This window comes from Pan troglodytes, chromosome 12 (genome assembly GCF_028858775.2).
Source record: "Pan troglodytes isolate AG18354 chromosome 12, NHGRI_mPanTro3-v2.0_pri, whole genome shotgun sequence".
In the NCBI taxonomy this organism is placed as follows: Eukaryota; Metazoa; Chordata; class Mammalia; order Primates; family Hominidae; genus Pan; species Pan troglodytes.
In genome coordinates this window covers 54,337,245-54,408,785 of record NC_072410.2, presented here as the reverse complement: position 1 = coordinate 54,408,785, position 71,541 = coordinate 54,337,245, and the positions used below count along the sequence as shown (strand labels likewise).

Below are 71,541 nucleotides of genomic sequence, written 5' to 3'. Positions count from 1 at the left end.
GAGCCAAATGAGTGGGAAGGGAGAATCATCGCTCTATAAAAGGGGTAGTATTTCCCAAGGAAGGGACCAGTGAAGGTTCTGGGAAGGCAAAATAAAAAATAATAATAATAATAAATGACAGAGGTGAGATTTGGCTGAGATGGTCCAACTCCAGTGCCTGAACTCCAAGCACAGTGCCTGCCAAGCCCACCATCACTGATAACCCTTATTGTATTAGTCAAATAACTGTAATCCTGTCTAATCTTATAGAAGACATAGTTATGGAGTTCAAAGGCCAGATGGGAGTTTTTTTTTTTAACAATCTCTTGAAGTTTTTTCTACATCTAGAGTCCTGTGATTAACTAAGAAACAAGCTAAATAAGGGAAGTTAGGGTATCTGGATATTTCCACTTCCCACCTCCAACCTCTCCTCCCAACACCCACGTGCATGGCCACATACTCAGGTGCTGGGAACCCCCCACACTGAAGTAGCATGCACAATCCCCATCACCTGTCTAAATGTATAGGAGGTATTTTTTGACATTAAGAAATCCCAATGCCCTTAAATTACAAAATATAATGAGATTTCCTACTAATGATGACTGGTCTGGCTCCAAGCTGCTGTTGGGATCATGTGATTGGCTTGGCAGAGTGACCGTTATTTTCTTGCTTGTCCCACGTTATGTTTTACAAAATGTCATTCTTGAATAATCACAGGACTTATAATACTGACAAGTAAGAACTAATAAACAGTGGAATAGAATGTGTGCTCTAGAGGAAAATCAGACGACTGATTGAAAAACAAAGCACAATTCCCAAAGATCAAATTGTCACTTAAAGTGCAATATACTATTTGAGAACATCCTAAAAAGTGGGAATAAAGAAAGTATGGGGAGTTCCATAAGTAGACTAGGAAACAGCGAATAAACTTACATTTTTTTTGAGGGGAAAAGATGCTATTATGTTATAAGGTTCAGAAAATCTGACCAGTGTTTTATGGAAAATAATGTGCAGGAAATTCCCCCCTCTTCCTTTACTAGTTCCTTGGGTTACACATAGACATTCCAAAGATGGCAGTTAAGTGTCAGTTTCAGGGACCGTCTGGCAAAGCAGTGTTCACAGACTGGGTGTCCAGACATGGGACTGGGTTATGAGGCGGAGTAGAAGGCTCTTGAGAGCAGCAATATGCCAGGAGTTAGTGTTACGAATCCAACAGGTCTTGTTCTAACGTAGGCAACATTATTACTTATCTGTGGATGCATAAAAAGTGACCCCATAATTTTGCAGCTTAAAACAACAAACATCTATTATCCTACACTTTCTGGGTGTGCAAGAGTCCGGGGGCATTCAGTTGGGTGGTTCTGGATCAAGGTCTTTCATGAGGTTGCATTTAAGCTGTTAGCTGGGGCAGCAGTTTCTGATGGCTCCATTGGGGCTGGTGCATGTGCTGTCAAATTCACTCACATAGGTGATGGCAGGTCTCAGTTTCTCTGTGTCTGTTGGCTGTACGCTTCAGTTTTTTGCTATGTGGGCCTCACCACATGACGTGGCAGAGATGGAAAGAGAGGAGGAACATGCACTCAAGACAGAAGCTGCAGTCTTTGTAACCTCATCTCGGAAGTGACATGTTATAGTTTCTACCATGTGCTGTTGCACTGTGGGAGAGGACTGACTACCCGAGGGACTACACTGATGACCAGGAGGCAGGGATTGTTGGGGGCCAAGTTGGAGCCTGGGTACTACAGGCACAAAAGTATCCATTAAGATTGTTCTCCCTCAGAAATGCCAGGTCAAATCTGAAATATTCCTAACAAGAAAGCCCAAGAGAATAGACATATTTTGGTTTGAATAAATGACATTTTGTATGTGTATGTGTGTGCATGTGATCATTGCTCTACAAATATTTAAAACAGAGGTCAGCAAACTATAGCCGTTGGGCCAAATAAGGCTGCCTATTTTTGTGTGGTCCATGAAATAAGAATGGTTTCACATTTTTATTTACTTATGTATTTGTTTATTTATTTATTTATTTATTTATTTATTTTTTGAGATGGAGTCTCACTCCGTCACCCAGGCTGGAGTGCAGTGGTGCGATCTCAGCTCACTGCAACCTCCGCCTCCCAGGTTCAAGCCATTCTTGCTTCGAGCCTCAGCCCCACAAGTAGCTGGGAACACAAGCATGCCACCATGTCTGGCTCATTTTTTTGTATTTTTAGTAGAGACAAGATTTTTGCTATGTTGCCCAGGCTGGTCTCAAACTCCTGAGCTCAAGCGATCCACCTGCCTCAGCCTCCCAAAGTGCTGGGATTACAGGTGTCAGCCACCGCACCTGGTTGAGCCACCGCAGCCAGCCTCATATTTTTAAATGGTTGGTAAAAAGTCAAAACAATAACTATACTGATGACGTGGGAAACTACATGGTTCAAATTTCAGTGTCCATTAAATAAATTTTTATTGGAACACAGTCAAATTTTGAACAAATTTTGTAATATTAAGTATCTCTAACATATTAAACCAATGTTTCATAAACTGTTTAAACAGAACATCGATCTCACAAGAATTATTAGGTGTTCCACGAGAAATGATGTGTGGTCAAGTAACTGTGGGAAATCCAAAATTTAAAAATATTAACATATATGTTTGTATACATATGTATGTGTACACACACACACAACTAGAACTTTCTAGAGCTTTTAGCTTGATACAGTAAACAATACAGAAAACAATGCAATGTTTTCTAAATGTTTTTCAACTGCCAAAACCTGTTCCTCAAAACTAATGTTAATATCACTGAGGGCACTTGTGTTCCACCAACTCCTGTTCCCATAAGTATTGAGATGTGTTGCATTAGATACATACCATACATATTTCCTGTTATGTGCCACTTGTTGAGAGTATAGACAGATGCACACCATCTACTATTAATCTTGAAATAAGCATAATCAACCTGTATCTTGCTGTAATTATGTGTAATAAACTTAGGGGTATCATGACCTCTGCTCATTGTGAACTCCTTCTTCTCCTTCCTCTGAAGACCCAGCCATCTTTGGCGGGATGAGGGCAGGAAGAACAATGGAAGCAACAGACAGCTACAGTCCTCAGCAACTGAGGCCCACTCAGGAAATCCACCAAGACAATGAGTCCCTGGGTCCTTTCTTGAAGCAATATAAATTCATTAACCCTGGTCATGACTAGAAAAGAGGAAGAAAAAATAGGCATATGACAAGCCCAAGATGTTTCCCAGCTGAGAGAGGGGGTTTGCAATACCCCCTTTTATTCACCCACTTTTATGGTGGCAGAACCATTCTCTTACTCATTTGCACTGGCTGTCTGGTCTTGCCCTATTTCACGCAGTCTTGGTGGAAATGCTGAACACAGTGCTTTGTGCTGGCTGTCACTCAGGGAAAAAAGTAGTATGGAGATGAGTCAGCCAGTGACAGGGTCATAAGGAGATTGTGTATGTTTTCATGAGGGGAGCTGGGAGCTGTGGGCTGTCAAGGTTCTTGTGCGTTCTGAGGTCTGGGCATTCTATTTGAATAATGGCAGCTTTCCAATATCCTTCTTTTCTTTTTTCTTTTTTTTGGAGATGGGGTCTCACTATGTTGCCCAGACTGGACACGAACTCCCCAGCTCAAGTGATCCTCCAGCCTCCCAAGTAGCTGGGACTACAGGCACATACTATTCTATCCAGCTCAGTATCCTTCTAATAAATACTTTTTATTGTTTAAGTAAGTCAGAGTCAATTTTCCTTTCTGGCAATCAAATAATTACAGTAGAGTTGGGGTCAGGGGGTGCAGTATAATCAGATAATATATACTAAGATTTTAACAGTAACAGTTGTTTTCTAAAATTGTTCTTGTCTATATTTTCTACAATGAATAATGAATATGTATTATTTTTATACTATCAAATGAAAGGATAATAAAGCTACTTTTACTAGGATCGAAGACAGAGATAAAACCAGGCACGTGGGATTTGTTGATTACCACAATTGAGCCTTGAATTTGGCTCGAAGGTTCCTGGGAGTTAAGGAGAAAACTTGGGACAGGAAACATATGGGTTATTTAGTCTGACAAAAAGAAGAAAACTTATTTTGCTAAAGAGACGAGGTTTTTCCTGGCACTGAATTTAAGGAGAAATCTTGTACACGTGTGGGTTCTTGTGTAAGATACATAGAGTAACTTAACGGCTATTATCTTGAAATGTGGTTTTACAAAAGACAGAGTGTTCTTCAAATGGATTTTTATATTAGTATGGTATAAAAACTAAGAGACTCACAGTAAATCTTAACATAATGAAGGTATCTATGCAAGAGACCAAAATAATAAGGTCAGATAAATTTCATTCTTCAGGTACCAACCGAATGCAGGGAAATCCCAGCTCTTACTTTCACTTACCTTAAAGCCTGACTTCTTGCAATGTAGATCCAGTTCACAACATTCTTCTTCTTTTTTTTTTTTTTTTTTTGAGATGGAGTCTCACTCTATCGCCCAGGCTGGAATACAGTGGCGCCATCTCGGCTCACTGCAACCTTCGCCTCGAGGGTTCCAGCGATTCTCCCACCTCAGCCTCCTGAGTAGCTGGGATTACAGGCACGTGTCACCACGCCAAGCTAATTTTTGTATTATCGGTAGAGATGGGGTTTCACCATGTTGGTCAGGCTGGTCTCGAACTCCTGACCTCGTGATCCGACCACCTTGGCCTTCCAAAGTGGTGCAATTACAGGCGTGAGCCGCTGCACCCGGCCAACACAACATTATTCTTCACAAGTGGATATATTTGTGATTAGTTTGTGCACATTCCTCACTGAACAGCAGAAATTTAATCAAACACATCCAGTCGAGTTGGGTCTTCTTCCCAGTTATCTCTTTTCACCTCTTTCTCATCCCCAAATTTCTATAAATCCTCTCTGATCCAAGTTCATCTCTTGGCCTCAACTAAGGACAATCAAGCTTTTGCCTACCTTACTTAATAAAAATGTATGGCTTAGTTAGTAGAATAATTTCCATTTATTGTTCTCAAACAAGGCCATTAATGCCTTACCAACCTACCAAAAAATATTATCTTGGGACTTCTGCTTTTGACATGATGGTGAACCATATAGTCTTAAAGAGCTCTTCTCTTACCAAACAACTTGAACCAACACAAAACCTAATTTTTATAATATTCTTGTATCACAGAAAATAGGAAACTTTCCAAAGGAAAACAATAACAACAACAACAACAACAACAGACACCCAGTGAGTCTTAAGTGCCTCTGAGAAGGTAGAGTTGAAGAGGGAGCAAACAAAATTAAGAGATCAACCCTGCAATCCAGAAACTCAGCTGATGGCCGGTGGTAAGATGAGGGAAGTTGGGGGAAAGGGACACGTTTAAAACCCCAGATGCTCCAAATATGGATTAAAAGTGGTTGCAGGCTGGGCGCAGTGGCTCACGCCTATAAACCCACCACTTTGGGAGGCCGAGGTGGGCAGATCACCTGAGGTCAGGAGTTCGAGACCAGCCTGACTAACATGGTGAAACACCATCTCTACTAAAAATACAAAAAATTAGCCAAGTGTGGTGGCACATGCCTGTAATCCCAGCTACTCTGGAGGCTGAGGCAGGAGAAGTGCTTGAACCTGGGAGGCGGAGGTTGCCGTGAGCCGAGGCCTCGCCATTGCACTCCAGCCTGGGCAACAAGAGTGCAACTCCGTATCCAAAAATAAATAAATAAATAAAAAATAAAAAAATAAATGGTTGCAGGTTTGTAACACCCCCAACTCTTTGACGAAGTGAATAAAAATCATCTCTGGAGGAAGAATTCTTGATTTAAGCCCAAACATTTTTCAACTGATGAATTTCAGCAAAATATCAGTTCATGATCAAAGATCACCAAAACCATATAGAAGAAAAAAGAATAAGATTCCACACAAACAACAAGCAACACACTTAGACCACTAATGACTTCAGTTATTAGTACACCAGCTAGGAAATATAAAATATGGATGAAATGTTCAAAGAGATAGAAGATGAAGCCACAAAGATGAGTTAGGTCATGAGACTATAAAATATGCTAAGGTAGCTATAAAAAATAATTTAAAATTCAATGAGACCAGGTAGCAGTAATCCATTTCCAAACAACATTACAGAGCTGGGGAAAGAATCAACTATCCACCAGCAGTAGAATGAATACATTATGGGCAATAGAATACCGTGCATTATTGAAAACGATCCAACTAGAGCTATATGTTGTAATACGAATGCATCTCTCAATACTAAACTAAAGAAACAAGATCTTCAAGAATAAAAATAATAGGATCCCATATATTTCAAAAACAAGTAAATTATGATAACAGTTAGAGATATTTGTCTGTTTATATGGGCACATAAATGATAAAGGAAATCAAGAAATGATTATCTTGCAATCAAGGTAACTGTAATCACTGGGAGTGAGTGAGGGAGGGGTGTATGAAGGAGAGAGGCACATGGGGTTTCTAGGACACTGGAACTATTCTATTTCTTGACGAGTCGTTACACACATATTCATTTCATCATTTTTCTTTAAAGTGTTTACACATTTTATGTACTACTCTGTATATGTATCACATGATAAAAGCAAAGAAAAAAGCCAGACCGGGACCCACACTCCCACCAATGAGGATAATTATGTTGTTCTTATCTGACCACATCCATCAGTAAGCAATATATCAGAGCTGCCTCTCAAAAAAACAAAAAACAGCCAAAAACAAATGAAAAAGTACAGAAAATTATTAGAATGGATTGTACTACAATTAAGAATGCTTGTTCATCAAAGACACCATAAAGGAGAGAAAAGACAATCTACAGAGTGTGAGGAGATATTTATAAAAATTCTAGAGAAGTCAGATATACACTAAGAGCTCAGTTGGGGTAAGTAACTACCTCATTCTAGGTGCCTGATGCCATCTCTGTCTCTAATTCTGCTTGTAAAAATAGTTTTATTATTCTTTCATATTATAAAAATAATATTCATTATTTGTTGTAGGAAATATAGACAAGGAAAATGAAAAGAAAAGCAACTGTTATTTTAAAAATCTTAGTGTATATTATCTGATTCTACAGCCTACTGCCATGCCCCAACTTCATTATTGTTATTTGGTTGCCAGTAAGGAAAATTGACTCTGACTTACCTAAACGATGAAAAGGCTGGGCATGGTGGCTCTCGCCTGAAATCCCAGCACTTCGGGAGGCCAAGGCGGGCGGATCACCTGAGGTCAGGAGTTCGAGACCAGCCTGCCCAACATGGCGAAACCCAGTCTCTACTAAAAATGCAAAAAATTAGCCGGGCGTGGTGGTGAGCGCCTGTAATCCTAGCTACCCGGGAGGCTGAGGCAGGAGAATCGCTTGAACCTGGGAGGCAGAGGTTGTGGTGAGCCGAGATCGAGCTACTGCGCTCCAGCCTGGGCAACAAGAGCAAAACTCTGTCAAAACAAACAAACAAACAAACAAACAAAACAAAAAAACACAGACACATACAATGAAAAATATTTATTAGAAGATTACTACAGAGCCTTGTGCAAATCAAGCAGAATGCTCAGGCCATGGAATACACAGGAACCTTGGTGGCCCTCAGCTGTCAGCAACCAAAATCATGGGCAATCTCCCTAGAACCCTTCCTCAGGTTGTTTTATCTTTAAACAACTTTTGTCCCTGAATGGTTACACTCCAGATCTAAAATCCCAGCAAAGGTGCTTATTAGCGGGCATGGAGCACTGTATTAGGAAACCCCCCAAATACTTGGAATGTGACAAGAGCAGGCACCCAGACCAAAGAAGTATGTGTATATTTGGGGGGAAGGTTGTAAGGGGACAGTTATTTCCCCATGAAAACAAGGGAAAATAATGAGCCACCCAAAATAACAAACATAAGACCATCCTCTACATATTGTTTTAAGGCGATGTTTTATTTTTTATTATTATTTTATTATTTTTTTGAGACAATGTCTCACTCTGTTGCCCAGGCTGGAGTGTAGTGGCATGATTTCTGCTCACTGCAACCTTCACCTCCCAAGTTCAAGTGATTCGCCTGCCTCAGCTTCCCAAGCAGCTGGGATTACAGGAGCATGCCACCATGCCCAGCTAATTTTTTGTTTGTTTGTTTGTTTGTTTGTATTTTTAGTAGAGATGGGGTTTCACCATGTTGGCCAGGCTGGTCTCGAACTCCTGACCTCAGGTGATCCACTTGCCTTGGCCTCTCAAAGTGCTGGGATTACAGGCGTGAGACACTGTGCCTGGGCTTAAGGCAGTGTTTTAAAACTTAATATTTCTCAATATTTCTATGTCCTTAAGGATTCCCTTATAATTATTTTTAGCTTTTATATTGAAATATGCAATACATCCAAAGAGTGCAAAAATTGTAAGGGTATAGGCTGATGAATTCTCACTACGTAACTATCACTAACATCAATAAATAAAATAATGTCCCCCAAACTCTCCTAATCATTACTCACATATTCGTTCCCAAAGATAACCACCAACCTGATGTCTAACATCATGAATTAGTTTTACCTGTTATTGAACTTTGTGTGAACGGATTCTGTGTGAATTCTTTTGTCTGGCTTCTTTTGATAAGTGTATTTGTTGGATTCATTCCTGTTACTATGTTGGCAGCTGTCTATCCGTGTATATGTTATATAGCCTTTCCATTGAATAAAAATACCATCATTTATTTGGTATATTTATTTACTGTTGAGGGAAAGTAAGCAATTTCTACATTTTAGCTAGTACAAAGACTACAGTGATGAACTCTATACCATTTTTTTTTTTTTGGGTGAACATATGGGTGCATTTGCAAATGTTCAGCTTTAGCGAATATTGCCAAATAGCTTTCCAAAATTGTTTTGCTAATTTACATCCCCCCATCAGTGTACAAGAATTACCAGTTCCTCCACATTCTTGTCAACATTTGTGATTGCTAATCTTTGAAATGTTAACCATTTTTGGTGAGTGAGTAATGTTATCTCATTGTGGTTTTAATTTATGTCTAGGTTTTAAATTACATTTCCATAGTGACTAATGGGATTGAGTCTTTCCCTCATAAATTTAATGGGCCTTTAAAATGTTCTCTTTTGTAAAAAGTACCTGTTTGTGTCTTTTGCAAATTAAAAAAAGTCTATTTTTTCTTATTCATTTGTAAGAATTCTTTGTATATTCTGGATATGATTCCTTTGTTGGCTAAATATGTTCCCACTAACTGTTCCCAGTCTGTAACTTGTATTTTCACTCTCTCAATGATGTCTTTTGATAAACAGAAGTTCCTCATGTTAATATAATTCTATTTCTTAATTTTTTATATTTCTTTTGCTTAACCTAATTTCTTAAATATCTTTCCCCATATTTATTCGTTAAAACTTTTGTTTTCCCCTTTCGCATTTAGATCTAAACACATTTGGAGTTGGTTTCAATCTCACTTTTATCCACTAAAAAATAAGGTATAATTTATAAGCAGTAAAATATACTGCAGTGAGATGCTCAATTCTGTGAGTTTTAACAAACACATGCAGTTATATAACTACCACCACAATTGAGACATAGAGCATCTCTATCACCTCCCCAAATACCCTCATGTCTTGTACTCAACTATTTCCCCTATTCTCAGGCCCAAATAACCATTGGTATTTTTACTGTCTATATTTTTTCTCACCCAGAATGTCATATAAGTGGAATCATACAATACGAGCCTTTGAGGCTGACTCTCTCACTTTTCATAATGCAATTGAGAGTCACCCATGTTAGTGTGTATCTTTTTTATTGCTGGATAGTATTCCATAGTGTGGATGTATCATTGTTTATTCATTTACCAGTTGAATTATATTTGAATTGTTTCTAGTCTTGGACAATTATAAATAAAGACACTATAAACATTCATGTCTATTCATAGCATTTTAGATTAGCTTTACTTATCATTTAATTTGGATAAATACATAGAAGTGGAATTCTTGGGTAATGTGATAAGTATATGTTTAACCTGATAAGAAATTACCAAATTATTTCCTAAAGTGGCTGTGCCAGTTCATATTTTAACCAGCAACATATGAGTTTTCCAATTGTTCCACATCCTCACCAGTACTTGGCATTTTCAGTTTTAAAATTTTAGCTATGCTAATAGATGTGCAATAGCATCTCATTATTTTAATTTGCATTTCCCTAATGACTAATGATGTTGAACATCTTTGCATGTGCTTATTTTGTCACATATATATCTTCTTTGGTGAAGTATTTACTGGTTTCCCATTGCTGCTGTAACAAATGACCACAAAGTTAGTGGCTTTAAAAAACATAAATGTATTATCACACGGTTTGGAGGTCGGAAGTCCTAAAACAAAGTGTTGGCAGGGCTGTGTTCGTTCTGAAGGCTTGAGGGAACAATCAATTTCTTTGCCTTTTTCTATTCTTCAGAGGCCACCTGCATTCCTTGGCTCATGGACTGAGTCAGCAGCGTATTATCTTCCAATCCCTCTCTGCTTCCATCATCACATTGCCTTTTCCTGACCTTGACCCTCCTTCCTCTCTTTGATAAGAATGCTCATGACTACATTAGGCCCACCTGGATAATACCTGCCTCAAGATCCTTAACTTAGTTACATTTACAAAGCCCCTTTTGTCATGTATGGTAACATCTTCACAAGTTCCAGGGTTCAGATGTGGACATCCCTGTAGATGGAGAGGCATCATACAATCTACATAAAGTGCTTTTTCCATTTATTTTGCCCAGTTTTGTACTGGGTTGTTTGTGTTTTATTATATAGTTTTAGAGTTCTTCATATATTCTGGATTCAACCCAGAATGTGATTTGCAACTATTTTCTCCCAATTTATGTCTTGTCTTTTCATCTTCTTGATGATGTTTTTCAAGGAGCAGAAGTTGTTCATTTCGAAGGATTTCAATATTTCAATTTGTTTTTCTTATTGATCATGAGTTTGTTGTTGTATCTGACAAACCTTTGGTAACCTAAGGTTGCAATGATTTTTTCCTGTTTCTTTCTTCTGCAAGTTTTCTAGTTTTAGCATTTATATTTAGAGCTATTATTCACTTTTAGCTAATTTTTGTGTACGATGTAAAGCATGGATCTTTTTCAGGACTTTGAATCTTGAATAAATGATGCAAAAACTAAAACATAGTTAGAATTCATTAGGCCAGGAGGGGTGGCTTACTCCTGTAATCCCAGCACTTTGGGAGGCTGAGGTGGGCAGAACACTTGAGCCCAGGAGTTCGAGACCAGCCTGAGCAACAAGGTGAAATGCTGTCTCTACAAAACAAAAAATTCAAAAATTGGCTGGGCATGGTAGTGAACACCTGTGGTCCCAGCTACTAGTGAGGCTGAGGCGGGAGCATTGCTTGAGCCCAGAGGTAGAGGCTGCAGTGAGCTGTGATTGTGCCAGTGTACTCCAGCCTGGGTGATAGAGCCAGACCCTGTCTCAAAACAAAACAAAACAAAACAAAACAAAACAAAACAAAACACATCATCCACAGTGGTAGTTTGTGGTGGATATCCCGGTATCCACAGTGGTAGTTCATGTTGGATAACCTTTGTAAGTTCCAGAGTAACAATAGTGTCTGACATAGAGCTCCCAAGTCCATTGGAATTTCCTGGGTGATAGAAACATCTTTTGTTCTAGTAAGGTGACTCTTGGTGGGCTCCTGGATGTTGAGGTTGGTCACCAGAAGGACCAAGCCATGATTAGACAATTGGAACTTTTAGCCCTACTCCTCCACCCTCCAGGAAGGAGACAGGGGCTAGAGACTGAGTTAATGATTGATCACGCCTATGTCATGAAGCTTCCATAAAAATCTCTAAACTATTGGGTTCGGAGCTAAGCAGGTGGAGGTGCCTAGAGGATGCCATGCCCAGAGAGGGTCTGGATGCTCCGCTCCCCTTCCCATATACCCTGTCCTATGCATCTCTTCCATCTGGCTGTTCATCTGTATCCTTCGTGATATCCTATATAATAAACCTATAAACATAAGTAAGTGTTTCCCTGGGTTCTGTGAGCCATCCTAGAAAATTAATTGAGCCTGAGGAGGGGGTGCAACTTGGAGTCCCGAATTTGTAGCCAAATTGAGCAGAAATTGTGGGTAACTAGACTTGTGATTGGCACTTGAGGTGGGGTGCAGTCTTGTGGGAATGAGCCCTTAATTTGTGGGATCCAACTCTACTCCAGGTAGATAGTGTCAGAATTGAATTAAATTATAGGACACTAGTTGGTGTCTGCTGAAGGGTTGATTGGTGCGTGGGGACAACCCCCCACCCCCCGTCCCCCTACATTTTGGCAACCAGAGGTGAAGTATACTGTGTACTGTGTTGACTGGTAAGGAAAAAAAGACATGTTTTGTTTCTCTGATACTCAAGGCAACTATACTGAAGATAACAATTTTATGTTCGACAAAACAATAAATGCCTAAGCAAACAAAATCCTCAAATAATAACAACAAACAAAAGCACCTTCCTTAGAAACCAGTATGAGATGATAAGTATGCATTTCTCTACCACATCCAAACATTTTAAAGTAAAAGATTTATTACAGGCACGGAAAAAAATGTGACTGACTGACATTGTACTGCTTATTTGAGGAGTTATGTGAGAAAACTTGAGCTGAACAGTATGATTTTTATTTATCCTTATGATGTCTAGATTGACAGATAGACTAATGTCCTAGAATATTGTTTTTTGGGCCCATCCGCTGTTTATATGTCTCTTCTCAGGCTCCCATAGTGAAAAGAGATCTTCCCTATAACTATATTCTAATATTAAGTTCTTATTTGGTGGAAATTTGAGACAGAATTAAATATGAGTTCTTAAAACACTCTGGACCTCTAAATGGTTACACTCTATTTTTTATGTTTACCTTTGCCTTTATTATATTGTGCATTATATTTATTTTATTAGTGGTGACATAGGAATTTCCATGAATAATTTCTGAATGAGCATTTGCAAATGCTAACTACTACAGGATCAGAGATGAGAGAACATGAGCCTTGGTACTAGATGGACCTGGGTTTCAATCCCAGCTTTGACATTTATTAGACTTCACAGAGGTTCTTAGCCTCTTTATGCCTCAATTTACCCTTCTGCAAAATGGAGATGTTACCTTCCTGGGAGGCACAGATTAGGTGCTCTATAAATATGGCTCTATAGAGGAGGACATGGGGGTTGAGAAGAGACAGAACTTGCATTCTCAAGGGCATTTACTGAAGAGCATTCTGGAGTGAATCCTAAGGGATGGATCTGACTTGCTTTTTGCCTGCTTTTTTGTAGCCGTGACAAACTATGTGTTCCTCCCCTACTGCCTGCCTGCCTCTGCTGTTACCATGGCGATCCAGGTTCATTTTAGGAGTCTGTGACAGGACAGATTGGTTTTTGCAATTTGTAAAAATCTCACTCTCTAAAAATAAGGACCAGGCAGCCAGGGTGGCAGTAACAACACGGTGTTGGGTAGATTTTCTGCCACCTCTCAGCTACACGGTAGTAGTGGAGAACCTATCGTCAACTTGGCATGCTGCTGGATTCTGGATCTCTGGGTTTATCTGGGGAATAGTCAACTGACTGATAAATTATAGCAGTTAAAGATTGCCATTAGCTTTTCAGTTTCCCTCCCTTCAGTTTCTTTTTTTACACTGCGTGCCCTCATGTTCCGCCCCTTTCTAGCATCAAACACCTGCTCTCAGATCATTCATTCTTACCAAGTAGACACAGTAGAAGTCACTTAGTGGGCAATAAACATAGAGATTCCTATAAATTCATTTAAGAAAACTTTTTATTATGGAAAATTGCAAACATGAAAAAGTAGACTGAACTCATCACCCAACTATAAGAATTACCAATTCATGACCAACACACATTCCCATGCAATTTCACTCTTGCCTATATTTTTGAGCAAATCTCAAAAATTGTTATTCCTTAGTTCATAAATATTTCAATAGAACCTCTAAAAGATGAGAGTTGGGTTTGTGTGTGTGTGTGTGTGCGTGTATGTTTTTAACACGACCACAGTACTATTTAAATTGACCTTGGAGATGCTGTTTATCACTCTTGGAGGAGTTTTAAAGAAAAAAATTATTTTCTTGTGCTTCTTCTAGTGAAGGTTTAAAGGCTGCAAGAACTTCCCTCCTGTAGCAAACAACTAGAAAATTGAAAAAGTATATATAACAACTGTTTTCAGACAGTGGACAACAGGCAACATAGGACTGTGAAACCTGGGAGGAGGGAAGCCAATAAGGTGAGCCCTGTGATGGTTGCAGCTCACTGTCAGGAGCCAACTCAGGGCCACCAGGCAGGAAGGAGAACTGAAACAGAGCCTGGCCGACTCACCAAATTAAGGAAGAAGCAATCAGGGTTAGGGGGGTCCTGGCTAGGATTTGCAGGGCGGAATATCAGTGAGGAAGGGAGGGCAGAGGCAAGGACCTTGCCTTTTTTCACATAACGATGTATTCATTCATTCATTCATTCATTCTTCGTTTAAAGATTATTTAGAGAGTTCCTCATATGTGCCAGGTCCTGTTCTAGATGCTGGGGTTTCAGCCTACCTAATGATGTATTGTCCATCACCAGCAGTAATTCCAGGTATCATACTGGGCATTCAATCAGTAAGACACAATGGGATTGAGTCTAACACTAAGTTTACTCTGTAGATGGGAAACAGCATGCAAACGTCTTTGATTGCATCAGTAGTCCCAAAACTACTTGCTGGGAATGCAGTTACCATGAACCAGGTCAAAGTATGTGTAACTTATTTTGAAACAGAAAATGTACTTCCCTAATACTCCACTTGCCTTTTGATATGATTTCAGTTACATAGAGCCAAGATTTAAGTGCCACTTTGCTGCTCTTCCAGTAAACAAGACAGATAACCAACTCATGGTATGTAATATTTGACATTTATGCAAGGAAATTGTGCTTTCAGAAGGCAATCCCGGGGTCATCTCTCCAAGCAGGCCTGCGGTTTACCCCTTTAGTCACCGGCATACTTTTGATGGGGATACACACAAACCCAGGTATATCATCAAGACAGTAATGATAAATATTATGATATGTTCAATAAAATAGAAAGAGATAGAGGATGATGGAAGGTGCTGCTTTATACCTTAGTGAGGGGAGTCCTTGTGTATTTATCATTTGCACACAGCTAAGTATATCCCTAAGACAATTGCTCAGAAGAAGATTTGCTGAGTCAAAGTATATGTGCTTTTATAATTTGGTAAATATTGCCAAATTTCCTGTTGCAGAGTTGCTCCATTTTGCATTTCTACCAGCAATGTGACTACTCTCCCCTACCTTCATCAACACAAGGTACAATCTAAGTTTTGCATTTGAACCATTTGATATGTGAAGAATAGCATCTCATCATTCCGTTGTGCATTCCTTTTATTATAAATTGCATCACATATTTTTCACAAGCTTAAGAATCATTTGAACTCTCTTTCTTGTAAACTGCCATTTCATGTCCTTTATTCATTTTCTATTGTCTTTATCATATTTCTCTGTATGAATTCCTAGTACATTAGAGAAATTAACCTTTTGTCCATGATCTGTAATAACTTTTTTTCCAATTTGACATTTGTCTTTTTATTTTGCTTGTGATGTTTTTCTCATACATACTTTTTTACTTTTATGTAACTTGGTTTATTAATCTCTCATGGCATCTCCATTATGAAATTATAAAAATAATTTTATCCCATGGTTTTTGGATAGAACTTTCCTGGTATCATTTTTAATGTTTACATTTTTTATCTATCTGGAATTATTTTGATATAAATTTACCTTTTTTCCCATTTGATTATCTGTTACAACACCACTATTTATTGAATAATAATTTGATTACATTTCAAAGTGTACATATCTACTCTTTATTGGCCACATAGAATATGCACACTTTAGGGCTTTGTCAAAAACTATGATCTCAAAACTATTGATGCTCAAGTTTTATCCTAGTAACGAACTATCAAAATGATCCCTGAGAGTAGAGTCTTTCAAGTTTTATCCCAATCATTGCGATGAAAAATGATTTATGTGGAGGATTTTTTAAAGGATATTCATCTGACATTTGTGTGCCTGTGTGTTTATTTCTTCTTATTTTTCCAATTACAGTTTTGAAAGACAGATGATTAGAGAGTTTTATATATGGCTCCTATTGTCTTAACACCGATCAGAAGCAGGGCCTTTTTCTTTTTTCTTTTTTTTTTTTTTGAGATGGAGACTTGCTCTGTCACCAGGCTGGAGTGCAGTGGTGCAATCTCGGCTCACTGCAACCTCCACCTCCCGGGTTCAAGTGGTTCTCCTGCCTCAGCCTCCCGAGTAGTTGGGATTACAGGCACGAGCCACCACGTCCAGCTAATTTTTGTGTTTTTAGTAGTGATGGGGTTTTGCCATGTTGGCCAGGCTGGTCTTGAATTCCTGACCTCATGTGATCCACCTGCCTATGCCTCCCAAAATGCTGGGATTACAGGTGTGAGCCACTGCTCCCAGTTTGGGCCTTTTTCAAGTTGAGGCTCCCAGTCTGGGCCTTTTTCAAGTTGAGCATTTACTTCCTTACTTAGGATCTGTTGAGAGATTTTTTTAAATGGCTATACAAAATCTAAGACTGCATTTATTATAGAGATATTTTATTCAGTGCCTTCTACATGAAATACACAGGAAGCAATTTTTTTCCCTAAGAATGAAGAGTCAAAGAAGCTTTGTTTATCCTGTGGAAATGTGGCTCTTTTTGGGAGTTGATGTTAATTTAATGATTGATTTCTTTTGGCTGCCAAACAACACAGCCTAGGGGCGTAGGCATGCTGGGTGTTGTTTGAAGCTTGCAGGCTCTAGAGTGGGGCAGACATGGATCACGTCCCTACTGTTACCCAAATAAGCTGAGTTGCTTTGGGCAAGTTATTTAACTTCTCTGTCCCAGCTGCCTTATGTGTAAGACAGGAATAATAATAATGATAGCTGCCTTATTAAATTGGGAGGATTAGATGAGATTAAAAAATAAGTAAAAGGCTTAGCACAATGCCAACATATAGTGAGCATTCAATATACATTAGCTGTTACTATTACTGTGGATTCATTTTGATCGAGGTGTTAAGAATCATACCATTTTTAAAAAGGTTGATAGCATTTGGAAGATTAACAAAAGCCTTAGATGCATTGACATCTGTCCCTCCCAGGAAGAAGTGAATTATTTCTCTTTTGCTATTGTTCTGAATAGCCTATAAGCTATGCACTTGAAAAGATTAAACTATACAAAAATAAACAAAATGTGAATGAATCCTATTTATTTTATAGAATTTCAGAATCTAGATGTTGGGCTGGAACTTAGATGTTATCTAGTCCAATCTCCCTTCTGAAAGTTATTTGGTAAATATGTAAATAAACTCAGATTTCAACTTTTTCCCCTATGCATGAGACTGAAGTATCTTTTAAAGAAATGTGAAATCTACTTGAATCAGAATAAAATATATACATATTATTCATATTATTTCTAAACTTTAGAATGTCAAAATATTCTCAGAACTGAATTGTGATCTGACATTTCATTTGGTCTAAATGCCATTGGGAAGCAGTTTCCTCCACTTTTTATGGGGAGTGGGAAGCGACAGGGCGTGAGATCTCACCGCGCTGGGGACACCACATCTAGCTCCATGTCCCGCGCAGCGCAGCCAGGCAGTAACCAGCAAGGACTGCCGCTGCTGCAGAGAGGAGGTTGTGCTGACCCAGGAATAACAGCTATGAGCTGATGATGTCAGTAACTTTTAAAATAGCTTATTTAAAAATCTTTTCAGTGACCTCAGCTACACTTAATGCCAGTTAGCTCATCTGGACATGGGCAGGAAATGTTAGAAGGTTGGGTGACAACTGGAACTCCAAGCAGCTGTTATCCTAAGAAGCTCATTTTAGGAAAGAACTTGTCTGAACAAGTCGGAGACTGAAGATACCCTCGGTATCTAGTGACCATGATGTAGATATAGATCCAGTGTGTCCCCAGCCATGCAAGTCTGCGGAAAATCTAGCATCACAAGAACAGTTACACATGGTATTTCTAGTGCTCTGCCCATATCTTCTGTGATGGCAACTCTGGTGCCCTTTCTGGGTCTCCTGTGTATTTTGGAGATTCTGTGGATGACTCACATGGATTCATGGGCTTAATTCTATCAGTCACTGTGGGTTTCCTCTATTGCCCCTCCTTACGATTCTCTTCTGCAGCCGTGCAGCCACCGCAGCAGGTGATGCCTGGATTCTGCTGCATCCAGGCTGCAGATGCCTGATACCTGACACCCTCGGAACTGACCTCTGCACTGAGAGCACATCTCCCAACTGCAGAGCCTAGGTGATGGTGCTGCTGCCAGCAGAAGTGCTGATGGGCCAAGCTCCTACAAAGCTTTCTTGGTCTTCTGGAGCCTTCAGTGTGTTGAAGCCACACCAAAGCAGAAGGCGCTTTCTCATTAGTGGAATAGTATGTTAATTGGACACCAAAGCTATACCATAAAATCATCAACACTGTATAATTGTTGCTATTGAAATGCTTATGGTTCATTATTAAACATGCTCTTATTAAAAATTTGACCATTTATTCCACAACACCTAGGTCATCACTCCACCTGCCTCTGCATCCCGAAGTGCTGGGATTACAGGCGTGAGCCACCACGCCCAGCCTTACTATCTGGCTTTTTACAAAAAAGGTGTACCAACCCTTTATTTTTATTTTTATTAATAATTTTTTGTACTCAGCAAAAATACTACTGATTTACCAGTTTATTATAAAGGGTATAATTCAGGAACAGCCAAATGGAAGAGAGATAAAGGGTAAAGAAATGTGTTGAGGGAAGATGGGATGGGTAAGTAATCCTCCAACTCTTGATTTAGATTTTCAAATGAAAAATAGATTAAGTTCCACTCCAGAACATAAATTTAAAGAAGATGAATAATCCCATGGTGGATTTTAAAGAGGAGTCAGAGTATTGCATTTGAGGTGTAGATCACAAGTGAAATCTTGAAGAATGAATGGACTTTTCTTAGAAGGATCAATACAATTGTTCTTTCAGGGACAAGCAAATATGGGAAGTATATGACTCTTGAGATATGTAGTTGATCTGTCTCATAGCATGCATTTAAAATTTTGAAAGGTACTAACACATTGTTCTCCAAAGAGATTTTTATTAACTCATATTCTCACTATAGTATATGAAAGTGCCTGTGGGCTGTCATCAATATGAAAAAATTTCCAAGCCTGAAGAGCAATAAATAACATATCCTCATTGTTTTAAATTGCATTTAAAAAATTACTAGTGAAATAATACCAAACAGTCTCTCAGACCACAGTGCAATCAAATTAGAACTCAGGATTAAGAAACTCACTCAAAACCACACAATTACATGGAAATTGAACAACCTGATCCTGAATGACTCCTGGGTTAATAATGAAATTAAGGCAAAAATCAAGTTTTTTGAAACCAATGAGAACAAAGAGACAACCTACCAGAATCTCTGGGACACAGCTAAAGCAGTGTTAAGAGGGAATTTTTTGGTACTAAATACCCACATGAGAAAGCTAGAAAGATCTCAAGTTGACACCCTAACATCACAATTAGAAGAGCTACAGAGGCAAGAGCAAATTAATCCAAAATCTGGCAGAAGACAAGAGATAACTAAGATCAGAGCAGAATTGAAGGAGATAGAGATACAAAAACCCTGCAAAAAAATCAGTGAATCCAGAAGGTGGTTTTTTGAAAAAATTAACAAAATAGATATATTGCTGGCTAGACTAATGAAGAAGAAAAGAGAGAAGAATCAAATAGACACAATAAAAAATGATAAAGGGGATAACACCACTGACTCCACAGAAATACAAACTACCATCAGAGAATAATATAAACACCTCTATGCAAACAAGCTAGAAAATCTATAAGAAATGGATAAATTCCTGGACACATACACCCTTCCAAGACTAAACCAGGAAGAAGTCGAATCCCTGAATAGACCAATAACAAGTTCTGAAATTGAGGCAGCAATTAATAGTCTACCAATAAAAAACAAGCCCAGGACCAGATAGATTCACAGCCAAATTCTACAAGAGGTACAAAGAGGAGCTGGTCCCATTCCTTCTGAAACTATGCCAAACAATTGAAAAGGAGGGACCCCTCCCTAATGCATTTTCCGAAGCCAGCATCGACCTAATACCAAAACCTGGCAATGACACAAAAAAATTGAAAACTTCAGGCCAATATCCCTGATGAACATTGATGCGAAAATACTTGATAAAATACTGGCAAACCGAATCCAGCAGCACATCAAAAAACTTATCTACCAAGATCAAATCAGCTTCATCCCTGGGATGCAAGGCTGGCTCAACATACGCAAATCAATAAATGTAAACCATCACATAAACAGAACCAAAGAAAAAAAACACATGATTTTCTCAATAAATGCAGAAAAGGCCTTTGATAACATTCAACATCGCTTCATGTTAAAAACTCTCAATAAACCAGCTACTGATGGAATATATCTCAAAATAATAAGAGCTATTTATGACAAATCCACAGCAAATATCATACTGAATGGGCAAAAGCTTGAAGCATTTCCTGTGAAAACCAGCACTAGACAAGGATGCCCTCTCTCACCACTCCTATTCAACATAGTATTGGAAGTTCTGGCCAGGGCAATCAGGCAAGAGAAAGAAATAATGGGCATTCAAATAGGAAGAGAGGAAGTAAAATTGCCTCTCTTTGCAGACGACTTGATTCTATGTTTAGAAAATCCCATCATCTCAGCCCAAAAACCCCTTAAGTTGATAAACAACTTTAGCAAAGTCTCAGGATACAAAATCAATGTGCAAAAATCACAAGCATTCCTTTACACCAACAATAGACAAGCAGAGAGCCAAATCATGAATGAATTCCCATTCACAATTGCTGCAAAGAGAATAAAATACCCAGGAATACAGCTAACAAGGGATGTGAAGGACCTCTTCAAGGAGAACTACAAACCACTGCTCAATGAAATAAGAGAGGACACAAACAAATGGAAAAACATTCCATCCTCATGGATAGAAAGAATCAATATCATGAAAATGACCATACTGCCCAAAGTAATTTATAGATTCCATGCTATTCCCATCAAACTACCATTGATGTGTTTCACAGAATTAGAAAAAAAAAAACACTTTATGGCATCAAAGAAGACCCCATATAGCTGAGACAATCCTAAGCAAAAAGAACAAAGGTGGAGGCATCATGCTACCTGACTTCAAACTATACTACAAGGTTACAGTAACCAAAACAGCATGGTACTGGAACCAAAACAGACATATAAACCAATGGAACAGAACAGAGACCTCAAAAATAATACTACACATCTACAACCATCTGATCTTTGACAAACCTGACAAAAACAAGCAATGGAGAAAGGATCTCCTATTCAATAAATGGTGCTGGGAAAACTGGCTAGCCATATGCAGAAAACTGAAACTGGACCCCTTCCTTACACCTTATACAAAAATTAACTCGAGATGAATTAAAGACTTAAATGTAAAACCCCAAACCAGAAAAACGCTAGGAGAAAACCTAGGCAATACCATTCAGGACATAGGCATGGGCAAAGACTTCATGACAAACATAGCAAAAGCAATTGCAACAAAAGTCGGAATTGACAAATGGGATCTAATGAAACTAAAGAGCTTCTGCACAGCAAACGAAACTATCATCAGAGTGAACAGGCAATGGAAGAACATTTTTGCAATCTACCCATCTGACAAAGGTCGAATATTCAGAGTCTACAAGGAACTTAAACAAATTTACAAGAAAAAAGCAACCTCATCAAAAAGTGGGCAAAAGATATGAACAGACATTTCTCAAAAAAGGCATTTATGCAGTCAACAAACATGAAAAAAAGCTCAACATCACGGATCATCAGAGAATTGCAAATCAAAACCACAATGAAATACCATCTCACGCTAGTCAGAATGGTGATTATTAAAAAGCCGAGAAACAACAGATGCTGGGAAGGCTGTGGAGTAATAGAAACACTTCTATACTTTTGGTGGGAATGTAAATTAGTTCAGCCATTGTGGAAGACAGTATGGTTATTCCTCAGGGATCTAGAACCATAAATACCATTTGACCCAGCAATCCCATTACTGGGAATATACCCAAAGGAATATAAATCATTCTGCTATAAAGACACATGCACACATATGTTTATTGCAGCACTATTTACAATAGTGAAGTCATGGAATGAACCAAAATGCCCATCAGTAATAGACTGGATAAAGAAAATGTGGTATATATACACCATGGAATATTATGCAGCCATAAAAAGAAATGAGATCATGTCTTTTGCAGGGACATGGACAAAGCTGGAAGCTATCATCCTCTGCAAACTAATACGGGAACAGAAAACCAAATACTGCATATTCTCACTCATAGGTGCAAGCTGAACAATGAGAACACATGGACACAGGGAGCAGAAAAACACACCAGGACCTGTTGGGGTTGGGGGGCAAGGGGAGGGAACTTAGAGGCCAGGTTAATAGGTGCAGCAAACCACCATGGCATACATATACCTATGTACCAAACCTGCACATTCTGCACATGTATCCTGGAACTTAAAAAAAAAATTACTAGTTAGATGGACATTTTTCATCATTATTGGCCATCTATATATTTCTTTTGTAAAATACGTTTTCCTGTCTTTTGTCCTCATTTTTTTCTCTTAGATTTTCTTTTCATATTAGATTTGTAGGAGTTTTTCCTATGTTGTTAATAGTAACTTTTTATATTTTATACTTATTTCAAATATTTTTCTAGGCTGTCATTTGGGCTTTAACTTTAAAAAAAACACAAATAATAGCTAATATTAACTAAGCACTTACTATCCACCTGACATTCAGCTAAGAGTTGTATACAAATTACCTCATTTACTTCTTTTTCTATTTTTTTTTGACAGTCTCACTCTTGCCCAGGCTGGAGTGTAGTGGTGCAATCTCAGCTCACTGCAACCTCTGCCTCCTGGGTTCAAGTGATTCTCCTGCCTCACTCAGCCTCCCGGGTAGCTGGGATTACAAGTGTGTGCCACCATGCCCAGCTGAGATGTGTATTTTTGATAGAGATGGGGTTTCATCACGTAGGCCAGGCTAATCTCAAACTCCTGACCTCAGGTGATTTGCCCTCCTCGGCCTCCCAAAGTGCTGGGATTACAGGTGTGAGCCACTGTGCCCAACCTACCTCATTTACTTCTCATCGTAACTTTATGAGGTGGGGAACTATTATTACCCTGGTGTTACAAACAAGGAAACTGAGTCAAACTGAGTCACAAAAAAGCCAAGTAACTTGCCCAAGGTCACATGGCCAGGAAATATCAGAGCTGGGGTTAGAACCCGGGTAAGATCTTCACCACTCTTCCATATTGCCTTCCTCACAGGCATTAGTCAAGATCTCATTTAATCTTCACAACGACCCTAGAGGAGGCTACAATTGCTCTCTGCAACAGATCTCATCTCACAGGTGAGGAATCTGAGACTCAGAGAGGTGAAAGCCCTTTGCCCAGGATAAGAGGTAGGGCTGGAATTTGAATGCAACTCTGTCTGAGTCCAAAACCCGTGATGTTTCTCCATGTTACAATTCCAAGGATCTTTCTTTTACCTTGAGGGCCTCTCTTGAAAGATAAAAGAAAGGTAAAAACCGAGGTGAGCTTGGGAAGACCTTGCTAGGAACTGCTGGAGTCACAGGGCTTTTTGCTCAGGACTTCTAAGCTCCTACAGAGACCTGCCCAGTTTTCTGACTGCGCTGGTTTAGAATACTCCCTTCCTCTATCCTAAACCTGAACGTGCATCACAGTACAATATGCCATACTGCACTGGTCAGTGTTTAATGGGACTCTTGAGTCTGTAGGCCACTTGCATCTAACAGGACCTCTTTTCCCTTGCGGTGGACCACAGCCTGCCCCCTACCCAATTCTGCTTTTGAAAACATGAGTTGAGAGCATGGAGGAAGGTGGTGCTAGAATACATCATCTCCGTAAAAAGAGATTTCAGGGTTTTTTTTTTTTTTTTTTTTTACAGTTGATAACTATTTTATTTTTTCACTTGCTTTTGTCATTTTTTTTTTTATTATACTTTAAGTTTTAGGGTACATGTGCACATTGTGCAGGTTAGTTACATATGTATACATGTGCCATGCTGGTGCGCTGCACCCACTAACTCGTCATCTAGCATTAGGTATATCTCCCAATGCTATCCCTCCCCCCTCCCCCCTCCCCACCACAGTCCCCAGAGTATGATATTCCCCTTCCTGTGTCCATGTGATCTCATTGTTCAATTCCCACCTATGAGTGAGAATATGCGGTGTTTGGTTTTTTGTTCTTGCGATAGTTTACTGAGAATGATGGTTTCCAATTTCATCCATGTCCCTACAAAGGATATGAACTCATCATTTTTTATGGCTGCATAGTATTCCATGGTGTATATGTGCCACATTTTCTTAATCCAGTCTATCATTGTTGGACATTTGGGTTGGTTCCAAGTCTTTGCTATTGTGAATAATGCCGCAATAAACATACGTGTGCATGTGTCTTTATAGCAGCATGATTTATAGTCATTTGGGTATATACCCAGTAATGGGATGGCTGGGTCAAATGGTATTTCTAGTTCTAGATCCCTGAGGAATCGCCACACTGACTTCCACAATGGTTGAACTAGTTTACAGTCCCACCAACAGTGTAAAAGTGTTCCTATTTCTCCACATCCTCTCCAGCACCTGTTGTTTCCTGACTTTTGAATGATTGCCATTCTAACTGGTGTGAGATGATATCTCATAGTGGTTTTGATTTGCATTTCTCTGATGGCCAGTGATGATGAGCATTTTTTCATGTGTTTTTTGGCTGCATAAATGTCTTCTTTTGAGAAGTGCCTGTTCATGTCCTTCGCCCACTTTTTGATGGGGTTGTTTGTTTTTTTCTTGTAAATTTGTTTGAGTTCACTGTAGATTCTGGATATTAGCCCTTTGTCAGATGAGTAGGTTGCGAAAATTTTCTCCCATGTTGTAGGTTGCCTATTCACTCTGATGGTAGTTTCTTTTGCTGTGCAGAAGATTTCAGGGTCTTTATCATGGGCACCCTTCAAGAAAATTTACCTTATGGTGGGGACCAGTGATCCAGATTGAGGGGCCCTGGCTCCACAGACTGTACAGTGGTTCTGGCCTTAGATAGTTTGTCACATGAGAGAGGAATATATGTACTTTGGGTAAGCCGGTGTTTTATTTAACAATACCCACTTTCATGCTGAGACAGCTAATAAGCATATAACTTTGGTAATTCGAGAAAAGACAAGTTAAAACCAGAGATACCATTTTATATCCACTAGATTGGCAAAAATTTTAAAGTCTAACAATACTGTTGATAGAATCCTGCCAATATGAGAATAAATGCGTAAATTTTGTGAAACAATTTGGTGGTTGTTATCTTGTAAAGTATGACGCTGTGGGCTAGGCACAGTGGCTCACAACTCTAATCCCAGCACTTTGGGAGGCCGAGGTGGGTGGATCACCTTAGGTCAGGAGTTCCAGACCAGTCTGGCTAACATGGTGAAATTTCGTCTCCACTAAAAATACAAAAAATTAGCTGGGGGTGGTGGCAGGCACTTGTAATCCCAGCTACATGGGAGGCTGAGGCAGGAGAAAGGAGAATCATTTGAACCTGTGAGGCAGAAGTTGCAGGGAGCAGAGATCGTGTCACTGTTCTCCAGCCTAGGCAACAAGAGCGAAACTCCGTTCCAGTCCTCAATATATCTGTGGTTCCAGTCGTCAGTATATCTCCAACATAAATGAGAGCACATAAGCACAAGAGGACAATCCTCATAGGATGAACATTTGTAAAAACAAAGAACTGGAAATAACTCAAATGTCTATTCGCAGGAGAACTATAAATAATATAGGGTATATTCACAGAACAGAATGTTAAACAGAGGTGTAAATGAGTGAATACATCTACAGCTATATGCATCAACATAATGCCTGTGATGTTTGAACTTTAGGAATGTGATACTGGGTAACAAAAACAAGCTAAAAAGAATGTATATAATATTATGTTTCCAGTTCTTGTGCAATATATTCTGTTAATTCTCTGAGGTTATTAATTATTTTTTCTTTTCTTCCTTGCCTTGTTCTTCTCACACAGTTCTTTGTGATTTGCTTGTTTGTTTTCATTTCTAGCTTCATCTTAATGGTTTTCTTCCTGTGCCTAGTTATCTTTTGATGCCATTCAAGTTCAGAAATAAGGCACTAAAAGTCTTACTTGTGCTTGGGTGGTATTTTTCAACTTATCTTGCTCCCAGTGGCTGGCTGGGCAGAGACCTGGTCGTTTGTTGGAGGCCTCCTCAGTGTCATATCTGATAGTCGTTTCCCCAGAGAGGTACACCCCAATCATGCTCTGGGTGGGTGTTAGCCTGGCTACCAATATCCCTGACCCAAGAAGAGGGGGTGAGCTGACTATTATCTCACTGTCTGGTATGCAGACTTTATCTATCTGTTTTCATATGTGCTTTATCTCCATTTTTAGCTGTGATGGTTGTCTTAGAATCCTCTCTTGTCTTCCTTATTCAACATCTCTGAAATGAGCAGTTCTCAAAGTATGGGCTACAGGCTCCTGAGAGTCTCTGAGACTCAAGAGTCTAAGAGGTGAAAACTATTTTCATAATAATACCAAGATGTTATTTGATTTTTTTTCTATGTCAACATTTGCACTGACAGTGCAAAAAAAATGGTGAGTAAAATTGCTGACACCTTAGCATGAATCGAGGCAGAAATTGTGTAATTTTCACTGTGATTCAGTCAGGGTGGAGAAAAAAAGCAAGCAAACTTCGAAATGTCCTTGAAGATGCAGTAAAAGTTATTATGAAAATCTTTTATGAAATCTTTACCCTTGAGTGCATGTCTTTATAATACTCTCTGTTATTATAATATCTAAAGGAAAAACATACATGTGTGATTCTTGGAGCTGTGAGCTGAACTAGCCACTTTTTTGTGGAAACACAATTTTTGCTTGAAAGAAATGGCAATCTGGTTATTCAGACTTGGGTATTTGGTAGACATTTTCTTGAAAATGAATAAAATGACCCTGTCACTTCAGAAAAAATGGTATTGGTTGCCGATGATATGATTCAAACTTTCAAGTGAAAATTAGAATCTTGAAAAACTTGTATCTGCTACCATAATCTTGACAGTTTCCCAATAATTTAATATTATTGTGATGAAATTGGGGATGATATTTTCAAAAATATGATTTTTAAAAATATTGTGGAATAAGCCATCAATATTTAGAAGATTTATATAACTTGGTGAGCCAATATTTTTCAAATGATCAATGCATCATGCTACAAAATGGTGCAAGGATAACATAAATCTATTTGAAGTGCAAGGCAGATCAATAATTTAAATAACTGCACACCAAAAGTTTATTGATATGGCTTTAAATTTTACATCATGACTAACCTTTAGAAACTTTGAGTTTTGGTGTGTTTGTAAGAAGAATATGTACAATTATCTCAAAAGACTATTAAAATACTGTTTCCTTTTCCATATCTGTGTGAGGTCATATTTTCTTCATTTACTTCAACCATAACAACGTATCACAACTGTTCAAACACAGAAGCAGCTATGAGAACCCAGCTGTTTTATTGAGCTAGATATTAACATGCTTTAAAAAATGTAAAACAATATCACTCATTATTGATTTTTTTTGTTTTAGAAAAACAAAACATTTTTAACCAAGAAATCTTATTTGTGTTAACTTGTAATGGATTATTATTGTTATTTTAAAATGAATGAATGCTTTTTAAATTTCTCAGTTTTTAATTTCTAATTGGTAAATGTCAATAAGTAGGATCCACGTAAACCAAATCTCCTTGGGAGTCTTCAACAATTTTTAAGAGTATAGGCCGAGCGCGGTGGCTCATGCCTGTAATCCGAGAACTTTGGGAAGCTGAGGCAGGCGGATTGCCTGAGGTCAGGAGTTCGAGACCAACCCCATCTCTACTAAAAATACAAAAATTAGCAGAGTGTGGTGGTGGGCACCTGTAATCCCAGCTACTTGGGAGGCTGAGGCAGGAGAATTGCTTGAACCCGAGAGGCGGAGGTTGCAGTGAGCCAAGCTCATGCCACTGCACTCCAGCCTGGGTGACAGAGTGAGACCTCGTCTCAAAAAAGGAAAAAAAAAAAAAAAAAGCAAAGAGTGTAAGAGGGTCCTGCGGTGGCTCACGCCTGTAATCCCAGCACTTTGGGAGGCCGAGGCGGGCGGATCACGAGGTCAGGAGATCGAGACCATCCTGGCTAACACAGTGAAACCCCGTCTCCACTAAAAATACAAAAAATTAGCCGGCCGCGGTGGTGGGCGTCTGTAGTCCCAGCTACTTGGGAGGCTGAGGCAGGAGAATGGCGTGAACCCGGAAGGCGGAGCTTGCAGTGAGCCGAGATTGCGCCACTGCACTCCAGCCTGGGCGACAGAGCGAGACTCCGTCTCAAAAAAAAAAAAAAAAAAAAAAAAAGAGGGTCCTGAGACCAGTAATGTTTGAGAACCATTGCTCTAGGAAGTAAACCTCTCCTCTCCTATTATAACAGGAGTGGGGCAATCACTGGGCTGTGGTCGTGAGAGAGTGAGAATCAACTTAACTCCCGTAAACAGGCTTTCAAATATATTCTTTTGCCAGAGCCTATTCTCTGGGTGTGAGCAAACAGGCTTCTTACTGATGTTTCTTCCTCCAACTGATTAGGGTTATTTTGAGTAATTAAGTTTTTTGGTTAGCTCATATAGTTCATCAAGTTGTTTTTCTAAAAAGTCAAAAAGATATATGTGTGTATACTTTTCAAGCCCTTAAACACATGAAAATGTCTTTTTGAAAAGTCTTCAAACATATATGATAGATTGGCTGTGAGTCTGGGAAATTTTGTTGCTAGTTTTCTGATTTGTCAGTTTTGCTTTCTGCAGTTCCATTCTGCTCTGCTTTTGAATTATTGAATTTATAGCCACTTATCGGACCAGATCTTGGAGTTTTGCCGGAAGCTCCGTGCAAGAAAGGAACTCACTAGTGTCAAATACTTTTACATTCTGAGTAAGTTTCTAGACCAGGGGTCAGCACACTTTTCCTGTGAAAGGCACAATAATGAATATTTTAGGCTTTGTGGGTCACATGATTGCTGTCACAGCTACTCAACCCTGCTTTTGTAGTGTGAAAATGGCCATAGATGATATGGAGACAAATAAGCACGGCTGTGTTCCAAGAACACTTTTTATTTATTTATTTACTTATTTAGAAACAGGGTCTTGCTCTGTTGCCCAAGCTAGAGTGCAGTGGCATGATCTCAGCTCACTACAGCCTCTGCCTCCTGGGCTTAAGCAATTCTCCTGCCTCAGCCTCCCAAGTAGCTGGGACTACACGTGCGTGCCACCACACCTGGCTAATTTTTGTATTTTTAGTAAAGATGACAGAGGTTTCACCATGTTGGCCATGCTGGTCTCGAGCTCCTGACCTCAAGTAATCCGACTGCCTCAGCCTCCCAAAGTACTGGGATTACAGACATGAGCCACCGCATCTGGCCCAGGAACACTTTATTTATGGCACTGAAATGTGAGTTCCATATAATTTTCATGGGTCACAAAATGTTATTCTTCTGTTGATTTTTAAAACCATTTAATAGTGGAAAAAACATTCTTTGCTCATGGACAAAGAATTAACAAGAAAGAAAGAGTGGAGGGGAATATCATCTGCAGGCTGTGGTTTGCTGATCCCTGTGTTAAACTAGCCACCATTCATGTAGGACTTGCTAAAGGGGTAAAAAGTTCTGCTAGATCAGCCAAGTGCTGGGCTACTGCTGCGTACTGTGATTGGGAAGATTGAGGAGAGGATTTCTCTGGAGCCTGGTCAGTGTGCTGGAGTCTCCACTCCTCTACTTCTCCCTATTTGGGAGGGATGGACATGCTTCCCTTGCCTCAGACCAAGGGAGGGAGGTTTCAGGGAGACCTTCAGAGTGTTCCCAACCTGAAAGGTTTAAAGGGGGCACTGGAACAGAACTGCACTCCCATTGCTGGAGGCCTGGGAGCTCACATTGTGGGGCCAGATGCAGATCCCTTGAGGGAAGCGTGCCTGGGGTTGGCTTAAAAAGAATCCTGTCCAAGAGGACCAACAGGAAGGATGAGGGACTCTTCACAGAGAATTTGCCTGCAGGGTCTCACTCCTGAGGCTGAGCAGGGAGTGGGAATCAAATCACTGAAAGGGCCACCTTGTCCACATTGAAAGGTTTGTCATCCTCTGTGTCCAATGGCAGAACCAGCATGAACATCCCAGGAGAGAAGGAGCCAGCCCTGGTACACCAGCCATGCAGGGGCTGAGCTCACCAGGCAAGACCTAGCGCAGGGAGGGCTGTCCCTAGTGGGGCATGGGCCTGGGGCAACTGAATGAGTGGGGCCACTTGAAGGGCCCCACTGTAGGGCATCTTGATGGTCCCTTAGGTTATCGTGAAAAGCAGAATTTTTCAAATTAAGCTGTAGTGATGTGTAGGAATGAGGAGTTAAGGCCCAAAGCCTAATAGACTGTCCCCTTTCCTCAGGCACTGGAACTGCTCAAGAGACAGGCCTGATGATGTATCTTTCACCTTCCCCCTTTGACCCTGGAGAAATCATAAAATCAGACCTAGCAAATGGGGCTGGACAGGGAACTAGGCTATGGTGAAGACGCTGATCATTACCTTCTCCCTCTACTCCAGTTTTTAAGTTGGAGATGGGGAAACACTGTAAATTTTTTTAAAAAAAGGATTATAGTGTTTTATATTACACTGGACTACAGTTATATGGCAATTAGACTGATTTGGATTTTATTAAAGCTAGGAGTTATTAGGAAATCTGTGAAACCTGCCTAAGATTTCATCCAAGGGACAGAGAAAAACCTGATGGTCAGAACGGGGAGTATTGAGGAAAAAAATATGATTTTATGATTGTACCCTACTGGGTTCAGCTCCTTTATGGATGTGCTGCATTTTCAGCTATGTCAACTCTTTATACGGGCTAATTTTTTTTGTTGTTGTTGTTTACTCTTTGTCCTTCAAGAGACCGATCTCTATATTTCAATGTTAGAATTGATGTTAACTTCTGTTCCTGTTCCTATTGCTGTAGGAAAAAAACCGGATTCTTGTCACACGACCAGGAAAGATTAGGCACGCAGACACTTTAAAGGGTGAAAGGTTACAGAATTTATTGGGAGAAAAGAAAAAAGACTCTTTCAGCCAAGCAAGAGGGGTTCCTGTTAACAGAACCCCATCTCACAGACTGAATCCCAGGTTACCACCCAGGAATAGGAGAGGCCAGGCTCCTACCCACTGCAAATGGCGTGAACCTCCCAAGGCCCCACTCCAACCTCCCAGTGTGCAGGCCGGTCAGAGGTTCTCTCGGGAGCCCTTTTTCTCACTGTCTCACTATCATTCGAGCCCAAACAGAAAGTAAATTTTAGATTCATTAAATCTGGGCAGGTGCAAACCCATGAGCACAGGGTTTAGCTGGAGGAGGGTACTATTGCACACAATAACAAGGTACCTCTTCCCCAGGGCAGCCTTGACTTGTGCTGGAGGGCTTGCTACACACAGCTTGGATCTCAGCCTTCAGTTGCCTTCATGGCCATCACTGTTCAGTAAACAAACTACAGGGTGCTCTGTAAACCTGCAGCTCCCCCTAGCATGCCCTTTCATTAGAGCAACTGCCCTCATTCGCAGGCAGAATAGCCACACTCCTTTAGGTGGTTGGCTCTTTGCAAGTGTGAGCTGGCAGCCAGTGCCCGGCTGTACTCTTCCATGCACTGGGCCTGCTGCACTTCCCTGAATTTCTAGCAGGACTGGTATTTGGTCCTCATTGACCCTCAACAGTCCACACCTCCAGTAGTTAGAGCTCTGGGCTCACCTGTATTAATGAGATTCTTCTAGAGGATTCATTCTCTTCGTTATTGGTGGTTATTGGTGGTGTAATGCCTCTGTTTAAGAATACTATAAAAAACCTGAAATCTGGACGCTTTCCAACCAGGGAATTATACCCCGAATTAAAATCTTAAACTTAACAAAGGCACATCCTTTAAAAAGCAACCATCTGTAACTCCATAATCCTCAAGGGGAGAGGAAGAACTGATCAAACAAAGATCCCACTGAAAAAAAGAATTCTTACTTAATTTAAAGCCTTTCCGAATGAAGAGAATGTGAACATAACAATATGGAAATGGTTGCATTGGAATCTCCATCTGTACATGATGAAAATGAGAAAGTGGAGAAGAATTGGAAATGCTTTCTTTTTACTAAAATGACCTTTTTATTTTTTATTTTATTTTATTTTATTTTATTTTATTTTATTTTATTTTATTTTATTTTTGAGATGGAATCTCGCTCTGTTGACCAGGCTGGAGTGCAGTGGCATGATTTCGGCTCACTGCAACCTCCACCTCCCAGGTTCAACTGATTCTCCCACCTCAGCCTCCCCAGTGGCTGGGATTACAGGCACCCGCCACCACGCCTGGCTAATTTTTGTATTTTTAGTAGAGACGGGGTTTCACCATGCTAACCAGGCTGGTCTCGAACTCCTGACCTCAGGTGATCTGCCTGCCTCAGCCTCCCAAAGTGTTAGGATTACAGGCATGAGCCACCACGCTTGACTCTTTTTTATTTTAGAATAATTTTAGTTTTACAGAAAAATTAAGATAGTACAGAGTACCCATTTACCCCGCATCCAGTTTATCCTATTATTAACATTTACATTAGCAGGGCACATTTGTCATTATTAATTAACCAAAATTGATACATTTATCATTTTAAAAGGTCATACTTTCTTTTTTTTCTTTTTTTTTTTTAGACAGAGTTTCGCTCTTGTTGCCCAGACTGGAGTGCAATGGCATGATGTCGGTTCACCGTAACCTCCGCCTCCTGGATTCAAGCGATTCTCCTGCCTCAGCCTCCGGAGTAGCTGGAATTAGAGGCATGCACCACCACGCCTGGCTAATTTTGTATTTTTAGTAGAGACGGGGTTTCTCCATGTTGGTCGGGCTGGTCTCGAACTCCCGACCTCCAGTGGAAGTTCATACTTTCTTTAGATACACTTAGTTTCCCCCTAATGCCCTTTCTCTGTTCTGGGATCCCATGTAGGATATTATATGACATTTAGTTGCCATGTCTCCTTAGGCTTCTCTTGGGAGTGACAGCTTCTCAGACTTCCTTTGGTTTTGATGACCTTGACAATCTTAAGGGGCACTAGTCAGGACTTTCATAGACTATCACTCAATTGAGGTTTGGTCTAGTGTTTTTCTCATGATTAGATACCAAGGGTGTATACTATAACCTGATTTATGACCATGATGTTAACCTTGATCACCTGGCTCTGGCTGAGGTTGCATTTATCATGTTTCCCCACCATAAAGTTACTCCTTTTTTCTCCTTTCTGTACCGTACTTTTTAAAAAGTCACTATACACAGCCTATAGTTAAGGAGTGAGGATTCATGCTCCACCTCTTTAAGGGTGGAGAATCTAGATAACTTATTTGGAATTCTTGGAATCTTGGAATAGATTTGTGTATTCTCTCTTATTTATTTACTGAATCATTAATTTATTTATTTTTAGACTTTGGTTATAATCCAATACTATTTTCTTTATTTTCTTGCTCTAAATTTTCTAGCTTTGGCCACTAGGTGCTCAGTCAGTTGGCTCTTTGGTCCCTTTGATCACCATCATGGTTTTAGTTTTTTGTGTTTTTAGTTAAAAATTTTAGCACTTTCTTACTTTCTGGTACGCAGGATGCTTCAGGGTCATCTTTTGCATTTCCTGCTGAAATCTTAGAGCCATCTATTTCTCCAAGGACGTCTCATTCCTTTTATTGGAGAATCGTATTAGTAATCAAGTTCTGGGAGCTAGATGTGCTTGACACTACCAGGGTGTTGTTGCTTCTAGGCCTTCTCACTAACACAGCAAGGAAATATATGTGTGAAAGTGCTTTCTTTTGAGCAAGTGGGTATATGTTCACACTTTTATATATTCTTTAATCATTTCCATATGAATTTGTGTATCTGTTGAAAGGGGATTACTCAGTATGTGGGCTCAGTTCCCTCTCTTGAACTGAAGCCCATTGGGCACCAACTAGATATTCTCTAATAGGTTTAAGTGAATTAGACAACTTAATGCTTTCTTTTTGTTGGGAGAAAGTTCTCCATGGGTTTTTTGTGTATAGGTACAACTTGCAAGCAGAGGCACTCTATTTTATGGATGCTTGTACAGTGAACAACAGCTTTGAAGGTAGAGGTTGTCTCCTTCCAGAGCAAAGGGCAGATTCACTTACTGTCCAGTATAATAAAAATAAGGTCTGCCTCTGAGACAAAGTTTGGGCTGGTTTGCTTGCAGCCCATTACAAAAGATTCATGTTCCCTAAGCTCTGGGTCCTCAATTGTGATGCGAACCCTCTGTATGTGCAGCATCCACCTAGGCTGCTCCACTTTGTCCTTGGTAGACTTAGGGCCAAAAAGCATCAAGACCAATATGGAGCTAATTCTGTTTACTGTGCTGTGAGTAGCAAAGTCCTTTGTCTCACTCAAAACTCCAGAAGTCTTGAGTCTTCTGTGAGCATCCCTGAAACAGGCAGGCTGACCTGTTAACTTACAAGTAGGGTAACATCTCAGACTCTTCTCACAGGTTTTGACACCTTTTACTTAATTTATATTTAGCACTAGAGGTAGTCTGATATTTCTCAGCTAAATTTAATGTCTCTTTTGAATTACCAATGCTAAAGAATAACTCTGAAAAAGATAAAACGATGACTCTTACATATAATAGAATGAAAACATGTCAAAATTTTATTTAACTCATGAATTAAAGGGGAAACTAGCCAGAAGTCACCACCAGTTCAAAGGAAAGGTCAAAGACCAATTTATATAGAGTAAAGCAACGTTGAAATTCATTTACCAATGGACACAAAGTTGACTTTTTCGATGGGAGGCGGGGTGGAGTGCGGGTGTGGGGTAAGGTGGAGTCTACTGAACTTCCATCAGGCAGAATTTATTTGCATGTTTATAGACAAGAATTATTTGTATTTATCCACAATCTACAGAGCTCTAAAATAACTCCAAGACAAGAAAAAACACAGATTCCATAGAAACAAATAACTTAGAAAGGTGTGCTGTAAAGAATGCATAGTTTTCCATTGGAGATGCTCAGTAATCATTTTTGCTTATTCAGAAGTCTTAACTTTCCCTTACAGCAATAAAATGTACTACAAGAATAACGTTTCCAAGGTTATTGATCAAATGTGTACAGAAAGAGATCTTAAAAAGTCATTCTAGGCTGGGTGTGGTGGCTTACACCTGTAATCCCAGAACTTTGGGAGGCCAAGGCAGGCAGATCACCGGAGGTCAGGAGTTCAAGACCAGCCTGGCCAACATGGTGAAACCTTGTCTCTACTAAAAATACAAAAATAGTCGGGCGTGGTGGCGTGTCCCTGTAATCCCAGCTACTCGGGAGGCTGAGGTGGGAGGATCACTTGAACCTGGGAGGTGGAGGTTGCAGTGAGCCAAGATCAGGCCATTGCACTCCAGCCTGGGCGACAGAGCAAGACTCTGTCTCAAAAAAAAGTCATTCTAGACACATATACATAAAATACTGGAGGAGGTTCTAATGATCTGATCTGGGAGAGGGATCTGACACAGCAGAAGAAAACTTGGTCAAACTCTGTTGAGAGAAGTCCTGAAAGGCGTCATTGATTCAGATAGTTCTCTTTACTGACCACTAGGTGTCGCTAAGTAGGCGCGATGACACGTGGCAGGAGGGGGAGGGGCAAAGGCGGCAGCATCCAGTCCATCAATGGCGATGTTCAGCAGATTCACAAATGCCGGAGGTTCCTTGGTGTCAAGACATTTTTACCCCTGCACCTATTCAGGCGCCTGGCACATACTAAACACTTAATACTATGTTTCTTGAAATGAATTATTCGGAACGCAGGGGGTGCTTTTACACCGTAGGCATCCAAAAATAATATGAGGTTTCTGAGTGAGGGTTCTTTAAAGCCTTCTGATCATGCTAGGACAAACAGTGAAGACATTCCAAATTAGAAGTCACTTGGTCAGTTAAACAAAAGGAGATACATTTAACTATGAAATCAGACTTGGTAAATCTAAGAGTGGTTTCCATTGACTATACAGACATAGCAAAATACTTGTTTGAGTGCAGATACAGAAAATTACCCTTTTATTTGTTCCTGTTTTGCTCAGGTGACATCAAACGTTGATCCCTCTACTCTCAGCCCCCAACACTTTATAACAATTTCTAATTAATTTTGGTGCAATGAGAAACTGAAAAGAAACCATCAACGATTTTATGTAATGGATATTAGCATAAAATGAAAAGTGAGAAATACAGGGGCAGTGACTGTTGGCTAGAAACACAGCTAGAGGGAAGAGGAGAGGGAATCAGGAAGCTCTCAGAAAACCCCAAGAACAGAACTTCTTCTTTCCCCTAACTTTCCTGGCTCCTCAGATGCCCTCGTGGACGTCTGTCAGTTTTGCCTTTCTCGGAGCCATCGCTCATCTATTGTTAATAGCATCTTGATTTTACGTTAGGGGACACCTCCCTTCTCCCATTGAGCATGGTCCTGCTGGGGCTGTCGGTTCACATGTTCCCCCTTCAGATACCTGAGAGAGAAGCACTAGGCCAAGTTAGGCCAATCAGAGGCCTGATCCCTGGAGACTACTGCAGAGTCTGAAAACCACTGGCATTCCTTCATCTTGGTGTCTTGCTTCCTGGAACCCCACAACTGCCCTGATTCCTGTCCTTTCAAAGACCCCAGTCTTCATTTTTCCTTCAGTCTGTGGGCCACTCCATTCTCTTCCAGTAAATTCCTATTTGCCTCTATTAGCCAGAGTTGTTATCTGTTGATTGCAGTGAAAGAACACTGACGGGTGTAATGAGGAAAATCTAGTCCTACGATTGCTTTCATCATCTCTGTTGAACTTATTGAAAAGGATCAGCTCTAGGATAACGGAGATTTGCCTTGAAGATGAAGAACAACTAATATTTATGGATACTAGTTATGTTTCAGACACTCTTCTAAATACTTCCATGTCTATCTTATTTAATCTTCAGAATGACCTCATTGGATAGGTGTTATTATCCCCGTATTACAGATGAGAAAACTGAGGCACAAAGTAATAACAAACTTGCTCATTTTCACATGGTCAGATTAACGGGTCTCTAAGTTTATTCTATGGAATATTCGTTTTTCAGGATTATATTGGTTTCCTGGGGCTGCCATAACAAAGTACCACAAACTGGTGGCTTAAAACAATGGAAATTTATTGTCTTACAGTTCTGGAGGCCATAAGTCTGAAATCAAGGTGTCGTCAGCACCATGTTCTCTATAGCAACTCTAGGAGAGAATTGTTGCGTGCCTCTTCCAGCTTCTGGGGGTTGCTGGCCATCCTTGGCATTCCTTGGCTTGTAAATGCATCACTCTGTTGTCACATGGCTGTTTTCTGTGTGCCCTTTTCTTATAAGGACACCAGTCACATTGGATTAAGGGCCCACTTGCTTCAGTATGACCTCATCTTAACTAATTATATCTACAATGACCCTATTTCCAAATAAGGATGCATTCTGAAGTGCTAAGGGTTAGGACTTCTTTTTTGGGAGATCTAATTCAATTTATGACAAAAAAAGTTAACATAAATTGTTCAAAAAAGAATGCTATGGCAAAGTAAGTTTGGGAAACACCATTATAGGATTCTTTGCTGTAGTACTTTGGCGGGGCGAAGGTCTTTAATTTGTTCATCATTTAGAGGAGTTGCCAACCTGGGACTATTATGTAAAGTTTCTCAAAAACCTGTTTGATGATGGACTTCTTTTTACAGGCTGACTGTGCGATCAGCAGTCAATGTGGAACACCTGTTCTCATGCCTGATGTGAGGCAGTGGCACCCTAGCACATCCCTCCCTGCTTTTTCTGCTTTCCCCTGTGACCTGCAGCGTCAACTTGAGACAACTTTTCTTCTCTGAGCCTGAGTTTCCTTACTCTAAGATAAGGAAAATAATATACTTTCCCTATGGGTTTGATGTGTGGACTCATTTTTGTTGTTGTTTGTTTTGAGATGAAGTCTTTCTCTGTCGCCCAGGCTGGAGTGCAGTGGACCAATCTCGGCTCACTGCAACCTCCGCCTCCCAGGTTCAAGTGATTCTCCTGCCTCAGCCTCCCGAGTAGCTGGGACTACAGGCACACGCCACCATGCCCGGCTAATTTTTGTATTTTTAGTAGAGACAAGGTTTCACCATGTTGGCCAGGCTGGTCTTGAACTCCTGACCCCAGGTGATCCATCTGCCTTGGCCTCCCAAAGTGCTGGGAGTACAGGCGTGAGCTACCATGCCTGGCTGATGTGCAGACTAATTTAGTTTAAAATAAGTAGGCTGAGAAACGCTTGATACAGGGCTTGGCATAGAGAGAAGTAGGCATTCATTTAGTAGTTAACTTTGTTATGCTAACCAGATGGTTCTGAATTTCTTGGCATTTTTATTAGGCATTTCCAGGATCTCAAGAATAATCCTTACTCAGGACAATTTTCACCAACAAGTTTTTCTTGTTCATCTTCCTCTTCCTTTCATCACTTCTTTTTCTCTTTAAAAGAGGGATTTTCTGTATGGTAGTAAGAATTTCCCTTAGATAAATATTCAACCCAACTGTGGTTTTAATAAGTCTCCAGCATTAGCAAGGAATGGGTGGTTTACTCTGCAGTTCCTTATTCTGATCTTCCACCCCAGTGAGGGGAAGAGGATGTGATCATGCGACCGCCAGCAGAAGGGAAATTGTGAAAGCGACCCGCTGTAGAAAAGGCAGCCCACAGCCACCTCAGCATGCAGAGGAGGCCCAGCTGCTGAGAGGAGTTGCCTGAGAGTGACCTTTGCATCTACCTGTCCAGCCAGCATGGAACCAAAGCGGATCAGAGAGGGCTACCTTGTGAAGAGGGTGAGCGAAGGTGCCACTTACCAGGGTGTCAGTGGACATGGGCTGGGGAGACTTGGGTCCAGCTCCACCGGCTACCTGCTCATCTTAGGAATGTTTCCTGCTCAACCAGTTGGGTTGAAATAGGGGAGCGTGGTAGCACATAGAATGTTGGAGTGGGGTTAGGGGAGTGGGGATACTCATCCAGCCCCGGCTTCCTTACAGTTTGATATTACAGGTCTGAGAATTCCAGATGGCAGGGCCTGGAAGGTGGGGATCTAAGCTAACTCCCTCCAGATTTAGAATATCGTTTTTAAGAGGCACACAGATGTGCTCTGTCAGAAGATATACTCCTCTTCTATGGAGGTTTCTTGGAGGGACTATTCATTTTTTATTTAAATTCCCCTTCCCCTCAGTTCTTTTTTTGGGAGGCAAGGGAAAAAAAGTGATTAAAGAGTTGATATAATGATAGAGTAATTACGGCTTATTTCTTGGGCCATCTTCTTGGAATTGACACGTTTAAAAAAAACCTTATCTTTTTTTAATTGGGCTGAAATCTCTTCACTCACAATTCTTAGTAAATTTGCATAATGTGGCATCGAGGTGGTAGATGCACCATTTTAAAGATTAGGGTACTGAAAAAGGCTTAGCCTCCCTGGTGTGCATCATGAAAATTGAATTTTCTTAGTGCTGTTTGTCTTTCTTCGGATGCTGAGTGTGTGCTGTGGTTGTGAAAGCTCCCCGGGATGTGAATTCACACATAGGACTTGGTGTCCTGTGGGCAACACCTATATACACAGATATGCTCACACTAACCTTAGTGAGTGGATTGTTTCAGAAATGAGCTGAACGTAGTGCCTTCCTTCAGGTGCTTAGCTTTTTAGTTGAATGAACAGTGAATGTGAGTCTGTTTTAGGCTACTCATTTGTTTCACGTTTTAGCCTACAATGTTCTACCTGTAAGGGGGGTTAAATAGCACACATTGCTGCCTGCTTCCATTTTGACTTCAGGCTGGAGGGACCCTAGGTCATCTGGCCTAATTCCTTCATTTGCAGAAGAGGAGGCAGACCCAGAAGTCTCGGTGATTGCCCCAAGTCACATGGCTATGACAGTTGTGACCAGCCACTCCTTCTCTGATGCTTAGGTTTCTGATTCATGGCACTGAACTTTGTTCATTACTCCAGCATTTTCTTAAAGCAGATTTATTCCAAGTTAGGATTTGTAGTGTATTTGTGATGGTGAGAGCTATGAGTTGGTACTGGAGAATAAGTGGGCCCTCAGCTGCTAATCTCTGTAGCCAGCTGTGCTTCGAAACATCCTTTGGAAAAGACACACTTATACATAGAAGTGTAAAAGATCACTTGCAATAGGCACCAATAATAATTGGCGAGACCTGGTAATAATTAATATTGACTTATTCCTTTCCTGATCACTTGTGCTAGTATCCTGAGAAGAGCAAGTGAATAGGAACATTTCTGCAAGTTTTTGTTTGTTTTTTTAAACAATTAAAAACATCTTGCAATGAAAATTGCTGTTATAAAGTTTGTATGCTCATATTTTAATCTCCCTAAATTACAAAAATATGAAGACTAAATTTCTAATAAGTGAAGCTGTCTCACTAAAAATGGGGGATGATAGAGTCAGGGTTGTCAAGCATGTGGATTTAAATTAATAAATAGTTTTTAATTAGCGAGAGTAGTTCTCTCAGATTGTAAAAGCCAATCTAGAAAATGTGCCTGGAATTAAATAGTGAAATTTTGTATTGATAGTTTTACAATTTATATCTTCCATAATTTTCATGTTTACAAGTTACATCTTCCATAATTACTGCATTTTTCTCTGGGACCTTTTGAACACTCTGATATAATGCATTAAGATTCTCTCTTTTTTTTTTATTCTTCTAAAACTTTAATTTTAGGTTCAGGGGTATATGTACAGGCTTGTTATATAGGTAAACTCCTGTGACAGGTGTTTGTTGTACAGATCATTTTGTTACCTAAGTACTATGCCTAGTATCCAATAGTTATTTTTTCTGATCCTCTCCCTTCTCTAACCTTCCACTCTCACATAGCCTCCAGCGTCTCATTTGATATTTTAAAGAAATGTTTGGTCCAGAAATATTCCCTTTTTCAGCTGCAGAACTAAACCTAAAGACAGAGTTTCCTAAGAAGGTATTAAAGTTCTTAACTACTTTAGACATTAAGTTTCCTTCAGTTACCTCACGTGTGGGTTAAAAACTGTATATGTCAAGAATCTGACATATAATTGGTGTACATAAGCTGCATAAGACACTGATTATTTGTATCAGCATCAATATATGCTTCAGTAGATAGTGGGGCCTCCCCTAGATGTTAATGGGGATATGTACTGGTTCCTGGGTTGGTTGCCAAATTAATTATGAAGGAAGGGCCATAAAAATCTTTGAAAAGGCTCTTAGAAGCCTTGGCTATGGTTTTTGATATTAAAGCATGAAAAATAATAATAGTGAATCTTCCTCCATTCACCTTTTTCTCTTATGCAGTTCAAGATACCTGGGTAGTAACAGAGAACATCTTTGTCCTGTGTCTTGTTTTATGAAATAATTTTATTGCAGATAAGATGTTTTGGGTGGAAAAAATATAGCATTAGAAAATGCTGGTGCAGGAATTTTGTCAGGTCAGAAATCTTGGGGTCAATAGTGTTAACTGTAAAATGTTTCTGCTTTTCTTCTGTGCAAGATGACTGTTGACATTTCACAATCCAGGTTTCCTCTTTTGCCTCCTGAATAAGATCTCCAAATGAAGACAGTGGTTAAGAGGGGGAGGGAAAATACACGATTCTGTCATTTTCCAGCTTTTTCATTCCAAGTAACACCCATGTCTCTTTGCCTCAGAGTCTTTCACCTTACTTTTTTGTTTTAAAAAAGAGCACCTCTAGCCAACCATGGAGCAGCAAGCTGCTATACGAACATGGCTTCATTTAATCCTAACCACCCTATGTGATCCTCATCTTACAGATAAGAAAACTGAGACTCACAGAGAATAAGTGATTCGTCCACAGTGAAACATGTGGCAAGAGGATGACCTGGGATTCAAATCCCGGACTGCCTAACAGCAAAGCCTACCATCTCATTGATCCCAGGCAGCATCCTGAAAGGCAGGCTTGCCCTGGCCTGCAAAAGAACTCACTAGAGCCAGAGCAAGGCATGAACAAATTGTTTTGTGGGCAAGATTAGGTTTAAAAACCTCAGCCTCCTTTCCTCTCTGTTTAGGGGGTTTCTTTCTGGCCAATAAACATGTTTGGAAGGTACTCGAATACCTACTACTGAATTAGATATGTTCATCATCATAACTGGAAAAAATGAGAGAAGAGCAAATTATATGCTCTGCATAACCTAGACTCCTCCAAGTCATGTCTCAAACCAGCCTAATTCCTAGAGGTTTATGGAGCAAGCTGTTGTTTCCAGGACAACCAACCTCACAAGCACTTGGCGCAGCAGCGCTGACTCAGAAAGTGGCTGAGGGATTTGGATGTCCTTTGAGGCTGGGAGAAAGCATAGGAATCAGGGTGATGGGAAAGGGAAGGGCAAGCAGCAGGGACAGGAAAGGAAAGGGCTGCAGAAAGCTGTGGTAGAAGTGGAAGAGAGCCCGAGAGTCAGGGTCCTGGCCCAGGAGTTCTTTCCTGGATCTACCTTGTCTTCTAGGCAGCATGAAATAATCTGAAGCGATTTGTGCCTACTGATTCATCATCACTGTAACAGCTAACGCATGTGGCGTTTACCCTGAAGCAGGAACAGTTCCAAGCATTTCATGCCTTAATGCATTTATACAGCATACTTAAGACAACTCAACAAAATGGGGACAATTATTATCCTTACTTAACAGATAAGGAGATTGAAGTACAGAGAGGCAAATGGCCTTGTCCAAAGTCACACAGTTAATAAGTGGCAGAGCTGGTTTGCAACCCAGCAGTGTGGCCCCAGTATCACGCAGAGCCTAACCACTTTCTATGTGGCCCTCATGGGCTCGTACTGCAGTGACATTCTTTTCCAAAGCACTGTCACCATGATGAGGGGTACCCAGGGGAACCTTATGCCAGAGCGACTCCACAGTGTTGCCTACAAAACCGTACTCTTTTTTTTTTTTTTTTTTTGAGATGGAGTTTTGCTCTTGTTGCCCAGGCTGGAGTGCAATGGTACGATCTCGGCTCACTGCAACCTCCGCCCCCAAAACCGTACTTTTACCTGTTTCTATGGTCGCCATTTTTCAAATGTATACTACGTGCTGGCCACTGTGGTGAATGCTTTATGTGTATTATCTCATTTAATCTTCACAACAATGTGAAACAGGTGCTTTGTTACCTTCATTTTACAGGTGAGGAGACTCATGCTTGGAAAAATTAAATAAGTTACCTAAGGTTACAGAGCCTGGAAGAGGCAAAATTGAGATCTGAATTTAAATCTAAGGCTCAAGAAGTCATGCTGTTAAGCACTCTCTGTGCCATTTCTGTATTGCTTATTTAATATGTTTTCACTGATAAATTTTCCAACCTGGAAGAGTTCACTTATGTAAAAAATATGCTACTGAATAGACTAGTTCCTTTGCCTTCAGTGAGTTTATATAGGCACAACACAACCATTTGTTTGGGATGTTATGTCAGTGATTTGATGGATCAGATTGGAAAACTAGATGATGTGATTTATGTTGTAGCCAACATAAGGGCTTAATTGAATGCAGCATCAACTTAAAATAACATGTCCCATGGGTGTGCAAGAATAGATAATAGTAACTGACAGTTCTGCTTTAGATACGCAGTTTTGATCACAGTGTAATTTTCCTTTGAATTCCAGCCATACATCGTATGTGAAAAGAGAAATTTGAGGGAAAGGGGAAGTTAAAAGAGATGCCTTCACTTTGTAGGGAGTGTCTGAGAGGGGTTCTAAACACAAATATCCGATTGCCCCAACCCTCAGCCATTGGTTGTAGCTTCTTTCTGTGATGCTGGGTATACACAAGAAGGCACACCTCAATTTGTGCATTCATCACACTGACCTGGAGGTCACTCTCTCCCATGTGAGATTGTGAACTATTCGAGAGCAGAGATAGGGTCTTGTTTATTTTTGTTTTTATTTTTATTTTATTTATTTATGTATTTTGAGACAGAGTATTGCTCTGTAGTCCGGGCTGGAGTGGAATGGTACAATCTTGGCTCACTGTAACCTCCACCTCCAGGGTTCAAGTGATTCTCTTACATCAGCCTCCCAAGTAACTGGGACTACAGGCATGTGCCACCAAGCCCGGCTAATTTTTATATTTTTAGAAGAGACGGGGTTTCACCATGTTGGCCAGGCTTGTCTTGAACTCTTAACCTCAAGTGATCCACCCGCCTTGGCCTCCCAAAGTGCTAGGATTACAGGTGTGAGTACTGCGCTCAGAGTTGCTTAATTTTACATCCCAACAACCAGGCCAGTGTTGAAAGCATAGGAGCCATTCTATCATTATTTGTTGAATGAACGTGTCCCAAATAAAGAAACTTGCCTAAAATAGACTTCATAGAGACCAAAGTAACTTCTTAAGTCTTAAGAAAAAGTAATTTCAACAGGGGTAGTCATTTTTAGATGATCATGTAGAATATATTTCAAAGATTTATTATTATTTTTTGGCTTTCAAGCAAGCCCAAGGGTTGGCAGGGACACCTGGAAATAGAAGACTAAAGGGGGAAAAGAGGGACAGCAGGCACCTTGGAATAGATGTGTAGGATCTCAGGGTAGAAAGAGATGTTACAGATTTAATACAGCTTCTCATCTGCGGCTTGCATTTCTTTTATTCATCTGTTAACAAGCATGCTTGAATACTTCTCTTGTTAGGGAACTCACTAATTACATTTTCTCTCTTAAGTTACGCAGAAAACTGTTTTCCTGAAACCTCCACCGGCTGGGACCTCAAAACAATCCAGGCATTCACACCTGCTCTACCTGTTCCTTTATGGGCTAAAACCTAGTTAGTTCCTCCAACAGTTAGAGAGATGATACCATCTTGGTGTTCTGCTTTGAACAGGCTCTGGTTTACCTGCAGCTTTGAGGTCACTTGAACTTAGTATAGTTCTCCAGGAGCACCTGATAAGCATAGAACTGTAAGGAATAGGTACTATTTAATGAGTGATTACTATATGCCAATTACTGATTTAAGCAATTTACATGGATTGTTTTCATCTCCCAACAAAGCTGAGAAGTAGATATCATCATATCTGCTTGCCAGAAGGAGAGAATGAAGTTTAAAAACTTTCTCAAGGCCACATTACTAGAAAGTGGCAGAGTTGGGATTTGAGCCTGAGCCATCCAGCTCCAGAGCCCATGGTCACCTGCAGGCTATGCTTCGTTTAGAGACAGAATTATCATTTTCCTTGCTTTCAATCTTACACTTCTCTGTATACAACCACAACGAGTTTAGTTTTTTTTTGACAGCCCACATCAAGCTGCTGACTCATAGAGCTCCTTTTTTCCCACATGCCCATTTCCCACACCTTATAAGTCTTTAAAAAATATTATTAAAGAGAAAGGCTGTATCTTATTTAATTTCAATTTGCATTTCTTTGATTGCAGTTGAAGCAATCAATTATGTTTTGTTGGACCCAGCTTTTATTCGTTTGAGAATTGCTTATTTATATTATTTGCCCATTTAAAAAATTGGGAGTGTTGATATATTTCTTATTGGTTCTAAAGAGTTTAAAGAATTAAGGATATTAATTTTTAATCATATGATGATACAAATATCTATGCATTTTCATTTGCTTTTCAGTTGTTGCAGTTTTTTAAATATAGAGAAGTTCATTTTTTTTTTTCTTGAGATGAAGTCTTGCTCTGTTGCCCAGGCTGGAGTGCAGTGGTGTGATCTAGGCTCACTGCAATCTCTACCTCTTGGGTTCAAGTGATTCTCCTGCCTCAGCCTCCCAAGTAGCTGGGACCGTAGGTGTGCATCACCACACCCAGCTAATTTTTGTATATTTTTAGTAGAGACTGGCTTTCATCATGTTGGCCAGGCTGGTCTCAAACTCCTGGCCTCAAGTGATCCACCCACCTCAGCCTCTTAAAGTGCTGGGATTACAGGCATGAGCCACTGCGCCCAGCCAAAAAGTTTATTTTTAATATGGTTAAATCTGCCGTTCTTTATGATTTCTTCTTTTGATGTCATGCAATGTCAGACTCTTAGGTGCTAAATTATACCAGTCCCATGATGATGAACAGGTATTTACCAGAAAACTTCAAATCTGACTCAGCATCCCATTGTGGACATGTACAGGTTTTGGCATATAATGGGTGAAAACACACATATGCTACACACACACACATGCACACACACAGACAGACACACATACACACAGCATATGGATATATATGTGTGTGTATATATATATATCTCCATTGAAGTGAAATAGCTAGCTAAGTGGTCTAAAGAAATCGATACAGATTCCAGAATGACTCAGTGTTATACAAGAACCAAAATGAAAATGACATCTGAGGGGAAGGGAAAAAACATAAAATTGAGAATCAGGAGACATGGATTCTACATTAACTGGTCAGATGTACTAGGCCAATCACTTAACATTAATTGTTCAGATGTGGTAGGCCAATCACTTAACTGGGCCTCCACTTTTTTTTATCAATATGGTGACAGTGTTGGTAGATGATCCTAAATTTCTCTGTCATTTGGACATTCCATAATCACACTTCCAGGTTTGCTCTTGGGTGAGCATCAAGTGGGTTGGGGCCAGAAAAGGAAAAATTTAGGAATGGTCAAGGAGAGGTGCTGCCAGGTTACCCGAGTGAGAAACTGGTAGCTGCAGTAGTGGTGAAGAGGAGAGAAAAACCTCCTCAAATTCCATCATCCTGACCTAACCCAGCACTATCAGGCCTGGAAGGATGTTTAAGCTTTGTAAGTGGTCAGATTTCTCTTGTTTCATAAAGTATCAGCCTCTTCATTGTGCATAATGACCCTGAATCCCAAATGACACATCCTCCTCAGAGTCAGACCCCGGAGGCTGCACTTGATTTAGAAAAGCACAACGTGAAGGTTAGTTACATATGTATACATGTGCCATGTTGTTGTGCTGCACCCATTAACTCGTCATTTAACATTAGGTATATCTCCTAATGCTATCCCAACATGGCACATGTATACATAGGTAACTAACCTTCACGTTGTGCACATGTACCCTAAAACTTAAAGTATAATAAAGAAAATAAAAAAAAAAAGAAAAGCACAAACTCATATTGGACAGTTGGCTCCAGAGGCTTTGTCTACTGAAGGCATGCAATGCCGGCTTATCGCTACTGATGCATCCCAATTTCAAAGTCAAAAGCCCTGAGTGATGATGGCAGTTAATAATCTCAGCTATTCCTGAGGTTGAATATTAAATATTAGGTTTAAAAGGGATTCTGGCAATCATCTAGTGCAACTTTTCATTTCTAGCTCTGAGAACATGTCTTTCTTTTCTTATTTCCAGGTATTTTTAAAATTTTTTATTAAATAGATTTGTCTATGTATTTCACTAAAAGTATATTCTAAATTTTAATACATAGCAGAGTCATATGTTACTCATTCATTTAATAATTTTCCCAAGTTATTTTAAAAGTTAAGCCCACAGAAAAATGAGGAAACTAGTACCATTATTCATATACCATTTACCTAGATTAATCAATTGATAATGGATGGGCACATTTGCTTTGTCTCTCCCTATCTCTGAATTTCTGTGTAAATAAACACACATATCATTTTAGGTTGAGATAGTTGAGAGTAATTTGCAGACATCACGCTACCTCACTCCAAAATACTTCAACATACATCTTCCAAGAAAAAGGACATTTTCCTATATAATCACAATGCCATTATCACATCTAAGAAATTTATTACTGATAAAATGCCATTATCTAATACACCTTTTACATTCAAATGATGCCAGATCACTCAATAATATTCTGCATAGCGGCTTTGAAAATAATCCACGATTCAATCGAGGACAATTCATTGCATGAATATGCTGTTTTTCCAGTGATTAAGTGAGAGAAGTAACTAATGTGGAATAGTTTCCTTCCATAGAAGCAACTTGCAGGGTGGTGTTACTATAATCACTGTATACCCCTCCATGGAGTTAACTAACAGGACCTGGAGTTAACAACTTTGTTTTTTAATTGAAGGATAACTTACAATAAGGTACATGAAGGGTGTCATAATTTTTTACATACCTATACCTCATGTAATCAACACACAGATAAAGACAGAGACATTTCTAGTATGCTATAAAGTTCCATTGTTCCCTTCCTAGTCTATACTCCCATCCTCGGTAACCATTATTGTAATATTTTCTCATAAGCTATGCCTGTTGTTGAACGTCATATGAATGTAATCATACTCTAAGCACATGTTTTGCCTGTTTGCTTTTCACTCATCACCTATGAGATTTATTTATAATGTTCCAGGTACTAGCAGTTCATTTTTTAAAAATTGCTAAGTTGTTTTCCATAGTATACATTTACTGTGTTAATAATGGATTTATATATTATATTATACAGTTTACTTATTCCTTCTCCTGTTGATGGGCATTTGGGTTAGTCTTTGTTTCTGGCTATGATGAATAAAGGTGTCATGAACATTCTTGATGAAACCTTTATGACAATATGCATTCATTTCTCTCAGATCTTTGCCCAGGAGTGAAATTGCTGGTGCAAAGGACATATATGTGTTTAGCTTTAGCATAAAACCACCAGATAGTTTTCCTGCATTGGATGTGATATTCTGCACTCCTGCCAGCTATGTTTGGTACTTCCAGTTATTCTACCTCCTTGTCAAGTCTTATTCTTCTCTGACTTTTAAAATGCTAGGTACTCTAGCAGGTGTGTAGAGGTATCTCATTGTGATTTGAATCTGCATTTTCCTGATAAATAATGATGTTGAACACTTTTTCATAAGCATTTGGATGTTTTCTTTACTAAAGTGCCTGCTCGATACTTTTTGCTCATTTAAAAATAGGATTGTTTGTACTTTTCTTATTGATTTGCAGGAGTTCTTTGTATTCTAGATATGTTTCAGTTGTAAAACAGAAAGGCATTTTACTGGAATTATTTCATGTGTTGGCACAGTGTCTGATCTTGCTCATTTTTAAAAGGGGAAATAATCCAGTGTTCGTCTGGAATAGTTATTCTGCCCATGCAGAAAAGAGATAGGGTATTTTAATTTGGAAAATTATTTTAGTAACTAGAACAAAGGAAATGTTTGGACAAGCAAAGTGATAGTCCCACAAGTATTTATCTTTGCATAAATAGTCTTCCTTTTGGTCAACTGGACCTTTATATAGAGGCCCTTTGTATTTTGAGATAAGCAGCAGGGTCTCTTGGGAACTGGATGATAATTCTATTTTGTGGTAGCCATGACAGGGTGATATCATGGGTTAAAGAATAGACCTTTGCCAAATTCTTCCAAAATATAGACCAGAAATAGAGACTTCCCTGTTTTAATCAGAATGGTCAACTTATTGCTAAAGGGGCAGCTAGCATGAACCCAAACTGAAAACATTTTAAGTAAGGATTTTTTTAAGGGCTACATTAATGTGGATAGCCTCATTCTGGCATTATAGACCTTTTGCAAGTGATTTTCATACAACTTAGCCATGCCTGCACACAAGGCTGCTGTCTGAGTTTCTTTTTGACATTCATATTCAGATAAAATCTGATTAGCCCAAGAGATGGAAGCAACTGCAGGGTGCATGCCACCACTTATGACTGCTTTGCCTATGGGAGACACGGCTGTTGGATCACGACACTTTTCCACTGAGTCCAGCCTCAAGCATCCACTACTACTCAGTCTGAATTGACACTTGAGATAGATTCTACTTGCCATTCTTGAGTTGAACTGAACTCAATGGGCAGGTTTGGGAGCAGAAAACAAACCACATAAAGTCAGCCTGAAATGTACCAGGGGAGCTTATGGGTTGACTGTCACTGTATATACATTTTATCTTAATTAAAAAAAATTCCAGTAGAATGACAGTCCTCCTCTCCCCTGAAGGCATCCTTCCTGCGCAGCCTTGTGCAAATGTGGACCACCTGCCTCCACACTGGCCAAAGCTGAGCTACATATTGTCCTGCAGAGATCTATAGGATCATTTTAGGAAATATTGTCACACTTATTGTGTCTATTTTTATGTTAATCATTTCATTATGTCTTATTTATTCAGTCCTATCTATTAATTGATAATGTGATCTTATTTTTAATTTTTAATTTTTAAAATTTAAATTTTTGTGGGTGCATAGTAGGTATATGTATTTATAGGGTACGTGAGATGTTTTGATACAGGCATGCAATGAGTAATAATAACACCATGGAGAATGGGGTATCCATCCCCACTAAGCATTTATCCTTTGTATTACAAACAATCCAATTACGCTCTTTTAGTTATTTTAAAATATACAATTAAGTTGGCAATAGTCACACTGTTGTGCTATGAAATCGTAGGTCTCATTTATTCTTTCTGTTTTCTTGTTTTTGGTACCCATTAACCATCCCCACCTCCCTGCAGTCCCCCACTTCCCTTCCTGGCCTCTGGTAACCATCCTACTCTCTGTGTCCATGAGTTCAGTTGTTTTGATTTTTAGATCTCACAGATAAGTGAGAACGTGTGATGTCTGTCTTTCTGTGCCTGGCTCATTTCTTTCAACATAATGATCTTTGGGTCCATCCATGTTGTTGCAAATGACAGTATCTTCTCTTTTATGGCAAAGTAGCACTCCATTGTGTATATGTACTACACTTTCTTTATCCATTCATCTGTTGAGGGACACTTAGGTTGCTTCCAAATCTTATCTATTGTGAACAGTGCTGGAACCAACATGGGAGTGCAGATATCTCTTCCATATACTGATTTCCTTTCTTTGCAGTATATACCCCCCAGTGAGATTGCTGGGTCAAATCGTAGTTCTGTTTTTAATTTTTTGAGGAACCTCCAAACTGTTCTTCATAGTGGTTGTACTAATTTACATTCCCACCAACAGTGTACAAGTATTGCCTTTTCTCCACATTCTCGTCGACATTTCTTATTGCCTGTTTTTTGGTTAAAAGCCATTTTAACTGAGATGAGCTGTTATCTCATTGTAGTTTTGATCTGCATTTCTCTGATGATCAGTGATGTTGAGCACCTTTTCATATCACATTTGCCATTTGTATGTCTGCCTTTGAGACATGTCTATTCAAATATTTTGACCATTTTTTGAATGGTTTATTAGATTTTTTTCCTCTAGAGTTGTTTGAGCTCCTGTTATATTCTGGCTATCAATCCTTTGTCAGTTGGGTAGTTTGCAAATATTTTCTGTCATTCTGTGGGTTGTCTCTTCACTTCGTTGACTGTTTCCTTTGCTGTGCAAAAGCTTTTTACCTTGATGTGATCACATTTGCTTATTTTTGCTTTGGTTGTCTGTGCTTATAGGGTATTGCTCAAGAAATTTTTGGCCAGACCAATGTCTTGTAGATTTTCCCCAATATTTTCTTTCTTTTTTTTTTTTTTTTGTTTGTTGTTTTTTTAATTATACTTTAAGTTTTAGGGTACATGTGCACATTGTGCAGGTTAGTTACATATGTATACATGTGCCATGCTGGTGCGCTGCACCCACTAACTCGTCATCTAGCATTAGGTATATCTCCCAATGCTATCCCTCCCCCCTCCCCCCCCCACCACAGTCCCCAGAGTGTGATATTCCCCTTCCTGTGTCCATGTGATCTCATTGTTCAATTCCCACCTATTTTCTTATAGTCATAATGTGATTTTAATTACCACCGTTCATTCCACAAATTATTGATTGAACACCTGACAATATGATGGTGAAGTAAGTTCTTGCCCTCCTGGAACATATAGTTGGGTGGCAATAGTTGACAGGGTGATTTTACACACTTTATATATAAAACATGTGTATACATATGTATTTAAAGATATATACACTGTATAATGTATATGTACATTATTCACATATAAGCATATGGCATGCATTATACACTTATATATACATATTTTATACATGATCTAAATCTAAACTATGCTTTAAGATGGAATTATTATCTCTCTCTTAGAAAACAAAAAGCCATGGCTCAGAAATATTAAACATTTTACCCAAAGACATGTACAGCTAATAAGTGGTTGATATGAGGCTCAAATGTAGGTTCGAGTTTTGACCCCAAATCATAGCATACACTGAAGTATCCTAAATACTTCAAGCATCATTGGATGACATGTCATACAATAATGGAGGAGGCCTGCAAGTCTGAGGCAGGCCGGATTCTTCACAATCCCAAACCTTATTCCACCAGAAGAGAAACCAAAGGGAGGTGTGTTTCCTCACAAATACATTCATGCAGATCCTCAGGGCCTTCAGCTTTCCCATTCATTACTCCACATGGCAACTGGCTAAATATTTTTGACTCTTCCCCATTGGGATGATAGTGATACCAGTTCATTATCATTTTTCCAAGAATAGAGAGGATGAAAACTCAAAGCATGGAAGACATTCATACATGGCCATCTGTCAAGATACTTAATAATACAACCTCTCATTTGTAGAGCACATTCGAACTTATAAAGTCTTATCCAAATTATTTCATTTCATATGTGCTAGAAATCTCCGAGGTAGTCATTCTTATCATTTTAGTGCTGGGAACTGAGCCTTAGAGAGGGCAAGTGGCTTACACAAGTGTGAGCAGTAAGAAAGTCATAGAACCAGCTGGGCGCGATGGCTCACACCTGTAATCCCAGCACTCTGGGAGGCTGAGGCAGAAGGAAGACTTGAGATCAGGAGTTCAAGACCAGCCTGGCCAACAGGGTGAAACCCTGTCTCTACTGAAAAAAATAACATAAATATTAGCTGGGTGTGGTTGTGCACACCTGTAATTCCAGCTACCTGGGAGGCTGAGGTGGGAGAATTGCTTGAACCTGAGAGGCGGAGCTTGCAGTGAGCTGAGATCATGCAATTGCACTCCAGCCTGGGTGACAGAGAGAGAACCTGTCTCAAACAAATAAAAATAAAAATAAAAATAAAATAAAATAAAGAGACAGAGAGAGAGTGCTTGAGCTAGATCATCTAAGATTCAGCCAACCATCTCAGCAGTGTTACCAGAGCTTGTAAGTGAAGGCAGATTTGGGGTAAAATCAGCTTTTATTTATATGTGTCTTCAGTGAGTCAGATTAGTTGGTTTGCAAGCCATATTTTGAAAACCACTAGGCTTTAGAATATTTAATTCTTTCTCCAATTCTGACTAACCCTCCCAAGAATTGAAATGTTCTAAAACCCTGAAAAATGAAAACCCTTCCAACCGAACACCAATAATTATCATTTTTATATTTTTCTCCTCAAAATAGGCAGTTAAACATGTAAAAATAAATACAGACTTCAAAAAAAAAAAAAACTATACTCTAAGATCATGTGTCAGATGTAGTTTCAGAAGCAAGATCTGCCTGCCGGCAGTTCTTACACATAGTGGGGGTGAGAATGTTTCTATGAGGTGGGTCCTTTGTGGTTCTTAATGGTGTGAACCAGCCATGAAAAGGGAGGTGCAGGGGAAATCATAGCAGGAAAGGGTTTGGGTGGGGGTGAAGTAGATAATAAGAAGGATTGGTTGCTCTTTTCAATGAAGTGTGATAGCTGCTAGCATTTGGGAGTTTGGGAAATGATCTTCTTTTGTATTATTTTAATGAACATCCCCTGTGTGCTCAGTATCATGAACCAAGGAAAGTACCTGATAATGTAATTGCCATGGAGAAGGAAAGATAACCATACTGAAGACAATTAAAGAACTATATGAGGAAATATATAACAAAGTTCCAGGATGTATGGCACAATCAGTGAGAAAAGCAGGAGGCACCCCTGAGATCAGAGTGGGTCTGTGCAGTTCGGGAAGCCTCATCAATGAGGTGGCTAAGCTGAGCCTTGAAGGATAGGGAGAGGTTAGGCAAGGTGAGAAAGAGGAGAGGGCAGAGTTGTGGAGGAGTATTCCAGAGAATGGGGTTGGCTTGAGCAAAGAGCCGGGAGTAGAAATGAGAATGGCTCCCCAAGTAGCCACTGATTTGAGAGGATTTGTGTTGAAGGAACAGAGATGATGTCACCAAACATTTTAAAAACCAACTGTAAGTAAATATAGAATCTTTCCTGTTAGGAAGAAAATACAGTTTGCAAAGAGCCCTGTCCATCTCAGCTCTTTTGGTTGTCATTACAGGGGAGCGTGTTCAATACGTGGAAACCCATGTGGGTTGTATTGTTAGAAGATGGAATTGAATTCTATAAGAAGAAAAGTGACAACAGCCCCAAAGGAATGATCCCGCTGAAAGGCAGCACTCTGACTAGCCCTTGTCAAGACTTTGGCAAAAGGATGGTGAGTTGACATCATGAGCTGCCGTGAACCCCTGGTCAGGCACTCAACTTTTGGTGCAAGCATTGCCTACAATGTGGGTGGTGCTCCTTGGGCTGGTCCCTCTCATCACCACTCAAATCCCTGGCATTTGGGTTTCTCTTGGCTAGAAGAGGTTTAGGCCAATGGCCTCTGCTTCATGAGGGACCCCAAGCCCTTGAAATAAGTCATTTCTAATGGGATGTGTTTTGATTTTCAGTTTGTGTTTAAGATCACTACGACCAAACAGCAGGACCACTTCTTCCAGGCAGCCTTCCTGGAGGAGAGAGATGCCTGGGTTCGGGATATCAAGAAGGCCATTAAATGCATTGAAGGAGGCCAGAAGTTTGCCAGGAAATCTACCAGGAGGTCCATTCGACTGCCAGAAACCATTGACTTAGGGTGATTTTCTGTGTTTATTTCTCTTTACCCATTCCTTCTGAAAGACACAAACATAGCAGATCCTGCTCCAAGGCTTGCTTTGACCACCTCTGATGTTGTATCCACTCTGCCAGGTCAATACTGGCACTTGGTGTACTAAAATGTTTACCTGGGTCTGAAGGAGTGATCCAAGGCCTACTAGCTGAGGAGAGGAGGCGAATGGAGTACAAATTCCCTCATACTGGGTACCAGAGAGAGAGAGAGAGAGAAAGAAACATCATCATTGCATTTATAACATAGCCATAATAAGTCAGTCTTGAAATAAAGCTTTAGGATCTTTAGGTAGAAAGGAAAAAGCAGGGGCTATGCATCCAAGCAAGCAAGGTTTCAAGTTCAAGTTCATTCATTTACACACTCAGGAAGGGCCAGCCAGGGTAAACACCCATCCTGGTGGAAGCCATTTATGTCCTGACCCAGTTTAATGGCCGCCGATGTTGGTTGGCTTGGAATTGCAGGTGATAGTTGTAGACTAAAGGTGGTCAGAGGCCAACAGGAAGATCTAGCTCCTGACAGAGGTTGGGAATGGGATTTCTTCCTTCCTGAGTATCTCACATCTTTGGTCACATGAGCCCCTTTCTCTAGGAGTCACTTTCTTCTTGGTAGTTTTGCTTTTTTGTTGAGCATTCCCTGAAGCAGGAGCCCTGTTGAGAAGAATCCCATGCCAGCTGCTTAAAATGTCCAACAAGAATTTTGTTTTTATGGAGGGTGGGGTGGGGAGAAGCACTGAGAGGAGCCTAAAGACATCCCTTCTGCACTTCTGCATGACGACACAAGACTTGGCATGGCACAGGAGTTTGACAAAGTTTGTGAACTGAGCTGAGTGAGACTCAGCAGCCTCCTTCACCACAAAAGCTTTTTGGCAAAGAGCTCCAAGGAGGCACCTAGTGCAGCTGCAGCTGCTGATGGGGGCCATCGAGTGACCACAGTCCTGGCCAGTGCTGTCAGAACTAAGTGGGAAAAATGCTCGGGCTATAGGGAGCCACAGGCTACATGGAAGGGGCCTTCTGTTTTGTTGCTTAGAGCTTCTCTCGTAAGGCTATCTTTGATGTATTACTTCAAGGACAAAAATGAGAACTTCTCACCATTTTGCCTTATATCTCATCATTTTAAAGATAAGACATATGCTTAGTGGAAGCATTCACTTTCTTAAAGGCAAATGTCTACCACAGATGGTCCCTTGAAGAGCATTAAAGAATTGGGATATGAGGATTGAGGGACATTAAAGATGTAGAATGTGTAGAAAATGGACCCTAGGAACCTTTCATCTTTGACCTCTAAATTGGGGCAAATTTCCATCCCAGGCACCAATAATTAAATCAACAAAGAGCTGAACAAATTTAAGAGAATTTAGGAGACGTTAAGTACCTTCCAGCATTGCTAAACGCTGTGCAGGCTACAGAGTTATGCAGATATGAATGCTGCCCCTCCACTACTTATGATCTGATGGAGGGAGATTAAGCTCAGGGGATACCTGGGGTGGGGGAGCTTGTGCTCACCTCCCAGAGAGAATTTACCATTCTGAAATGTTCCCCACTCATCCAACTGGGTTTTTTGTTTGTTTGTTTGTTTGTTTTTTTATCTCTGTGCAGTGCCTTATATTTGTCCATGAAAGACACTGAAAAAGGAATAAAAGAACTGAATCTAGAGAAGGACAAGAAGATTTTTAATCACTGCTTCACAGGTAAAAGCACTTGCAGGCCTGAAATAGGGCAACTGGGAAGGCGATATGGAGTCCTCCTTCGGCCTCGTCTGTGAGGTGGGGGTATGAAGTATGGGGGTTGGAAGGGGTCCCAGAATGCAGCCTGGTGAGCCTGAGGATGAAGCTCCTACAGAGTGAAAATAGAAAGAAGTTTGTTGTTCAAGCTAACGATTTTGTTCAAGCTTTATTTGTTCAAGTTAACATTTGTTCAAGCTAACGTTCCAATCAAAGGATTTTTTTTTTCTCAATAAATGGCATTATGTTGAGACTTGCTAGAAATAGACACAGAATTGGATAAGATGCAACCCTTACTACGATAAACAGGGATTAAGGCATACAATGTAAGTTTTAAATGACAATATTAGGGCTACCAGAGGCTGCACAGGGTCAGGTATTAAGTGTTATGAGTTTAGGTAGTATGGTGTAGTGGTTAAAAACATGTCCTTTAGAGCCAGACCACCTTGGTTCAAATTCTGGCTCTGCAACTTACTAGTTATAAAACCTTGGCTCAATAACTTAGCCTCTCTGTGCTTCACTTTCTCTGTCTATTTAGTGGGGATAATCACAGTGCACCTACCTCATAGGCTTGCCATTATGTGTGTAGAGTAGTGCCTGGCACACACTCAGTGCTATATGGTGCAAGCTCAAGTGGTTATTGTGTTTTAAGTGGTCACATGTCTGTACAACCAATTCCAGGGGTTCAAAAAAAGAGAAAGAGCTCAGGGGTTGATGGGATGAATAGGAGGTGGTACCCAAATTTGACCCTGAAAGATGGGTAGAATTTCATTAAATATTTACAGGAGGATTTTTGATGAGGAGCCAGGGCAGAGGATGAGCAGAGGATGGGCAAAGGATGGTGAGGACAAAGTTATGAGGCAGACATATGCAGAATATGCATCTAGAAAAAGAAACTAACCAGCCTAGTAGGGCTGACGGTTCATCAGGGGGAGCAAAATGGGATGTACAATTTGGTACTAAGTTTGTCAGATACCAGGCCTGGCTTTCTTATGGTGACAGGAGAGATCAAAGGAAGAAAACTCTGAGCTGATACAGCAAATGTGGAATCTAAGAGGATGTGCCATCAACAGATAATCCATGAAATTGGTCCAGGTCAGGATCAGCAAGGCTAAGGGGAAAAGGCTTTGATCACTGACGATGAGATAGTCCCCCGTGGGAATAAGCCTCAGAGTCAAGGCAGCAGCCCAGCATCAGACAAGGCAGGGCTGAGATTTGGGATCAAGACACCAAGCTGTGGGTGGTGGTATGAGAAAGTGACAAGAACAAGGGAAGTTCCCAACTCTATCAGGACCGAGGTCACTGCAACAGCCTTGGGCAAAGGGAACAGGAGGGCATTTCAATGTAGACTTGGGCACCCAATCCAGGTCAGACTGATTTCCACTGTAATGTGTTACTGAGTCCCAGACTATTGGGCTGGTTTTTTTCTTCTTGTTCTCCTTCTCCTTCTCCTTCTCCTCCTTCTTCCTCTTGTTCTTATTCTTCTTTTCTCCTTTTTCCTCTTCCTCTTCTTTTTATTTGAGACGGAGTTTCACTTTTGTTGTTCAGGCTCACTGCAACCTCTGCCGCCCGGGTTCAAGCGTGATTCTCGTGCCTCAGCCTCCTGAGGAGCTGGGATTACAGATGTGCACCACCATGCCTGGCTAATTTTTGTATTTTTAGTAGATTCAGGGTTTCACCATGTTGGCCAGACTGGTCTCAAACTTCCAACCTCAGGTGATCTGCCTGCCTTGGCCTCTCAAAGTGGCCTGTAATCCCTAAGATTACAGGTGGGCTAGTACTTCTTAAATCCTTCTTGTTGAAGGCCAGGGTGGGTTTTGGACATTTCTATGGGTGGAGCCTTCATGGGGGAGTCAGGTGGCCTCGGCTGGGAGATGAAGGCTGTAGCAGAGACTGGGACCCAGCAGTGCTGACACATGATGGAAGACCTTAAATGTCCAATGACAGGCAGACTAGACCAAACTTGTCTTTCAAGCTTCAGCATGCCTCACTGAGTGAGCATGGATGCAAGGGTTAGAACACTTAAAAGTGACAGCCCAGAGCAGTTGTAACTTTGGCCTAAGATCACTCAGATTCCCTGAGCCTTAATTTTCTTATCCTTAAAATGAGGACTGCAATTACCACCCTGCCTCTTTCACAGGCTGCTATGAAGATAAAAAGAAGAAATGCAGTGTCACTTAGTTTATCTTTGTAGAGAAAGAAAAGTGAGCAAAAGCCTTTCATACATGAAATTCACGGAAGGCTCGCTATCCAACTGCTGTCACTCCTGTTTTGAGGGCGGCATCCCTACTGCTTTTGCCTGGATGACAGGACAGGCAGGCTGTCATGTTGACTCCCTTGTTGGCTACATTTGTAAGGAACACACTGCTTTTTATTTTTATTTTTTTAATTGACACATAATAGTACATATTTATGGGGCACAATTAATGTTCTGATACACATATACATTGTGCAGTGATCAAATCGTGGTAACTAGTGTATCCATCACCTCAAATATCTATCATTTTTTTGTTGTAAGGACAAACATGCTGTTTTTAATACAAAGCTTCATTGTAACCTGCTAATAATCCAATGTATGGGTCAATTTCATTTTCTTCTCTTTGCAATCATCTCTTGAGGCAGAAGGTTGCTTAAATGACTTCTCGAGGTCCCTGCTAGACTCTGCAAAGTCATGACAATCAGTGCAGGTGATGTCATCAAATTTTAATTTAGGACATATATCCATCACATTATTTCCTATTTAAAAACTTAAAATGATTTCCCATTAGCCAAATTTCTTACTGTGCCATCAAAGCTCTCCCCACCCACCCTTCACCTCCCTCCTCCTCTTATTTCCTTTTGCCTTCTTTCCACCAACTCCTCCCCTGCCCCATGGGGCTGCTTTATGCCTGAGTGCATCTGTTCACACTGCTGCCCCCTCAGCTTGTGCTGGTTCCTCTGCATCCTGCTTCATATGCTTGGCAAACGCCTACTCATATTTTAAGCCTCTGCCCAGTGTCACTTCCTCTATGAATCTTTTCCTGACAGTGCATGCACAGCCCTCTTCTCTCACCTCCTTCACCTCTTTCACACCTTCAGATTTGACCCAGTAGTCTCACAACTGACTTATAGCAGAGCACTTGTTACAAGACTTATTTATTACACCCATCATGCCCTTTTACACTCCTTGAGGGAATTTCTCCAACACCCAGTAGAGTACCTAGCATCGAGTAGGTGCTCAGTAAATGTTTGTTCATTAATGGGATAAGTGAGTGGGTTAGTAAAACCTATTTCTTTGATGCATGTGTTGCTTTTTTTTTTAAGACAAAGACTTTATTTTTTTATTTTTAAAGTTATTATTTTTTGAGATGGAGTCTTGTTATGTTGCCTGGGTTGGTCTTGAACTCCTGGGCTCAACTATCCTACTGCCTCAGCTTCCAGAGTAGCTGGGACAACAGGTGTGCCACCATACCTGGTCTTGTGTTTCTTCTTAAGCAGCATGTAGATGTTCTTAAAAACCCTTTACATAGTTTTTTGTTTGTTTGTTTGTTTGTTTCTAGTGGGTATCTATCCCACTTATTTTGTTTTCTCTTTCTTGAAATAACAAGGGAGACGAGACAAGTCAGACCTGTGGGTGCGCTGGAGTCAGTTCAGGGGTGATTGTCAGGGGCTTGCTCTTCGGTAAGGAGAGTTAACCTTCCCTGTGCTGGTCCCATCTAGGTAACTGCGTCATTGATTGGCTGGTATCCAACCAGTCTGTTAGGAATCGCCAGGAAGGCCTCATGATTGCTTCATCGCTGCTCAATGAGGGGTATCTGCAGCCTGCTGGAGACATGTCCAAGAGCGCAGTGGATGGAACTGCTGAAAACCCTTTCCTGGACAACCCTGATGCCTTCTACTACTTTGTAAGAAAAGCTCCCCAACTCTTCTTCCTGTAAGGGAGGCTTCCCTGAGCAGATTCTAGATTGATTTCAGTTATAGACATCTATAGAGCGCTGTTAGGCAGCGGGTAGGGAGGTCAGCCAGGAAGAACAAGGGAATACCTGAAGCTCCCAGGCCCATTTAGAGCTTCTGTTATACCAGCATTTCCCAACTCAACAGCTGCCCTCTCTACAACACTCGCCCTGTCCAAGTGAATTTGTTATTATAAAAGGATACTACTGTTTACTTGAAAAAAATTTTTTAAAGGACATTTTAAAGTTTATTGTTTCCTATTTATTTATTATTATTTTTTATTTATTTAGATGTAGTCTTGCTCTGTCACCCAGGCTGGAGTGCAGTGGTGTCATCTCGGCTCACTGCAACCTCCGCCTCCCGGGTTCAAGCGATTTTCCTGTCTCAGCTTCCCGAGTAGCTAGGATTACAGGCATGTGCCACCACACTCAGCTAATTTTCGTATTTTTAGTAAAGACAGCGTTTCACCATGTTGGCCAGGCTGGTCTCGAACTCCTGACCTCAAGTGATCCACCTGCCTCTGCCTCCCAACTATCTATTCTTATTCTAAGCAATAATTCATGTATAAAACTGTCTTAGACCCTAGTCCATGGCAAGCATTCTCTAAGACAAGAAGATACAGCCACGTAGACAAGCGTACTGGAGGGACAGGCAAAAATCCTGCCCTACTGCAGCTTCCTTTCCAGACAGGAGTCTATAAATCACAGGTTTGATGTATTAAGTGCATTATTCCAAATGTATGTTAAAACACATGACTCTTAATACAAAATGTGTCCACGGATGTCACTTCCTGCAGTCATCTTGTGTACCTCCCACAGTATGCTTACCCACGATTGGGAAACACTATATTATACAATGTGAACCTGTTCTTAGGCCACGTGAGCAATGGTGGATTTCTTGGGGGATTTTGGCAGTTTTGTTTCTATCTTGGATCAGAGCACAGAATTTAGGAAGTTACCTAAGAGAACCATTCTTCTTATAAACATGAAGTGAACACCCTAGAGGGTTTCATTTCACTTTAGGGGAAGTTCCACAGTCTGTTTTTTTTTTTTTTCTTCAGTCCTTTGATCTGGTCGTTTATAGCCATTTCAATGCAGGATTCTAAAAATACCCATCACAGGATTCTAAAAATACTCCTCTTCCTCGGTCTGATTCATCATCTACTTTTGCTGAGCAAGTCCCACTTCCCTCATAACCTCAGGGGAAAAGGCTGGACACATGCTGTCACTTTTCTCCAAGAGGGGGCTCAGTGGCAAATGTTAAGCTAGTGATAGTATTGCGAATGAGAAATTAGCCTGCCCTGCTTTCAAGGATGTGACCATGACATCCCAAGAGAAGGAAGGCTTTGAAGGCAGACATGTGCCTGGTTAGGAAGATGGAGCTAAAGTTAGGATACAGCTTGGGAGACCCTCCAGAATAAAAGGATATTTACAAGATCACACCTGAGTGGAGACAAGAAAGGAACAGCCCCAGAAGCAAGTAAAAGGAGGAGGAGAAACTCGCTCATCAAGGACCTTTGAAGTTCAGATTGGGATGTACACAGGAATGGAGGAAAAAGGAGGAGGCTGCCCTCATGGCTGGAGGGGAGGGGGAAATGGAGATGGCACAAGTTGCAATGTGCCTAAGACTGGTGACGTTAGCTTGCTGTTTGATTTTCCAACAGCCAGACAGTGGGTTCTTCTGTGAAGAGAATTCCAGTGATGATGATGTGATTCTGAAAGAAGAATTCAGAGGGGTCATTATCAAGCAGGGATGTTTACTGAAGCAGGTGAGTGGCCACCACTGCTCCCATCTAGCCTTTTCCCTTTACAAGGTCCTGTTTGTTTCTAAGTTACCCAGTGACTTTTGGTTTGTTCGGTTAATAGTCAAGCAGAAAATGAAACCCACAGAGTGAAAGATAGATGAGTAGCTCTTTAGATATCAAAGTGGCTTTAGATCAGGAAGATTGAGTTTGACAGGGCAGAAGATGTCCCTAAAAGTAGGAAAATGCCTCTTTTATCAATATCATAGGGAAAAAAAGGTGTTTCAAGAAAAATATGGCCGGAGGAGGTAAATTGTCTAAGAGATGCCATCCAAAAGACAAAGCTGTCTCATGGTAAAAGTACTTCCATTTTACCTGTCCCTCCTCCCTTCAAAGCAACCAGGAAAACAGGAACAGGCTACACCCAGAAGAGGAACAGAGTACACCACTGAGAGCAAAGAAGAGTCATTCCAGTCTGTGCTTAGGGCATGACAAGACCAAAACCTGGGCATGCAGAGGCCAATTCACAGGAACAGCAGGCAAAAGTCAAATGCAGATTGAGGGCATGGACAGAGTCCTGGGGGGATGTCCAGGTGTACACAGGTACAGGCCACCGTCAGTCTTGGAGGCAAGGGCTGGAGAGTGCTGAGGAGCTCTAGTCGGTTACCAGGTGCCAAGGCATATGATGCCAAGAGGTAAGAGATGGACAGGGGCCAAGATGACTGAGGAAGCCAGGACCAGTACCTGGTGGAGGAAGTCGCAGGAAGACATGAGAATATTCAGGGGGAAGCTAGTTGATACTTGCACAAGGCATCTTAGAGGCCAAGGCTGCTTTGCAGGACCAAGGTCTTGCCTTTCTGGCTGCACTGTGAGCTGCCTTAAAAGTGCTGCTCAGTATATAATGGAGAGAATCTGTTGCCATCAGGAGATTTCCATGTACTGTCTATAGGCTCCACGGGACTGGGGGATTTGATTTATTTCATGTTAGGACCCTGAATGTCCATCTTAGTGATTAATGGAATGGGCAAGGAGGGAAGAACCAGAGAAGAGCCCATATTTACATTTATAAAGAGGGACTCTGGGCTGGGCTAGCTGAAAGGAGGTATAGGTATGGATTTTGAGTTTCACTGGGGGAAGTGGGACATTCGAATGGAAAAATTACCTTCATATCAGGTTTTAAGAGAACAGTGTCCTAAGAAATATATGGCAAGGATTTATAAAGAATTCATGGACTATTATAGTATTTTTTTACGACAGGGTGACCAGCTGGCTAGATTAAAAGAAAGGCATGGGGCAGGGCCAGCCTTATGCTGGGAAGGCTCAGGCAGTTGCCTACGGACAGTTTGCCCGCTGCTGCTTTCTCGTTGGTTTTGCCAAATATTCCTATGTTCCTGGCTCTTTGATTGCAGGTGCTGGAATGTGGCTGTTAAGACAAGAAGAGTAACTTGGGAGGAAATTTCTTTATTTTGTTGATTTCTTCCATAATTCTATATTGTTATCAGTTATTTCGTTGATTGGGCAAACCCTAATCTAGAATGGGGCTCTTGGAAAGCCAAGGATGAAGGCTAACAAAGAGTAGATAAAGTTGGGACTGGACTGAAGCCACGTCTCAGTGAAGCAGCCCAGTAGGAGACCTGGGATGGTCAAAAATTGTGTGTGGGTAATGAGTGTCTGGATGTATTTTGAAGACAATAGGGACAAGGATTGAACTTATGTGTTTTCCTTTGCCTTCCTTTGTCTGGCCTTTGATAGGTACAATTTAGCCTTAGCTAGCTCGGTTGGTGCACATTTGAATCTCCCAGGGAACTGTTAAAACTGCATGCCAGGCCAATTAAATCAGAGCCTCTGGATTTTTACAGCTCCCAAGTGATTCTGATGTGCAGCCAAAGCTGAGAACCACTGAGCCAGCCTTTTTCTTAAAAGCTAATTTATTCTATTATCAGTATACAAGTTAAACAGTCTTTCTTAGAAGCTTCCTTTTTATGTGAAGAAAACAGAAATCTACGTGCATTCAGGAATTTTGTTCTTTTACAATATTCTTTCCTTTGAATTTTTTTTCAGAGGTTGGGGAGCAAAAACCTCTTCGATTTGAATTGACACTTCCCCTTAATGTTTCTAATCTCTTAGCTCAGTGGTTAGTAACCATAGTTTACATCAAAATCATCCAAGGGATTTTCAGAATTTTAAAAACTTTTTCTTAAAATTCCAAAAGTAAGCCTCCCTTGTGTTTACTGCTGGGAGTTAGCCAGGATTAACTTCATAGAAGGCTTGTTATAATGAAGGATACCTGTGCTCCACACCTCACAGATGGGAAGTAGCTGTGGCTAACTGGAGGCCATTATCCCTGCCCCATTATTTTCTCATCCCAGGATAAATAATCCTACTTGGCAGCAAGTTTGAGGATGCATGATCTTAGATTATATTCAATATAATCCCTTTTTACATAATTGTTTCTGTTATGACAATGAATAAAGCATCTGCTTGTTTAATTCTCAACCACATTTAGATTCCTTGAGGGAGAGGAACAATGTGTTATATATGCTTCTCTTATATCTGCTGCAGAGTTCAGCATCCTTCTTGATTTATCATAGGCAACGAACACTTGGGGAGCTAATTAAGTCAAATATAAGTAGATGGCTTTGACAGTTCAGTAACAATTCTTGGAAACCTGAGGCATACATGCATTTCTTAATACTCCTTAGAAAATGCTCATTAAGTGAAAGATGACCAGAAATGTACCTGCTAACTTCCAACTCTTCAACACGTCACATTGTGATGTCAGTGAGGGCTTAAAGGGAATATGGTGGTTGGCTGATTTCACATCCTCCTGTTACCTTCCTCTTCCGTTGGCTCATAATAAGTTGGTGATTGTCCAGCAATTGCATAATACAGCATGACATGTGTGTCTGTCAGTGAAGAGGAAATGGTATGGGGTGGCAACTTTAGTGTCGTTATTCTGAAGGGCAACATTAGTTAAGGCAAAGAGCAGCAATGTACACTTTTGGAAGTCTATGCTTTGCAAAAGCCATTTTGGACATGATATAGCAGGTATGAATATTTTCTGTCCTTGCATATGACTCTGCAGGGGTTCCAGCTCCATCCTTCAGGAAGTAGAAAGTTCTTTGGAAATGAGTTCCTTCACCAAATGTTTTGCCAAAAAACTTAGGCCCATTTCTGAAAGCTTCCTTGAAGCACCTCTGGATTTATGAAGGAGGCACTGTTTGCTAAGACCACACATGTTTTATTGCTTTCAGCACAAGTAAAATGAAAAATGTTGGAAAATTTGTATACATGCTTGCCAATATGTGGCGCTTTAGAAATCACAAATAATATGTCTTGTATTGGCAAGATAGAAACTCCGTATCTTTTAATATAATACTATTTTTGGCTTCTGGAGTTAAGTCATTTGAATTTCCTGTGGGAAATCATAGAGTCAGGTTTACCATGACAGTTTAAAATCTGCTACACACTAATGGAAATAACTTGGTAACTCACGGCAAGTACAAACAGGTATGAAGCAGCTGCTATATGCCAGGCACTGTGGCCCTGGGGAACAAAGATAAGCAAGACACAAATCCTGCCCTTAAAACTCAGTCTAGACAATGTCAGTGTTTAATTCTGTTGGGAAAGGCCAAGTCGTCACCTTCTTTCTTCTTCTTCTTTCTTTCTTCCTTCCTCTTTCCTTCCTCCTACCTTCCTCCCCCTTTTCTCCTCCTCCTCCTTCTTCTTCTTCTTCTTTCTCTTCCTCCTCCTCTTCCGCCTCTTCTTCCTTCTTCGTCATGTCTCTTACAGCAACAGGCATTTCCATTCCTACTGCAGCTACCTAAGGTTTAGTTCCTAATGATTTTATGCCTGGATTGTTGTGATCCTTCCCTAATGAATTCTTTTTTACTTATCATCTTTTCCTGGGCTTTCCTTTAATCTAGCCAGCTGGTCCATCCTGCACTTTGTCACCATATTAATCTTCTTAAAATGTAATTGTAATTCTTTCACTTCCTACTCAAAAGCCATCAACAACAAACCCTGCCTTTTATTTCCACTAAATCTCTGTCCACTTTTCCCACCTTGCCTCTGCTACTCTTCATGAGCCCTACATTCTAGCCAGACTGGTCTTATTCATCAACACCTGAGTATGTCTCTTGCATTCCCACTTCTGCTCTTGTGTTGTCAGTTGTCCTCCTACCCACCTTTGTCTTGCCCATCTAAATCCTGTGTCCCACATGGATAAGTGCAGGTCTTTATGAGGCTTTCTTTGATATCCAAAGCCCACAATTACATATTCCCTACTTAATGCCTTTGGAATCCATTATCTATACCAATTATTTGATTTGGGCATTTGCTACTTTATATTTCAACATAGGTCATAAACTCTTTAAAGATCAGGGCATCTTAAACCTCTTTATTCCCCCTACATTACCTAACACAGCACATTGTACCTAGTACTGCCTTATATCATACTAAAACTGGAAGACAATAATTAGAAATAATTTAATCCACCTCTTTGATCTAATAACATCCATATTATTTATTGGCTGTAGCACTATCTCCCTGACAAAGACCTAGGCCGGGATATTGTTATCCTGGAGTTAGTATTTCATTTTCTCTTTCTTTTCTCAATTTAGCAAATAATTATTCTGTAGGTATTGTTTGTACAGAGTGATGCTGGGAATTCACCATCCCTTCTTTTAATGTTGATCCTGGATACAGGGGCATAGGAGGAAAAACTGGAAAGTGAGGAAGTTCATCTTGAGAGAAGACCCTGCCTACCTGCACTACTATGACCCTGCTGGGGTAAGGTCCTGTGGTTCATAAATCCATTCAAATAAATAAATCCACTGCATTTATAATCTGGGCTTCCTATTCCCCTCTCTACTCTGTTGATATCCCCTTTTTCTCTTTACTGGCCCACTTTTTTTTCTCCCATTCTCCTCTACCTTTTTCTATCCCCTTTCAATGCAAAGATCTGAGATCTTGGGCCTCTGAGGTCAGTATAAGCTTAGGGATGGAACAAAATATCACTATATTATAATTTATTTGGTCAACTCAACATATTTTTTCCCCAATCTGATATTTTCAGGGGAATTAAATCAGTCCATGGTTTAATATGCATAAAGGTGATAATTCCTCATCCAGGTCAACTTGGATGAGGGTATTGTTTAAGTCCAGCAATTTGGGCTGTTGATTGTCGAAGAGGACTTTTTCCACCATAAAATGAACCACTTTTAAAGCATGAAGACAACTCTGGGTAGGGTGCTCACCCTCTGCTTGCAGCACTGGGCTATTTGACTTCCCCTGGGTGGTTATATTGCTGCATCAGGTGCATGGGACCAAAGAGCTCTGGAAACATGTAGCTCTTTTTTAGTGGGATACAGTGACCTCAGTGTCTCCACCTCTCCTGTCACTTTTCTCCAGATTGAAGTCCAGATTGTCTTGCATTTTCTCATTGAGCCTCCTGGCCCCACTGAAGCAGGGTGTGGAGGATCTGGAAGGACCTTAGATCTGTCAGCAGTTTTTCTTTAAACTCCTTCTGCTCTTACTTATTTTGGGGGGCCCTGATCTATATTAGAGTGAGTCTGGCTTTTTCACCAAGAGGATGAGGTCTATCTATACTCTGCATTTTGGAAACATAATGAACAACTCCTTTCTTCTTCAGGCAGAAGATCCCCTGGGAGCAATTCACTTGAGAGGCTGTGTGGTGACTTCAGTGGAGAGCAACTCAAATGGTAAGATGAATTTCTGTGTGAGAGAGGTGTGTCTGCTCAGACTCCCCTCCCACACCTGGACATCCTGGGCCAACATTAATCAATCAATCAATTAATCAGGATAAGCAGGAATGGGCCAGGCATGGTGGCTCCCACCTGTAATCCCGGCACTTTGGGAGGCCGAGGAGGGCAGATCACTTGTGATCAGGATTTCGAGAACAGCCTGGCTAACGTGGTGAAACCCCATCTCTACTAAAAATACAAAAATTAGCTGGGCATGGTGGCACATGCCTGTGAATTGTTTGAGCTTGGCAAGTTGCAGTGAGCTGAGATTGTGCTACTGCACTCCAGCCTGGGTGACAGAGCAATACTCTGTCTCAAAAAAAAAAAAAAAAAAAAAAGCAGGAATGAATTTACTGTCTGAAAACCTTGGAGAAACCAGAGTTATTTTTTGTCTCCCAACTGCTGTCCAGGCTCTCCAGGCCTTGGGGAGTTGGATGGCTTTGTGGATGCCTCAAGCAAGTCCCTGAGCAATGCTGGGAAAACTCCATCACTTCACAATGGCTTAGAAGAAGAGCAGTGAGGGGGTTGCACTAGAGGACCCCAGACCACAAGGCTATGATTTGGTGCATGGAATAACCACGTGGGTGTAGTTTGACTTCTCAGGTGCTGAGGACAAATTGTATCTCTGGGATGATGTGGTTTTGACATCCCAAACCCTGGTTTTGTCCTGACATTTTGGTTTGTAGTATGATAAAGGCTGACAGGAAAACATCATAACTGCAAATGCCTAGAGTTTTACTGTGCCTGAATTTGCCCACCTCCACTCCCACCACCTAGAATTATACTTTGGTTTTAGGGCAGGGAGCATGCTGGTTCTTTATTTGATTTGTGATGTTTTAAGTCTTGTCACAGTATTGGCCAGGTTATTGCCTTTTAGTCTTCAGCAGAACTCTGACTTAGCGCTTGATGAAAAACAGTTTAGGCTATAACTTGTGGTACTGTTGGTAGGTCTGGCTTTGTGTATGTATATAAACATATATATATACACACACACATCTGTATTATAAATATAAATATATAAATATATATTATAAATACAAATCTATATTAACAGAAAGACAGATAGATAGGTAGATATCAGGAGCAACCCTTGATTTATATTATGAGCAGAGGGAAGGTACCCATTAGAAACTATTAGAGGTTACTCATTAAACGCTGTTGCTATACAAAGGTGAGAAATTTAGTTTGCCTGTAAACTATGAAAGAAAATGTTTCTCCTTAAGTGTTTTACCTATTTCTTAAAAAAATATATACATACAGTCATACTATATATCTACTCTATCAATACTATGTATATAACTGTGCAATGAATTATTCTATAATCATACCTTGTTTGTATGTTTGAAAGCCACATAGTCAATTTCCTTAGAACATGAAGAAAACAGAGATTTCATGGCTTGCAGAGGAGGGTGGACCAAGTGGTCTTTCTGATGCCTGTGCGTGCTGCCATTTGCCTTCTCTTTCCCCAGGCAGGAAGAGTGAGGAAGAGAACCTTTTTGAGATCATCACAGCAGATGAAGTGCACTATTTCTTGCAAGCAGCCACCCCCAAGGAGCGCACAGAGTGGATCAAAGCCATCCAGATGGCCTCCCGAACTGGGAAGTAAAGACACTCCTGCATTCCTCCTCCCCTCCTGAGGGAAGCCCATGGACAAGCTCAGTCCAGGACCTGTCCACTTCTGTGACAAGTCAACGGGAAACAGCCCAGGGGTGGGAAGTTTTCATTTGCAGGGGGGTCTGAATGTAACTCACCATGTGGTGTGCAAGGTTCCCCTGCATTGTATTGCTCACTGCAGCCCCTCTGCCCCTATCCATGACCCCCAAGCAGATATAACAAGCTGTGCAGCCTCAGTAGGCTGCTTGCCCTCTCCAGGCCTCAGGGCCTCTTCTGGAAAATGAAGAAATTCAACTAGTAGATTCCTGAGGTCCCCCCAGCTTAAAAAAAAAAAAATCTGCCCCGTGATTCTAACACTCGCAGTAGTGATAGTGTATCTAGTTGTTCTGCTGGTGTCCTTCCTTGGCTAAGTCTTGGCCTTCAGTTATCTTCAAATGTACCAGAACCTGAGCCAACGCCTCCCTGTGAAACTGTTGCTGATCTGTAGTACAGTACCAGGAAGAAACCTCTTTTGTTCTCTTTAGACATCTTCTACTTGCTCTTGGCCTTGAGATCGTGTAACAAAATGAAGGAGGGCTCTCTTCTTTCTTCCTCATCCTACTCAAAAACTTCCCGAGAGCAGTGGTGGTTTTGAGGGTTTTGACTTCTATTACTTTTGGCAGCCTGGAAAGTTGTGTCTTCTGGGAAAGAGACCCGGGGAGGCCAGGAGTAGCTGAGGGTCCTTTCTGTGCCCTTAAACCGCCCAGAGGAGCCCTATTCCACTCTGGTTTGAGGCTGATCTGAGAGGGTCTCCCTTTGTTCCTTTCTGGAGCATTTCTCTAACGTTTATTACAATTAGGAGGGGGACCCCACATCTGTGAGATTCTGTTTCATTTGAGGTTTACAGAAAAAAAAAGTGGCCAGATGTGTTCCCCCCATGGGTGAGAGGCCTGGGCAACTGCCTGGTGAATGTGTCTCCCGGCAGCTGCAGCAAGTGGAGGGGCTGAACTACTGGCCAGCTCATTGGATGATGGGTTAATACAACAACTGCACTGTAAGGACTCACAGCCACACAGAACTTCTGAGAGGGGCTGTTAGCATTGCGCAGCATCTTCAGTTCTCCAGTAAATGATATTGCGTTCGTGCCTCAGCTTTAAGCACAAGTAGCAGCAGCTCCTGCTTGAGTTCTGAGGGCATCATGGCCCTATGATTAACCAGAGTGATCTAACCTAGACTAAAATTGGGAACTTATTTGCAATTTTTGACCCTGACCACTAACTAGTGATTCTTCTCCAAAATTGAGAAAGACAGCACCCATTGAAGCAGATATGTGTGTGAAAGTATATTTTTCAATTCCAGATTTTTAATTTTAAGGCTCCAGGAAAGAAAGGAGAGTAGAACATTTTTCCTCATTTTATCAAATCCTCTCTTGCCCTCCCTCAATTCCCCTGTAACATTCCTGAGGCTGTTCCCACTCCCAGATGGTTTTATCAATAGCCTAGAGGTAAAGAACTGTCTTTTTCTCTGATTCTTTAATAAATTATCTTTATAGAATATGCACAAGTTTTTCTACACTCAGTGTTAAAGTATTTATTAACGGGAAGTCAACTTAATGTTTTGAAATAAATATATGACTCTGTTTAATGCATTTTTGGTGTGATGACTCTGTTTTGCCTCCTATTGATAACTCTCCCCTCTGGCCGGGCACGGTGGCTCATGCCTGTAATCCCAATATTTGAGAGGCCAAGGCGGGTGGATCACTTGAGGTCAGGAGTTCGAGATCAGCCTGGCCAACATGGTGAAACACTGTCTCTACTAAAAAAAAAAAACAAAACAAACAAACAAATAACTCTCCTTTCTTACAACTCAGTTTTATTTACTAAGGGTAACACTATCTTTATTTTTCATCATCTCAATAGCTTTATGATTTTTAAAAATTATTATATGTTAAGTTCTGGGGTACATGTGCACAACATGCAGGATTGTTACATAGGTACACATGTG

At 40.5% G+C, this 71,541-nt stretch overlaps 1 protein-coding gene across 1 annotated transcript; it reads left to right on the top strand.

Annotated features, from left to right (window-relative positions):
• The first annotated feature begins 38,160 nt into the window (after positions 1-38,160).
• Positions 38,161-71,185, top strand: PLEK (pleckstrin). Its single transcript, XM_515524.9, has 9 exons — positions 38,161-38,976; positions 54,180-54,335; positions 54,571-54,752; positions 56,381-56,472; positions 60,205-60,389; positions 62,102-62,206; positions 66,887-66,970; positions 67,833-67,902; positions 69,414-71,185. Exons 1-9 carry the CDS (start codon positions 38,935-38,937, stop codon positions 69,548-69,550), a joined length of 1,053 nt encoding a protein of 350 aa, XP_515524.3. The 5' UTR covers positions 38,161-38,934; the 3' UTR covers positions 69,551-71,185.
• The last annotated feature ends 356 nt before the right edge of the window (positions 71,186-71,541 follow it).

Coding starts and splice junctions, on each gene's coding strand:
- PLEK (XM_515524.9), top strand. CDS start 38,935: ATGGAACCAAAGCGGATCAGAGAGGGCTACCTTGTGAAGAGG. Junction 66,971..67,832: donor ACTACTATGACCCTGCTGGG/GTAAGGTCCTGT, acceptor TTTCTTCTTCAG/GCAGAAGATCCCCTGGGAGC. Junction 67,903..69,413: donor AGTGGAGAGCAACTCAAATG/GTAAGATGAATT, acceptor CTCTTTCCCCAG/GCAGGAAGAGTGAGGAAGAG.